Genomic DNA, 71,624 nt, shown 5'->3' with positions numbered 1-71,624 from the left:
TCTCGGAGGGTGAGATTTAATCAGTATTCAGTTTTATTACTGTACTAGGCTTAGACTTGCATGTTTTATTTTACTTGGTAATTCACTTTGTTCTGTCTGCTATTACTTGGAACCACTTAAATTTTACTTTCTGTATTTAATAAAATCACTTTTTACTTATTCATTAACCCAGAGTATGTATTAATACCTGGGATGGAGCAAACAGCTGTGTATATCTCTCTATCAGTGTTATAGAACAATTTATGAGTTAACCCTATATAAGTTTTATACAGGGTAAAATGGATTTATTTGGGGTTTGGACCCCATTGGGAGTTGGACATCTGAGTGTTAAAGACTGGAAAACTTCTTAAGTTGCTTTCAATTAAGTCTGCAACTTTGGGGCACATGGTTCAGACCCTGGGTCTGTGTTGGAGCAGACTGGCGTGTCTGGCTCAACAAGGCAGGATGCTGGAGTCCCAAGCTGGTAGGGAAAGCAGGGGCAGAAGTAGTCTTGGCACATCAGTTGGCAGCCCCAACAGGGTTTCTGTGATCCAGCCCATCATGATCCCCATTTTACAGATTGATGACCTTGACATAAAAAGTGGGAGTGTGCAAACAAAATTTGCTGATTACACGGGGTTGGGAGGTATTGCCAATATGGATGAGGACTGGGATATCATACAAGAAGATTTGGACATCCTTGAAAATTGGAGTAACAAAAATGGGATGAAATCATCCTGGTTAATGGGAGCCATTAAGATTCCAAACCACCATTAATGGCCCACATTTTGCATAACTACAATAGGACCTCAGAGTTATATTTCATATTTCTGGTTTAGATACAAGAGTGATATATTTATACAAATAGGATGACCACACTCAGAAGATTACAAGCGTTTTAATGATACCTTACAAGAGACCTTTTGCATGAAGCATATTTTAGTTACATTATATTCACACTCATCAGCATACTTTCATAAAATCATATAGAGTGCAACATCACATGGATAATAATGATACCGACCTCTTTTGAGATCTATCCAGGAAAAGTGCTAGGTATAATTATTTATTCAGCCCTTCCCAAATCTGGGGAGATGGGCAAAAACAACAATGAAGAACAAATTAAAAATATGTAACATGGTCATAAACGTCAATAACTAAAGTAGCTTGGTTCAAAAATTAGTTACTGAGGCCTAGATCCTTAAGGTATTTAGGCTCCTCACTTCCATTGAAATCAATGGGAGTTGGGAGCTTACATACCTTGAAGATCTGGGACTTACTAGGCCAGTTGGGTCAGGGCCTGGGAGCAAGGGAGATGACGGGAGGGTCAGGGAAGATGCGGGCAGGACAACAGAGAAAGAGACAGACTCTCCCGATGCAAGCTCCACTCGAGTCCTGCTACTGACCCTGCCACCCTCTCCTCCATGGGCCCCAGTCTATTACCCACCTCAGCAGCGGGGCCTGCATGCTCATCTGGGCATGTTGGGGGGGCCTCCCCTGAGACCCAAGCAAAGTTGACAACGGTCATGAATGGAGGAGGGGTGACCCCAGGGACCAGGAAAGCAGGGCTGGCGGTGACAATAGAGCCAACGCCCTTCCAGGTATTGGGGGTCCCAGATGCCCCTCCAAGCCAGGGAGCAGTCCCTCTGGACATGCCCCGCTGCCTGGCAGAGAAAACACCGGGCCTCCCATGAAGAATAATAAACCCGGTACTGGGCCCCTCAATGGGGCACCAGAAAGGACCCCTCCAGAGTCTCCCCGTAACGTGCTGCTGGTGGCACTTGAACCTGCACCTGCCGGCGGAATGACAAAACGTAGCGGAGGGCGGGGTCCTTACAGCCCAGTGGAAGGTAGCTGAGGATGGATAGGCACATCACCAGGGTGGAGAGGAACGGCAAAAGGGCGGCATTGGGGAGGAAGGGAGGAATAGAGGAGAACACCACCATTATGCCCAGGTCCTCCAAAGGCTTGAGGGGGACGTGAATACCCCCCTTCCCCGCCAAGCCCCTCTCCACTGCCTCCTGGGCAGCGGCCTCTGATACCAGGAAGAACACCACCTTCCCAAACGTCTTAGAGACCGCCACCACGGCCGTGGGCCCCACCACCTGCACGTAGGTTTCTACATGGGGCGAGGCCGACACCAGGAGACAGCCCCCCCTCGTGCCTCCTAGTGATGGTGGGAAAGGGGCATCAGCTGCCGGGAATGGTATTCTGGGAGGCGGCTGGAGCAGATGGTGAGGTGGCAAGCAGAGGGGCGGCAGCCACCTGGGCGTACTCTCTGGGGGCCTAAGAAATGGTGCCCACAATGCTGGTGGAAGGAACAACAGGTAAGGGAGAAAGGGAGGCTGTGGCCATTGACAGGGCCACAGCGGGAGAGGGATCCATTGCCACGGGAGGTTTTGCCTTCCGGGAGGGGCCCTTGCCCTTTTTCATCCCCCGGCCCTTCCTACAGGCCGAGGGAATGGACTCAGAAGTGGAGGTGGCAGAGGTCACGGCAGCTGCAACAGAGTCTTGGGAGTCTCTATCCGTGCTCACTGCCGCCAATGCCTCAGTGGCAGTGCTGACAGGTAACCCGGCAGCAGCAGTCGAGGCTGCCATCGCAAGGGAGGGCATGGAGGGGGGGAAATGAAAGGGACCTACAGGGGCAGCCAGGGAGGTCCCCCCCCAACCACCCACCACAGGAAAGAAAGGAGTGGGACAGCCACTAGGACAGGGAAAGGGAAACAGAGGGAAAGAAAGGGCAAGGAGAAGGGAAGGGAGGGAGGAAAATGGCTACCACTCCCCACCCTCTAGGCTGAAAGCTGGGTGGAGGGGTGCCCACAGAAAGGGACAGAGAAAGACAAGGGACACAACTCCAGCACAAGATGAAAAAAAACGGCTCCCCCGGCTGCACTAAGGAAAAGAAGGGAAAACTAAGACTCATAGGGGAGTGTGCAACAGTGAAGGAGTCAATGAAAAAAAAAGGCAGGGGTAATTTCAAATGCCAACAGCGGAACATGGGCAAGCAGGCAATAAGGGCAGACCAGGAGGGAGGGCAAGAAGCAAGGGTGTGGAATGCAGGGGAGGCCAAATCAGCTGTGCCTCAGGCATGGAACAAAGAACAAGGTGGGTTCAAAAACAACCAAACCAAAGAGGGGGAAAATGGGGCTGGCAACCATGCCTGCACCGCGGGGCAAGGGCGGGACAAACGAGCTAAGAGTGAAATTCCTGCAAGCTGCGTGGAAAATTTTTAAAGACACCATAATAGAGGCTCAACTTAAACGTAGACCTCAAATTAAAACAATATAGTAAGAGAACCAAAAAAGTGCCATCGCGGCTAAACAACAAAGTAAAAGAAGCATTGAGAGGCAAAAAGACATCCTTTAAAAAGTAAAAAGTAAATCCTAGTGATGAAAATAGAAAGGAGTATAAACTCTGGAAAGTAACGTGTAAAAATATAATTATGAAGGACAAAAAAGAATTTGAAGAACAGCTAGCCAAAGACTCAAAAAGTAACAGCAAAAAAAATGTTAAGTAAATCAGAAGCAGGAAGCCTGCTAAAACACTCAGTGAGACCACTGGATAATTGAGATGTCAACATAGTATTCAAAGATGATAAGGCCACTGCAGAGAAATTAAATGAATTCTTTGCATTGGTCTTCACAACTGAGCATGTGAGGGATATTGTCACCTAAAAAAATGGTCCAGGTTTGGGAATCTGAGGAACAATAGCTGGCCTTGGATTGGGGAGTTCCCCCACTGGGGGTCCAAGTTCTGGGCCTGGGGGTGATGGGGTGGTGAACAAGGCCTCTCTGGCCTTCTAAAGATTCACGTGATACGTATGGGTATCCCTCTGTCATCCTGGCAGACGGACCTCATAATCTACTGGCCCAACCCACCAGGTCACCTCGTAAGACCCCTACCATTTGGCCAGGAGCTTTGACTCTGTGGAGGGCAACAAGAGCAACACCTTAGTTCCTGTTATAGAGCTGTTCTTGCATCTTTTGGGCCTGCAGCAGGTTCTCTCAGGCAAAAGCACCCAGGGCTTGGAGCTGCTCTTGGAGGTGTAACATGTACTGGGTGGTCCCCGAGTACTCATGTCTTCTGTGCCTCCCAGTCTTCCCTCAGGAGGTCCAGGATCCCTCTAGGCTGTCTGCCATACAAGAGTTCAAAGGGCGAGAACCCAGTTGATGCTTGGGGCACCTCTCTTATAGCGAACAGCAGGGCTGGCAATAGTGCATCCCAGTGGCTGGGGTCCTCCTCCATGAATTTCTGCAACACGGACTTCAGGGTACTGTTAAAATGCTCCACTAGATCGTATGTTTGTGGGTGGTAAACTGACGTCTGGAGTGTCCATATATTCAGGAGGCGGCACAGCTGTGCTATTAGTTTAGAGGATACATTAGTGCTTTGGTCAGTCAGGATCTCAGTGGGTAGTGAAGATCTTCATGAGTTCAGCGGCAATAACTGGCGCCGTGACTGCTCGCAGGGGAACAGCTTCGGGATAATGTGTTGCGTAGTCCATGATCACTAGAATAAATTGATTCCCAGTGTGCCAACCAGATCCATCCTGATGCATTCAAAGGATAGTCGATCACTGGCAGGGGTATCAGGGGTGCCCAAGATACACCCTTTGGTCCAGCTTGCAGGCATTCCAGGCAAGATGCGCAATAGTCTTAGACCTTTTGGTGAATGCTGGGCCAAAAAAAAAATGGTGGGCCACCCTCTGGAGGGTCTTTTCCCACCCCAGATGTTTTGTCCAGGGGTTTGCATGTGCTAACTGTAGGAAGCTTCATCGCAACCTCCAGAGGACCAACAGCTGAAGGAGCGGTTTGGGTGTCTGTAGTTCATGTACCACCCAATAGGCAATCCCACCAGATCTCAAATCGGGGCCCCTGTGAATGTCTCCAAAGTGTGTCCTCCCCAGGGCCAGGGGCGGTGGCCTGCTCCCAGGTCCTACTCAGAGTCAGGTCCTCTGCTCCTGTACGAAATCTATATCTTGCTCCAGCTCTGCCTGTGTGTCTTCCACGGATGGGTGCCTCGCTGCGCGGGAGTAGGTGGGAGTCTTACTAGCCATCTTCCCAGGGGTCTGCCTGCAGTGTGTGTCTGATCAGCCCCCTCCCTGGAGACTTAGCCCCTTCCGTTCATGGAGCAGGCGGTTGATACTTCTGGAGTATCTCCCTGAATTCTGGCCAGTCTCACCCCAGCACTACAGGGTAGGCCAATCTGAGGGCCACGCCCACATGGAGGACTTCCTCCCAATGGCAGATCTCAATCTTCACCCAGGCTATGGAATAAGGACAGATATCCCCATGGACACATTGTAAGTGCATCTGTTCACCAAACAGTTTAAGGTCAGGGATCAGTCCCTCCTGTATGAGGGCCTGACTACATCCCGAGTCCATGAGGGCATTTGTGAAGGGGGGTCTCTTCGACCTGTATGGGGACCACAAGCTTTTCCAGACCTCTTTTCCGAGCTCTATGGCCAGCAACTCTGACTTGCCCATAGTTGCAATCCAAGAATAGACATTCCCACCAAAAATGTCCCTCTTGGCCACACTCCCAGCAGTGATCTCGGGCTTCCCTTGGCCCAGGGCCTTCTTTTGGTAGGCTTCGGCTCTCTTGTGGGTGCTGATCACTTCAAACCAGAGTCCCTGTGACCCTGTGTCTGGGTTCAGGACTGAGGGGCTTAGTGAATGGGGGGCAGGTGATAGACGGAGGTTCCTGGGCCTCCTCTCCCTGGGGACTTCCCTTACCTGGCCCATCCCTTCTGCTTAGGTTTCCAGATTCCCGGGGTAGTGCCTTGGCTCCCTTGGCTGCCAGATAGTCCTCCATCAGGCTCACAGCTGCTGACAAGGTCGCCGGTTGGTGGCGTTGCACCCATGCTCTCCATCCTGCTGGAAGGATCTGGGTGAACTGCTCTAGCACCACCATCTCCGCCACCTGGGGGCTAGTCAAGCCTTCTGGGTCCAATCATCTTCAACAGTGGTTGTGTACCCGTTGGGCCTATGGTCGAGCCCCAGGGAGGTACTGTTCTTTGCGGAGGCCCTGGCGATAAGCCTCTGGGATAATGCCAGTATGGTCTAATATGGCTGCTTTCATCCCAGGGTATTCCAGGGCCTCCCAAAGATCGAGGTTACGGTAGGCAGTCTGTACCTGTCCAGTCAAATATGGAGCTAGCATAGTGGCCCAGTGCTCTGGGGGCCACTGGGTGGCTGTAGCGACCCACTCTAAAATGACCAGGAATGCCTTCGGGTCATCCCCTGGCATCATCTTAGTGAGGCTTATCGGCAGCCCCAACAAAGTCTCTCCAGATCCCGCCTCTGTGGGTGTGAGGGTTGGGGCTCCTGGCATGTGTAATAGAGTTACCACTTGCTGGACCATGTATTCTTGTTGTACTTGTTGCTGGGCAACCAACACACAAAGGAGCTGCTGCTGTTGCTCCTGATGCTGGGTCATCTGTAGCTGCTGCTGGCCGGCCATCTGCTGCATCCTCTGAGCCTGTTGCTGTCGCTGTTGGCCACTTGCTTTTGCTGACTCTTCAGCATCCACTTTAGAAGCTTCTCAGTATCCATCTTAGATGGTGGTGGAGCTCCTATCATCTAGATTCCAGGGGGGAGGGATGGCTCAGTGGTTTGAGCATTAGCTTGCTTAAACCCAAGGTTGTGAACTCAATCCTTGGGGTGCCCACTTAGGTATCAAGAGCAAAAATTGATCCTGCTAGTGAAGGCAGGGGGCTAGACTCAATGACCTTTCAAGGTCCCTTCCAGTTCTAGGAGTTTGGTATATCTCCAATTTTTATATTTTTTATTTATTATTCCCCTGGACCTTTCAGCAGGTCCTGGTCATTGCCCACATTCTCCACGATGTGTGATGATCTATGCCCCTACGATCAGGGCAGCAACCCAGAGGCCAGAGTCAATGGAGCATCCCTTAGGTGCAGGGCAGCTTGGCATAATGGCCAGAATCTATGGAGGAGCCCTTAGGTGCAGGGCAGCATGGCCTAGTGGCCAGATATCAATGGGAGTGGGGCTCCCACCTAGGGGTGTGGCAGCCCTGGTAGGGAGACCCAGGCCCACCCAACTCCACCAGGCCCTGACCTAAGGCCCTAACAGTGGTATAGCAACTTGCCACTGACTCAGTGGGGGGCAGGGGGTTTCCTACCAAAACATGGTGAGGTGGGAGGTACCACTCCATCACCCTCCCTGGGTCACTTCCTACCAGTCTCTGCACTGGGGTCTCCTATGAGCCTGAGGATTCTCCATGGGCAGTTAGGCAGGTCGCCTCCTGCGGCTCCTCCAGTCACCGGGGTTGAAGCAGGCCTGGGGAGGCTCTGATTCCTGGTGCAGGCAGGGGCTGTGGCTGTGGCTGTGGCTGTGGCTGGCCCACTGCAGGAGCTTCCCAGACAGATCCTTCCCCTGAGGCCTCCAGCAAAGACTGAGTTGGGCTTCCTCCCTTTATACTGCTAGAGCATTTGGCGCATGCCCAGTCCCACCGGGGAGGTGGGACTTCTGTTGTCAATAATATGGGCTTAACCCTGTCAGTGAGGGGTAAGCAGACCCCATCACACCACTCAGGAAAGAGATCTTGGGGTCATTGTGGATAGTTCTCTGAAAACAACCACTTAATGTGTAGCGGAAGTCAAAAAAGCGAACAGAATGTTGGGAATCATTATGATAGAGATAGTTAATAAGACAGAAAATATCATATTGCCACTATATAAATCCATGATACGCCCACATCTTGAATACTGCATGTAGATGAGGGCACCCCATCTCAAAAATGATGTATTGAAATTGGAAAAGGTACAGAAAAGGGCAACAAAATTGATTAGGGTATGGAGCAGCTTCTGTATGGAGAGATTAATAAGACTGGGACTTTTCAGCTTGGAAAAGAGACAACTAAGAGTCTATAAAAGTCTATAAAATCATGACTGGTATGGAGAAAGTAAATAAGGATGTGTCATTTACTCCTTCTCATAGCACAAGAACTAGGGGTCACCAAATGACATTACCTAGGGGTCACCAAACAAAAGGAAGTATTTCTTCACAGAACGCACAGTCAACCTGTGGAACTCTTTGCCAGATGCTGTTGTGAAGGCCAAGGCTATGACAAGGTTAAAAAAAAAGAACTAGATGAGTTCATGGAGGATAGGCCCATCAATGGCTATTAGCCAGAAGTGGCAGGGATCATGACCCTAGCCTCTGTTTGCCAGAAGCTGGGAATGGGCAACACTTGATGACTGCTTTTTCTGTTCATTCCCTCTGAAGCACCTGGCATTGGCCACTGTCAGAAGGCAGGATGTTGGGCTAGATGGATATTTGATCTAACCAAGTATGGGCATTCTTATGTTCTTAAATTCTAGTCCTAGTCTTAAGCCCTCTCCCCACACTACACAGTGTCTCCAACCTACAGTCCCAGAATAAAGAAGCCTCCAGAACTGCAATGGGATCCTACCTGGAACTCTTTCATTGGTGATGCTTCCTGTTGGCTTGGTCAGGCCCTCCAGGCCTGGAGCCCAAAGCTACAGCCATAGAAAGAGACCCACAGTTGGTGGTGGTTCTGTGTATCATGTTCCTACCTGCCTGCCTGTTGACATTCCTAGGAAGGAGCTGGGCAATTCTCATTGTCACAATCAGGGTCCAGGGTGGGGTGGTCACAGTTGTCAGCAATTGCACCTGTATTTCCCCTCAGTGGTCCACAAGGGCACTTACTCTCAGAATCCCAGCTCTCTGGCTGTTGCATTTCTTGGGTGGAGACCCACTTCTCTCTCCCTTCTGACCAGGCTGAACAGTGCCCTGCCTTCCCTGTGTACTTCCCACCAAAGATAGGCTCCCTACATAGACCTGCTTGCTTCTCTTCCAAGACCATTAAAGAAGGACTTCTGCAGATAGAAGTTACCTACTTTCTTCTACATTACAGAGAACATATAAACCCAGTGAAAGACCCTATGCACCTATTACCTATTAAGCATTACCGAGTTTATCCCAACTCTCAGAAGGGCTTTGGCAGAGGTAGTTCTTCACAACCCCAGGGGATTCTTTGTGGTTTCCAGTTCATCAGTACTTCAGCCCTGAACAAGCACCCAATCTTATGGAGCCTGAGTAAGCCAAGTCCTTCCAACCCTTCACTAAGGACTGGGGCCCTCTGGGACCAGGAAACAGGCCGAGTCAGTCTAAATGCAGGCCTTTTTATCCAAAAGTCATTTCATTGCCTGTAGATCTGTGAAGACCCCCGTTTCAACCAGTCTATGCATATCTTCCATGGTAGTTAAAGGCGGATAACTGAAGACATTCATTAGCATCCCCCCTCCCTATTAGAGAAAGTGCAGACAATGCCATACCACCACAGCCACAATTGCCTTTTCAGTACAGTGGCCCCCAGAGGGGTTATCCCTAATCCAATATGGACTAATTTAACTCAATAAAGTTTATCTTAATTCCCTAAGGTTTGTTCAGGATATTCTGAGACACTTTCAGTCTGCCCCTGGGCTCTCTAGAAGCTCTGTGATAATATAGCACTTTTCATCCAAGATCTTAACCAGCAGAGCCCCCCAGCAAGCCTGGCCAAGAAAAAAGCATTATCCCCATTTTAAGGGGCAGGAAATGGAGGCCGAGCAGTGACTGGTACAAGATAAGCCAGTGACTCAGTAATGGGAACAGAACCTATCTGACTCTCAGCCCCATTCCTCAGCCAAAAGATTGTCATCTTATCCCTAGCCATCATGAAGAGGGGCAAGGCTCCCAAAAAAATAAGAGCCACTGCAAATGGCCTCAAGGCTGAGCTGATGGGGTGGCACTTGGCTGGTGGCAGCAGAGAAGGGCCAGCAGGGAACTGGGGTGCATCTCCTAGCTGACAGCAGGGAAGGAAATACCATTTGCTAACAAATGGTCAGCACTAAAACCTAAAGTCAGTTTCATAAAATTCCAGAGGATTTTCATAGCAAATGATTTTTTACGGGAGACACACACTGAAAAGAAAACACCTTGTGAAAGAAATATCAGCCAGTTGGCAAGTTCTGCTGGGAACCAGCCCATAGCGAGAGGGAGCCTAGGATGGGGAAAGAAAGCACTTTGGGGGAAAGCACATGGGGAAGTGTCTCAAGGACGACTGAACAGGTGACACTAAAGAGGTTAAGTATCAGAGGGTAGCCGTGTTAGTCTGGATCTGTAAAAGCAGCAAAGAATCCTGTGGCACCTTACAGACTAACAGACGTTTTGGAGCATGAGCTTTCGTGGGTGAATACCCACTTCCTCAGATGCATCTGAGGAAGTGGGTATTCACCCATGAAAGCTCATGCTCCAAAACGTCTGTTAGTCTATAAGGTGCCACAGGATTCTTTGCTGCTTCTACTAAAGAGGTTGGCACCCAGAGAAGGGAAAGAGACGTACTTCTGGATTCAGGTTTGCAGGCATCCTGAAGTTCCTGGAGAGTGGCCCTCAGGAGGGGCGAGCCTATCAAATAAGGGGCCAAACATAATCTGTTACTCTCTGATGGGCTGTTACATGGCTAGTGGGGAAGGGGGAGTGGGCACTAACTGATCCTCCTTCCTGGCTGTGCCAGAAGAGACCAAGGAGCTAGCTGATGCCATCCAGAGAGGGGAACAGGGCCAAGGCACTGGGAATCCTCTACCAGCAGGGCTCCTACACATCTGTTAGAGGGCAATACAGCTTCCCCCAGCAGGGCTCTACAGAGGTGAAAAAATGGCATGCTTGGATGCAATTTGCCATTTCCCCCACACCCTGATTGCCCAGCAGGGAGGAAACTGGAACACGGAAGCAGCTGTTTGTTTGCAGCTCTGGAGCCCTATGAAGAGACCTTTCAGAAAGCAAAAACCCAGCTCTATAACATCAGGGTTAGCTCCCAGCTGGTGCATGACTGATTACCAATGTGCTTTAATTTATCTTGTGCAAGCTTCATCAGATTGTGTACCCTCACCCCCAATCTAAACAGAGACCAACATCAGAACCAAGCAGGCTCACAATTTATGATGTTGCATCTGGATGGAAGTTCAAATCCAACTTAATTTTGAAAAGGTTATTTATATCTTCAGCTCTCCCAGCTCCAGTTATTAAGACACGAGACGGAAGGGAGAAGAGAAGATGAGTGTCACGGAGTGTGCGGGAGTCAGGGCCTTGTAACCTCCACTTCCTGCGATTCACCGTGACTCTCAGCCAGCCAGTAAAACAGCAGGTTTATTAGACAACAGGAACACTGTCCCAAGCAGGGCTTGCAGGTACAACCAGGACCCCTCAGTCAGGTCCCTCTGGGGGGCAAGGATCTTAGACCCCAGACTTGGGGTTCCCTGCCTCTTCCCAGCCAGCCCAAAACTGAAACTAAAAAATCTCTCCAGCAGGCTCTCTTCCTTTGTCCAGCTTCCCAGACAAAGGTGTTGACTCCCCCCATCCCCCTTCCTGGCAAAGGTTACAGCCTCAGGTTACTCACCTAAAAGTGATCCCCTGTTCTCCCATCCCCCATGCAGACAGTCCCCACAATGAGCAACAGCTGGGTTATCTCAGGGGGCAATGAGAGACCCAGGCAGAGCATAAGTGTTTGACTGCAACAAACACACCACAGTGAAACGGTCAGGACTCACCTGTCCTTGTTCACAGGGAAGCTTTCCCCAGCTGTTGAGCCCTGGGTGTGCTGTTACTCTGAGGTAATTTGGAAGAGATAATCCTTAAGCAGCTGACAGGCTAGCAAAGTTCAAGATACAGGATGATGTGATCAGTGAGTATTTTGGCTGTAGTGCTTTCCCCATCACTGAGGATTACTGGGATATTTGTGCGCAGCAAGATCTCTTCCTTTTGTAGCTCATCCTGCTTCTCCTGGCACTAGACAGCACAGTGAATAAATGTGATGGGCTGAGAACACAGGGCAAGCGGGCCCTTCATGACAAGGGAGCTGTTATGCAGCTGTCAAGTTATACCTGCCTGACAAAAGAGTCAGGCCTGAGAGGTGATTGCCTTGCTAGCACAATAAGCTGAAGACACCTTTGGCGTAAGAACAAATGGCATAATTGGCTGTTCCACTTCCCAGGGTACCCAGCGTTAAGAAGCATCTCTCCCTTAGGATGAGAAAGGCTTATCTGTGCCTTTTGTGGCCCAGCTCCCTGGAACCACCAGCCCCTGGCACCATGAGCCCTGCCTCCCAGGCCTCATTCTTTGTACAAATACAAACCACCAAGTTCTCCGCATGTTCCCTGCAGCATCCAGCCCCCTTTCCACTGAACATGCACTGAGTTACCAGGCCCGCTGTTCCCAAAGGAACACTACGCTGCAGCGGCCCAGCTGGAATTTAGACCACAGCTCCTCTGAACACACAGCACATACATATATTTATAGTGAAACAAGTGTAAGTTTATTATCTTTGTCGCTTTTATTATCAAAGAACTTCAAGTAATAGTGAGTATGACTATTGGATGCAAATGGTTACAAAATCATAACAAGCTTTCTAGAGACTAAACCTAATGTTATCCTCTGGTCTAAAGCTGCATCTCACCCTAAGTTCTCCCCAGCATGAAGCAAACTCGATATCCATTTATTTCCTAGCTGAAGGCTGCCAGGTGCCATCATTGCCCTTCAGATGTGCCAGAACAATCCTTGGATGCTCATTTCAAGGTAGGATACCCCTCCTCCCAGCAGTTTATTTCTTCCTATTACTTTTCTGTCTTTGAAAATTTCACAATCCTTCATTAGCATGTGGTTCAGACTGGTTAGCGGAGGCCCACTGATGCATACAATGCATGATTGAGATGTAAACAGACAGAGATAAACATGACTTGCCTCAAAGAAAATGTGTTTTCCCCCTTGCTGGTGACTGTCCATTGACACAGACCTTAAGAACAGTGTTCAGTGTATACACAACTCCTCACACAACATCTGTACAGGCATTCTGAAATGAATGAGAAGGTAAAGGCCAGACCCTGTGGATTCCTGTAACCCTCATGCACCCCAATGCCTGCTGCCAATTAGCATCAGGAGGTGCCTGGGTCACTGTCCGCCAGTAAATGTAGACTGGAAGTTAGAAGCAGGTTTCTAAACATCAGAGGAGTGAGCAGCCCCCCAACAGGAGCAGGAGAAAGACAAACAACCTACCTGGTTTTAAGATGGAGCTTGCTAAGTTTATGAATAGGACAGAATGGCAGAGTTGCCTCTAATAGCCAGGGACTGGACTAGATGACCCAGGAAGTCCCCTCCAGTCATATGTAGGAGAGAGCTGATGCCAATGCATCAGACATGTCTATTCTCTGGTCCACACCCTACCCAGATTTACCTGAGTATTTGTGAGGAATGGAGTGTGGTGGTGGGGAGCCCAAGGGTCACCCTTGCTCTGTGTTGAGGACTAGGCTTCGTGCTTAACCTCAGTTCACACTCACATGCCACCATTAGAGTTGCCAGCTATAACTGCACAAAACTGAACACCCTAGCCCCATCCCTTCCCTGAGGTCCCACCCCCGGCCCTGCCCTGCCCTGCCCCTTCCCTGAGGCCTGCTCACTACATTCCCCCTCCCTCGGTACCTTGTTCTCCCCCACCCTTACTCACTTTCACTGGGCTGGGGCAGGAGGTTGGGGTGCGGGATGGGGTGAGGGCTCTAACTGGGGGTGTGGGCTCTGGGGTGGGGCCAGAAATGAGGGGTTCTGGGTGTGGGAGAGGGTTCCAGGCTGCGGCAGGGAGTTGGGGTGCAGGAGAGGGTGAGGGCTATGTCTGGTGGTGAGGGCTCTGGGGTGGGGCTGGGGATGAGGGGTTTGGTGTGCAGGAGGGGGCTCCAGGCTGGGGAAGAGGGATTCAGAGTGTGGGAAGGGGCTGCAGATTGAGGCAGGGGGTTTTAGTGTGTGAGGGGGTGATGGCTCTGGGGTGGGGCCGGTGATGAGGTGTTCACGGTGTAGGAGGGGGCTCTGGGTTTGGGGCTCAGGGCTGGGATAGGGGGGTTGGGGTATGGGCTTACCTCAGGCGGCTCCCAGTCAGTGGCACAGCGGATCTAAGGCAGGCTCCCTATCTGTTCTGGCTCCATGCTGCACCCGAGAAGTGGCCAGCGGATCCAGCTTCTAGGCAGGGGTGGGAGGAAGGAGGCTCTGCGAGCTGCTCTCACCCACAGGCACTGCCCCACCAGCTCCCATTGACCGAAGTTCCTGCCTTAGACCTGCAGCACCGTTGCCTGGACTTGTAACAGCCTGGTCGGCGGTGCTGGCTGGATCGCCAGGGTCCTTTTTCAACCAGGCATTCCGGTTGAAAACCAGACCCCTGGCAACCCTAGCCACAATGCACATACCTGTCAATTCTGAACACTCATCCATTCAGGTCTCTCAGCAGAGTTCCTCTGGGCTGCATTCGCTAGCTCCTTAGACTATTTCACAGAGCAGTAGGCACTGTCTGGGGTTCCCCTTTGGAAACTGGACTGTAAACCTCTGACCTTTCCTCTCAAACCAGAGATTTCATTTGTTGTCCCCTGGAATCAGTTGATCCCTGTATTTTTTCTTGTCCTCTCCTCTCATGGGGGTTCCCCTTGGGGATCTGGCACATTCATGGGGACCAAATAGACACATACCTGGCTCCAGCCCTTAGCAACAGGGAACAAAGCCTTTCTGTTGTTCACCTTCCATGGAAGTGCTCATGGCTTTGATGCACACATCACTCAGCACAGGGCCACCTGCAAAACACACACACACACACACACACACACACACTAAAACATATCTCTCTGCCCCTCATATTCAGGGGTGCTGCTAACTTAGCAAGTCAGCAAGAGGCAGTCCTCCCATCCCACTGCTTTCCCCTACAGCTCGGCCTGCTTCATCACTTAGTGCTAATGAAAATAGCAGGAGGTCTTTGTTAGGTATGCTGATGCTCTGTGGTTTTAGAGATAACAGCTTGGCCTCTGCATACAATCCCGAGCCTGTTGGTGCCACACAGAAGAAGTAGGTCCCACTTGACACCTGACCCTCTGTGTCTGGTCCCACTCATACGACACACATCACAGCCTCTAGTCTCCCATTCAATCTGCTTGTGTAACCTGTAGTTGCAGAGCTCAGGAGTGAGATAGAAGTGGCTCAGCACCACTCATAATGTGTCACAGACTGGTGCAGACCGGATCATCATGGTATCTGAGCAACTGTGTCCATCAGCAACGATAAGCTTGTGATTCTTTGTGCTTTCTCAGCTGTCTTTCTCTGTGTGTGGTCTCAGACTGTAACTGAGAGCTCTGTGGGTCAGGGGCTGCCTTGTATTCTGTCTGCCAGGCACTGCAATGGGGTCCTCACCCTGGACTGCGGTTCCTAGCTGTTACCACAATACAAATAAATAAGCTTCTTAGAGTTAGCACCACTGTTACTCCCAGCCTTGCCCCTGCCCCTAGGCGTGTCATTGTGTATCAAGAAATACAGGGCATAGGCCATGCCTACCCTTGCCCCCAAAGACCTGGCGCCAAGGAACCAGCTTCTGCTCACTGCTGAGTTGCGTGAAGCCTGGCCCATTAGCCGTGGGACAAAATGAATCTGGGCATTCTGGTATCTCAGAAGGTATTTAGGGCCTTGTGGGGCACAACTCTGCATCTGTCTTCAGTGCACTAGTACATTGTTGGTACTGTGCAGACACTTAAATTCCTACAGAAGCTTGTCAAGCACTCCTGACATGGGAGTCATAGACTTCCTGTGATGGGCAACCCTATAGCCCATGTGCTGATGTCTAATTGATGCTCTCTCAAGGCGAGAACTTGCTACCACTCAGTGCAGAGGACTCCCCACTCATGGGGGACTGATTTGCATGTGTACTGAAGAGCAACAACTGTGTGCTACAGGCTCAGGCCCATCCAAGGACATCGCAGGCTCAGGGCTAGGATCAGACAATGCTAAATGGCTCCAGGGTTAAATGTTGGGCTCCTACTGACTCATGACTTTCTTTGTTTTTAATTACAAGCTCCCCTCACATTGGGGATGGATTCTAATGACACTTGAGTTCATGTTAACAGGTCAGGCCTGGACGCTATCCAAATGAGACCCCCTCAGCACAGATCATGCCTGCTTTTCCCTCCCCTACAGCTCTGCCACCCAAGGCCTAGTCATTAAGCCAGCCTTAAAGTGGCCATGAGATTGTTCATTAAAGAAACAGCTTCTATTCACTGCTGGGGTTGGCAAGATTAATGGGAGATGCTCACTCTGCCTCTCACCTGGGAGCTGCAGCTCTTTAATTAGGGAAGTAATAAAATAATCATTATTATTATTATTATTATTAATCAACTCTTCTGCTGAGGCTGTGGTTACCCTCTGCTGTGAGGTGCTCTGCACCCAAGAATGTAAATTTGCTTTCCTTGTCTGTTTCCACCTTCCCTTCCCCAGCACCATCAAACTTCCTGCAAGGCAGGGGCCTGAGCCAGTGACCAATGAAATCAATCAAAGCCTTCCTGTTGGCCTCAGTGGGCTTTGGATCAGGCTTCCAAGGATTTCGTGACATGGTTGAAGAGGCTGCAGCTGCATGACCGTGAACAGCTTGTATGAGTCCAGTAGGTGTGAATGCTTCCGGACCACAGTCAAAGACCTCTCAGATTGCCAGTTGTGACTCCCCTGTACCCTTTCATATTTACTTCCTCAGAGAAACAGATTTTTCTTTTTCCATTTTTACTGATAACCTCCCTCCCTTCCCCTCCCCCAACAAAGAAACTGTTTCACCTGTTGTTGCCAGTATAGGTCTGGGATTGCTATGAGGGGGTGCAGATCAGGATGGGTATGTACTGGCAGTATTGGGGCTGGGGGGCACAGAGAAGTGGGACAGCATGGAGGCTATGTTCCAGTTCAGGGCAAATAGTGCTCCTGTATTCCCACTCTGTGGTTCACCAGGCACATGTTTCAGGCTTCCAGCTCCTCAGCTATCACCTTTCTTGGGCAGAGACCTGCATCCCTCTCCCTTCTGACCAGGTTGTTTTTCCAGCTTATACAGTTCCCTGCCTATATTGTGACATCCCCAGCAAGCCAGACTGCCCAAACAGGCCAGCGTCTGCTCTTTGCTTACTCCTCAAAGGCTTTGAACAATGCTATTTCAGCAGTTACAAGTTACACCCCCAGCCATTTTTAAGTCAGCATGTTTATTCCTAAAGTAAAAGTATTAGAGATAAAACTGTCACAGAGTCCCCGGGCAATGCTTTGGAACAGCTCCCACAAAGCCAGTCAGGACTTTGGGGAGCCTCCTCTCCCTTGGAGAAGACTGTCTTCAGGGCAAGAAGTTTACACGGTTTCACCTCCTGGGTCTCTCCTTGGAGCATTCGGCATCCTTTGCCCCCTGTGCACTTCCCACAGTGAGCCTGCTCTGGCAGGGTCGTGGGCAAACCAGAGGGTCCTGCACCCCCGCTTCGCAGTCAGACATGACTCTTAGCCAGCCAGTAAAACAGAGGTTTATTTAGATGACAGGAACACAGTCCAAAACTGGTCTTACCAGTACAGCCAAACAGGACCCCCTTTAGGTAGATCCATCTGGGGCCCCCAGGGAGGCAACAACCCTGTTGGGAAGCCCAAGCCCCATCGGGGTGCCCCTCTCCATTTCCCAGCCAGCTTCAAAACTGAAAACTCCCTCCAGCCTCTCACTCAGCCTCCCCCAGGGCTCCTCCCACAGCCTTTGTGTCCTTTGTTCAGTTTCCTGAGCAGAGCTGTTACCTGGCCTCCAACTGCCCTCCTGGGTCCTCATGTTACATGCTCAGGTATGCTCCCTTCCCCAATGCAGGCCATCCCAGCAAAATTCCCCTGCAACCTTCCCAGGTCAATACTCCTGTGAAAGTAGAATGAATTATATTGTGAAAATAGAAAGGATTAAAGAAATGTTGTCTGTATCTTTAAGCAAAGATGTTGGAATGTTGCAACCAGGTGTCAGGAATACAGACATTAACATAGAACAATTGCACCGTTTAAGGGCAATTAGTGAAGCATTAGCCTTAGATCGATAACAGTTAGTAAGGAAATAGGATATGCATGCTGTGCCCCAGGTGAATTTTACTGTTTTGATATCTTTGTCCCTTTGTCTAATTCCCGCTCTTTTATCTGTATAAATAAGACCGTTTGGGCCTTGCATGGCCGCTCACATTATCTGGGTGTTATTGGCAGAGCGCTGTGCTAATAAAACAGAGTGGTCTGACAAATTGTGAGTCCTGATTCTAACTTTGACACTCCCCACTCAGCATTCACATAACACAGCAAGAACATTCCCACTTCATAAAACATAAAAAAAGAAACAATAAACATTCTTATAAACCTGCTAAGAGCTTCCCAGAGGTCACTCATCGGTCTTATGGGGCTTCAGTAGCCTGGATCAGAAAGCAGGTCTTGCATCAGTTTAAACACAGGCTCCTTATCCAAAAGTCTATTCACAGACTCACTGTGGGGGAGGGATAACTCAGTGGCTTGGGCACAGGCCTCCTAAACCCAGGGTTGTGAGTTGAATTCTTGAGGGGGCCATTTAGGGATCTGGGGCAAAAATCTCTTTGGGGATTGGCCCTGGTGGGGGTTGGACTAGATGACCTCCTGAGGTCCCTTACATTTTATGAATATTAGGGTTGGAAGAGACCTCAGGAGGTCATCTAGTCCAATCCGCTGCTCAAAGCAGGACTAACACCAACTAAATCATCCTAGTCAAAGCTTTGTCGAGTCAGGCCTTAAAAACCTCTAAGGATGGAGATTCCACCACCTCCCTAGGTAACCCCTACCAGTGCTTCACCGCCCTCCTAGTGAAACAGTGTTTCCTAATATCCAACCTAAACCTCCCCCACTGCAACTTGAGACCATTGCCATGGTCTGTCATCTGCCATCACTGAGAACAGCCTAGCTCCACCCTCTTTGAAACCCCCCCTTCAGGCAGTGGATGGCTGCCTTTCTTTGGCTGGTGGTCTCTGGAGAGTCCACTTGAACTAGCACGTATGAGCCTGTCCGGAGGGGTTACAGCCTGAGTGAAAGTGCCTCCTCCCTGAACTATTTTTAGTTCCTGCTGGCCCGTGGTCATCCTCCCCCTTGGAATTCCATACAATCCTTGGCCCACCATGGTACATCATCTTATTACAGGAAAATCTCCCAAACATATTGCACAAAGTTGCCAGATCAGGACTGAGTTGCACTGGCAAAGCTGGGCCCAAGGCTTGCCTAGCAGGTGGGCTGCCAGAGTGATCTGGCAGAGCTGTGGAGGGGGGAGACTTGTCTGCTTTGGGCCAACACTTGGCCCAGTCTCTCACTGCCATATACACTAAGTTAACATGTCTATCGGGAGAAAACCAGTGTACATGGTCAGCTCTTGGGGAAGCACATGTAACCACTCACCTCCTGCATGTGCTGTTGAGAGCGAGCGAGTGAGAGCGAGAGAGAATTGTTTATGCAGGAGAGGGTCTGCATTTAGCTCCAGAGATTCCCAAGTTCAATCCTGCCCACCAATGACCAGGGTCTGTTGTTGTTACACACACATCAGCCAATAGAAGGCAGATACACATTTGATTCCCAGGAGGTTTCCAAGCAGAGCTCCAGTTTCTGCCTGCAAGGAGCATGGAATCAGCAAAAACACAGCTCCTCACCAAGCAATTGCTGCTGGATTATCAAGAGATGGGCCCCATCAAGGAGAATTAGACCCAGGACTATTTTTGTGCCTTGCAGCTCTATCTGAGGGAGGGTGCTTTTCCCAGGGGCAGGCTTGCAGGAAATTTCTTCCACCTGGCAAGGCAGCTGGAGATGAGGGAAGGAGGATGTGCCTGAAGAACGAGGACTCTGGGTAAGGTAGAGGGGGAAGTAGCAGTGCAGGAAGAATATTCTGATGTTTAAGAAACAGGAGCATCACACTCACCGTAACCCAGGCCCAGCATTTCAGCAACTCACCCTGTTGCTCTGGGCAGTGACATGGCCCTCCAGCCAGGCCACACTTGCATCCATCCCCCTCCCAGGGGTAAAGAGTCCAAACCAGGCAGTGTTCCACAAATCAAATAAACACAAGATCTTTCACCCCCCTCTGAGCTCATCTTCAGCTCCAAAGTAACAGAACATAAAACTCTCATCTCAGCTCTCTATAGACCCTTCATCCACCCTCAGACTGCAGAGTTCTGCCCCACTCTTTTTACACAGTGCTGCCTCCCAGGACTTTCTCCCAGCCCCCTCCCCAAGCAGCAGGTGCTCATGGTTTATTCACCCCCCAACCTGAAGCAAATACTCCTCAGCAACTACACACCACACTACAGAAACCCTAACCCAGGAACCAATCCCTGTAACAAACCCTGTTGCCTACTCTGTCTCCATAGCTACTCTAGAACTGACCTCTCTGCCTCCAAGCTTTGGGAGAGTTTTAATCTAGATCTGAACACTTCAGCTCCAACACTTCTCTAATCCTATCAGTAAGTTAAGTCCTCAAATGCTACCACGATGGACTGCGATGTAACAACCAATGTTTGGTAAGTAGGTAGGTAGATGGGTAGATAGCTATGGGAGCAGAGATTAGATAGCTAGGTAGAATGAGAGCTAGAATGTTATCAATATATTTCCCATAGGTGTATTTCTCACCCTTTTCAGGTTGGTGACTCCTTGTTTGAAGGCAGCAATGGTTGCAGCCCCCTGAGGTCTACCATAAAAATAAGAGGAGAAAAATCTATCCATGCTAACAATGTATCAGAGAGAGAGAGAGAGAGAGAGAGAGAGAGTGTGTGTTTTGGGAGGTTAGTAGCCCAACATGTCTATTATTCTGTGACTATGTGACCTTGAACAGGGAGAGAGTTCCAGGAGTGTGATTTTCTTTGCTTTCGATTGCAATAACATTTTCAATGCCTCATGACCCCCCCATTGTCTTTCATGCCCCCTCCCCCACTCCAGGGTCACAACCCACCAGTTTAGAAATATTGTTCCAGATTTTTTGGTGTTTGACTCTGCCACTCTGGCAGGTGAGCTGTTACCAAACTCCCACTGACATCAAAGAGCCAGGATTTCCTCCACAATATGGCAGATCATCCAGGACTTGCTGTGTATCCCATGCCAAAGTGAGCATCTCCCCTTTCTAATGATATAAAGTAGCTCTAGCCCAGGGGATCATGTGATTTCACCATCCTGGGCCTCCTGCCAATGTCTTTGTGGGGATCAGTTCCACATCTGCAAGGAAGAAAATGTTTCACTGGTGGGTTCTTTTAAATTACAGTGGCGGCCTGAAACAGCTTTAAGATTGAAAATGGTAGAAGAAATCATGATGGGGCTCACTGGAGTGCAGGTGGGGTGGTCAGAGGGGAATGATAAATTCAAGGGATTGTATGGTGCTGTGGTTTGTTCTAGAGATAACACCACCTCTGGGGTTTGGCATATGTTAGATAGGAAGTGAATGAGTGTTACAAATACTTTAAACACCCATTCATACAATAATTTCAAGACACTACAGTACTTTTGTGATGCTCTCCAGACCCATAACCCACTGTGTTACCCCTCTGCCTTAGCAAGAGGGTGCTTTGCTGGAGATTAGACCATGCACCAGCTCTCTTCCACTCCTGTCTCTTTACTTCACTAGCAAACTCCTTTCAGATTAGCAGCCGTGTTAGTCTGTATACGCAAAAAGAACAGGAGTACATGTGGCACCTTAGAGACTAACAAATTTATTTCAGCATGAGCTTTCGTGAGCTACAGCTCACTTCTTCGGATGCATAGAATGGAACACACAGACAGGAGATATTTATACATACAGAGAACATGAAAAGGTGAGAGACTGCTGAACTTGAATTAATATGCAAATTAGATACAATTAACTCAGGCCTAAACAGAGACTGGGAATGGTTGGGTCATTACACTAATTGAATCTATTTCCCTATGTTAAGTTCTCCTCACACCTTCTATAGGTCATCTTAATTATCACTTCAAAAGTTTTTTTTCTCCTGCTGATGATAGCTCATCTCAATTGATTAGACTCTTCCTGTTGGCATGCATACTTCCACCTTTTCATGTTCTCTGTATATATAAATATCTCCTGTCTGTGTGTTCCATTCTATGCATCCGAAGAAGTGAACTGTAGCTCATGAAAGCTCATGCTGAAATAAATTTGTTAGTCTCTAAGGTGCCACAAGTACTCCTGTTCTTTTTGCAAACTCCTTGAAACTCTGCCAATTTGAACCTGTCCTTACAGGTGCCAATCAGTGAGCCACAGTTCCTGAGCTACCCAGAGATGCCTCCCTGCAGTGTTCAGCCCCGCTCACTGGACAGTCACAGAAATGAGGACCAAAGGCACAATGCACACACCAGTCAGGTAGTTTAACTGATGACTCACACTTAATTCAATGTGACAGCACAGGTCTATGCTTCCTGTGTGGGGCTCACCTTCAGCACTACTGAAGCTGGAATCAGCACTGGACTGGGAGTTTTCTCTATGGTGCACAAGACAGAGCACAGTCCACTTGGAGAAGAAAATGTTTCTGAGGGTAAGTCTACACTACGGGATTATTTCGATTTTACAGAAACCAATTTTTGGAAACAGATTGTATAAAGTCAAGTGCTCGTGGCCACACTAAGCACATTAAGTTGGTGGTGTGCGTCCAGGTACCGAGGCTAGTGTTGATTTGCAAAGCGTTGCACTGTGGGTAGCTATCCCATAGCTATCCCATAGTTCCCTCAATCTCCCCCACCCATTGGAATTCTGGGTTGAGATACCAATGCATGATGAGGCAAAAACAGTGTTGCAGGTGATTCTGGGTAAATGTCATCAGACAATCTTTCCTCCATGAAAGCAACGGCAGACAATCATTTCGTGCTCTTTTCCCTGGATTGCCCGGGCAGACACCATTGCATGGCAACCATGGAGCCTGTTCAGCCTTTTTTCACTGCCACCGTATGTCTACTGGATGCGCTGACAGACGCGGTACTGCAGCGTTACGCAGCAGCATCCCCTTGCCTTTTGCAAGTTAGCAAAGATGGTTACCAGCTCTAATGTACTGTCTGCTGCCTTGCAAATTGACAATGATGGTTACCAGTCATACTGTACCGTCTGCTGCTATCATGGTGCTCCTGGCCAGCCTTGGTGAGGTCGGCCAGGGGCGCATGGACAAAAATGGGAATGACTCCCCAGATCATTCTCTTCTTCAAGTTTTGTCTAAAGGCAGAGTCAGTCCTGCCTAGAATATCGGGCAAGCCTACTAAAGAACCAGAGAGGCAAAGAGCCCCAGACATCCCGCAGAAATGATGAGTGCATGTCATTCTAGGGGGTGCCCCTGCAACAATGCTACCTGTTGCTTCCCTCCTCCCTCACCCCTCCTGGGTTACTGTGGCAGTTATCCCCCCATTTGTGTGATGAAGTAATAAAGAATGCATGAATAAGAAAGAACACTGACTTTATTAGCAGAAAAGAGTCCTGTGGCACCTTATAGACTAACAAACATATAGGAGCATGAGCTTTCGTGAGTGAATACCCACTTCATCAGACTTTATTGTCTCTGCAAGCAGAGATCAAAGGGGGGAGTGGAGGGCAGCCTCCAGCTGCTATGATATTTCAGGCAGGAGTGAATCTCCAGGAGACAAAACTTAAAGAAGAGAATGACCAGGAGTCATTTCCATTTTTGCCCAGGCGCCCCCGGCCGACCTCACCAAGGGCAGCCAGGATCATTCATGGGACGATGATGATGGATATCAGTCATACTGCACCATCTGCCATCCGCAAGGCAAGGCAAGGGGATGCTGCTCTGTAGCACTGCAGCACCGCGTCTGCCAGCAGCATCCAGTACACATACGGTGACACTGAAAAAAGGCAAGAAACAATTTTTTCCATTTACTTTCATGGCGGTAGGGGGGCGGGGCTGACAACATATACCCTGAACCACCTGTGACAATGTTTTTGACCCTTCAGGCTTTGGGAGCTCAGCCAAGAATTCAAATGGTTTTCAGAGAGTGTGGGAACTGTGTGATAGCTACAGTCATCAGTTGCCCCTCCTTCTGTGAGCGTCCATTTCATTCTTTGGCTTTCTGGTACGCTTGTCTCAGCTCTTTAATTTTCACGCAGCACTGTGTCGAGTCCCTGTTGTGGCCTCTGTCCATCATAGCCTTGGAGATTTTTTCAAATGTTTTGGCATTTCGTCTATTGGAATGGAGTTCTGATAGAACAGATTCATCTCCCCATACAGAGATCAGATTCAGTATCTCCCGTATGGTCCATGGTGGAGCTCTTGTTTGATTCTGGGACTGCATGGTCACCTGTGCTGATCAGCGCTCCATGCTGGGCAAACAGGAAATGAAATTCAAAAGTTCACGGGGCTTTTCCTGTCTACCTAGCCAGTGCATCCAAGTTCAGATTGGTGTCCAGAGCGGTCACAATGGTGCACTGTGGGATAGCTCCCGGAGGCCAATACCGTCAAATTGTGGCCACACTAACCTTAATCCAAAATGGCAATACTGATTTCAGCACTACTCCCCTCGTCCGGGAGGAGTACAGATATCGCTATTAAGAGCCCTTTATATCGAAATAAAGGGCTTCGTTGTGTGGACGGGTGCAGCGTTAATTCGGGTTAACGCTGCTAAATTCGAAATAAACGCATAGTGTAGACCAGGCACGAATGTTGCTGCACACAATAGCAATAGTGACTTGATTGCTGCAGTCAAGCCACAAGCAAGCAGCCATCATAAGTGACTGCGTGTGCTGTGTGCCACTGCTGCCTTCTAGTAGCTGTTCTTGCCTGTAGCTATGTCACCCTCTGATGTTTGTCTTGGAGAGATTGCAGCTCCATTACTTCTGACCAGATCTAAATGGAACTCAGAGGAGCTAGCCTTACAGCTCACTTCCCCTTCTACCAATCTGTTGGTTTGCTGGGTCGGTACGATGCACAGTCAAACCTGGAAGCAGGTCAAGGCTGAAATGCTTTGTAAAGTTTGGTGGGTGTCCCAGAATGGGAAGAGTATGGTTCTTGCAAAGCAGAACTGAGATGCAAGGTCAGAGTTTGTGGGATGGAGGACTCAAGCCTGGAACAGTGGGGGGATGCAGGTCAGGACTGAAGTGCAAGACTGGAGTAGCAGTGTCTTCTATGGATCAGGACTGAGAGGCATTAGAAGAGGGATATGAGAGCTAGAAATTGGAATGCAGGCAGTGTTTCAGGTTAGGTGTGAGCTATACTGGCAGAGATAAATGGGGGCCAGGCATGGAAGAGGGGGTCAAGATTGGGGTGTCTTGGCAGAGTGGGTGGGGAGAGGGCAGAATTGAGATAATAGGTGAGCTGCAGTTGCAGATCAGGAGAAAGGGTAGGGTTACACTACAAAAAAGACCTGAGGTACTGTCTCAGAGCTTGGCTAAATTGACTAGGGTTAAAGGTACTTACATTATGGGGCTAAAAATAGGACAGGGAGAGGTTAAGGCTCAGGCTGGAGCCCACACACTGAGACCCGTGCTCCGAGCCAGGTTTCAGAGACCAGGTGCCAGCCTGAGCCTGAATGTCCACACTGCTATTTTTGGCCCTGTAGATGAGCCCAAGTCAACTAACCCAGACTCTGAGACTCCTGGCCCCAGGACTCTGTACACAGTGTAGACGTACCCTAAGACACACTGGCGGAGTTAGGGTAGAAGAGCCAGATTGCAGGAGTGCTGTGCAAAGCTCGTGCAGTCTATCACTTTTATGAGCACTTAAAATGAATTCACAAAGGTCAGATTTCAGTCGTGAAGAAGACAGATTTTCCAGGCAGTCCCACACCTGCTCATATTTCAGCCTGGATGCAACCACACTCCCTGGTTCTGCTACAACTTATCAGCGACAGAAACCCCAGTTCAATACCAACTTCATTAAACAAAACAATAAACCCACAACATGCTTTGAAATTTAAAAAAAAAAAAAAAGCATAAGCGAAGCAACCCCATTTGAACATAAGAACGGCCGCACCGGGTCAGACCAAAGGTCCATCTAGCCCAGTATCTGTCTACCGACAGTGGCCAATGCCAGGTGCCCCACAGGGAGTGAACCTAACAGGCAATGATCAAGTGATCACTCTCCTGCCATCCATCTCCATCCTCTGACAAAGAGGCTAGGGACACCATTCTTTAGCTGTCCTGGCTAATAGCCATTTATGGACTTAATCACCATGAATTTATCCAGTTTTCTTTTAAACACTGTTATAGTCCTAGCCTTCACAACCTCCTCAGGTAAGGAGTTCCACAAGTTGACTGTGCGCTGCATGAAGAGCTTCCTTTTATTTATTTTAAACCTGCTGCCTATTAATTTCATTTGGTGACTCCTAGTTCTTGTATTATGGGAATAAGTAAATAACTTTTCCTTATTTACTTTCTCCACATCACTCCTGATTTTATATACCTCTATCATATCCCCCCCTTAAGTCTCCTCTTTTCCAAGCTGAAGAGTCCTAGCCTCTTTAATCTTTCCTCATATGGGACCCTTTCTAAACCCCTAATCATTTTAGTTGCCCTTTTCTGAACCTTTTCTAGTGCTAGAATATCTTTTTTGAGGTGAGGAGACCACATCTGTACACAGTATTCAAGATGTGGGCGTACCATGGATTTATATATGGGCAATAGTGTATTCTCAGTCTTATTCTCTATCCTCTTTTTAATTTGGAAGGAATAATCTTGTTAAAAATGTCAGCAGGGATAGAACATAATTAATACTAACAAGTTCATTTCAGAACAGTCCCTCATTCACCTCAGAATAAATCAGCAGTTGCCACACACTTCATTTCATCTTCCCAAAGAGGGAGATAAAAAAATCAATGCCATCTTTCTCCAGTGATATTGTGGCAGATACAAAGTGCAATTAGCACAGGGACTTTCCAAGCACAATAAATTCTTGCCTTTCCCAAGAGACTGCTAAGATGTATATTGCGCTGACTAGGAAACATGCAGTTGATACTGTGGAGGGGACATAGATTGTAAGTGCTGTGGGGCAGAGACCGTCCTTTTGTCCTGGGTTTGTATAAATTAGATGAGTTTGTGAACAAATAATGGATGGGAGGACAGAGTGAGGGGGGAGAAGCTAAATTGTCAATGCTGGTTATTTATGATTCATAATTGGATTGTTCTGTATTTGTATAGTGCCTACTGCAATGGAGGCCTGGTCCCTGCCAAACAATACAAAAATATGCCACCACCACAATAATAATTTGCCGTTGCTGTGTTTGTACAGCGTCTTGCACAATGAGGTTGTGGTCCACGCCTGGGCTCCTACACATTACTGCAATACAAAAATATCATAAAATACTAATAACAGTTATAGACCTGAGCTGGGCAAATTCTGCAAGACACTGTTAATAAACATAGCTAGTGTAAATGTTTATGTCAATGCTAAATTTTGCATAAACTCTATTTCAGAGAAAGCACAGTGTTTCATGAAATCAGTTTGATTTCTTTGATACATTTGGATAGTTGATCTAAAAATTCAAAGGAAAAAAATATTGATTTTTTGTAATTTTTGGAAAAAATAATGTGGAGGAAAAATGTGGAGGAAAAAAACAAACAAACCCTTCTGCTCCCCTTCCCCCTGGAAAATGGGAACAAAAAAATAGGAGAAAAAGTATTTTCTCAACTAAAAACAAATTTTTCAAAATCTTTATTTAAAAATTTCATATTCCAAAACAAATATTTTAATGAAAATGTTAATGAAAAATGTTAATTTTAAAGGAAATTATTCTCCAGAGTATTTTTGAACGTTTGAACTGCCTCTTTTAAAATATTTGTTTGACAGCTAAACCGCTAGCTACTTTGACTATGTTAGTGCCTCTTTTTAATCGCTGTTCATTAACATTTACACAAATTATTTTTTGTTTGAATGGATGTTTTGGGCATTGTCTATCTTAAATAGGAGACTTAAAAAGATTACAAACTATGGACACAAACAAAGAAGTTTCCACGCAGCTTGAATTGCAACATTTTCTCTCTTGTTTACCTGGGGATGGCTGGGTAGCGGGGTGCCTAGAGCTCTGTGCAGTCACTAGAGACATCTAGTGAGTGAATAATATATTGCAAGTGAATATACAATTATAATTTTTGCTTCAAGCGTGAAAAAAATATGTTATTCAGCAGTCATCACTCTTGTCTTTACAATCTTCCAGTTGCCCAGTCATGAACTGGAAACAACACAACATGACTTAGCTGACCAATTACATGCCTTGAACACTGAACAGCCCTATCTCAATAAACTGGCTATGAATATCCCACATGCTAACATTTGTTCACTTTACACATATTCCATTTGGCACGGGTGGGTATGTGGTAGAAGTTAATACTGGTTCACAGGCCATTCCATAGGTCTAAACTTGCAATAAGCATTATTCACAACAACCAACAACACTGGCTTTTTTCAAGATAACCCTGGATGTGGGAGAAAGGGCAGGAAAGTGCTGTATAGGGAACTCAGCTTTGAGTCCCAGGCTTGATCTTAAGCATCATGGGTGGTGGGTATCATAGGCTGAAGGAGGCTGTGCCTCCCCAAACAGCCTGACATGGACCCACTGACGCTCTGCCCTCAGGCCCTCTCGTGTAGTTCCACATGCTCTGCCATGGCCCAGGCTAACTGGGGTTGGGGTTGGGGCTGGCCAGCATGCTGCAGGGACACGGAGCAGCTGATGCTGGGCCCATGCTGCCCAGACAGCACTCAAACCGGGCTACCCGTTCACCTAGTGGATGGCGTGCTGCGGCCATGGTGGTGGTGCTCTGGGCTCCTGTGGAAAAGGGGGGGCAGAAGAGGAGGGGGAAGGGCCTCAGGCCCAAGGAGAGGGGGTGGGAGCTAGCCTCCCCCAATGGCCAGGTCACCAGCTGCCCATGCAGACGTATGCTCAATTCCATTCAATTTGATGCAATTTAAGCACATTTTTCAAGTTAAAGATGTGCTTAAGCACCCTGCCTGATTTGGCGCCCTGGAGGTAAGGCATAACAGAGAGAGGCGAGAAACAAATGGACCGGGGAAGACGGAGTAATGGAACTAATGGCATGTTGTAGCACAGACGCAGTTAGCCAAACCCCTGTCAGGCATGATCTAGGCATGTTTCATCCTGCCTCAGTGTGGGGAGATGGACTGGATGATATCTTGAGGTCCATTCCAGCCCCATGTTGCTATGAGTCTAATTCTTCACCAATCAGGAGCAGCACTACCAACTCACTACCTGCCTCTCTGAGGTCAGATGACAATCTCCCATGTGCATTTTGGCAGAGATGAGTTTTAAGCAGCAACTTGAATAGGGTGGCAGCTTTAGTGCTAGGATTTTCTATAACCCACCATATGGGTTCATTCTGCTTCCCTCTGCCTGCAGCTTGCAGATCTCCTTGATAAGCAGGCTAAGGGCAAGACGAGAAGATATGGAATTGTAATAGGAGCCAGAGCTGTCAGAAACATAATCTTCTGTGTAATGAGAGAATGTTTTTGTTAGTGGGAGCAATAAGTATTCGGGCCCATGGCACTACACAGAGATTAATGAGAGCTCTGGAGACATGATAGCCAGAGGTGGAATTGAGGGACTCTACATTGAGCCGCTCATTATTTTACAGAGCAGCCGCAGAGAGGGAAACATGAGCAAATTATTTTCAAACATGCCATTCAGAACCCCATTGTGCTCCTCAATGCTATTTTTATATTGCAAGATTTGTAACAATTAGGGTTTATTTTTGTTCTTTGTCCTTCTATATTTCTAGATCACCAAGACCACCTAATTGAAAAAAGTTCCCTGGTGAGCTAAAATTATTCCTTATTGACGCAGAACAACTGGAAAGGAACGTTATACTTAAAACTGGAAATGCTTAGGGATTTCCAGCTAGAGACAATTAGGGATATCTAATTCCTTTAGCATTCTTCATCTGAAGCCTCAAAAACAGCCTTAACTCTGCCCCAACCCACCAGATGGAATCATTAGTAATAATACCTAGCTCTTATATAGCATTTTTAAACACTATATCTCAAACCTCTCAGGCATTATAATATCTTCAAGACATTTTCACGTCACAACTTGATTGTTAATTATGTTAACTTCCAGATACATAGACGTCCATGGCATATGAACTAGATTGATAGATACACCAGCTTTGTTGTACTCGTAAGTGGGTGTTTAAAAAAAGGAGACGCAACATGGGGAACACAGCTCATCGTCTTGTACTTGCTAGATCCACTGTGTGCTATGTAATAAAACAATGAATTGTTTCATTACATAGCACACCAATGGCAGTCCAGGCAGAAGGTAGTTGGTTAGGGCATCTACCCTGCAATACGGGCAAAGGAGCAAACAGCTGCGAGTCCAAGTCCTTTGTCAGGGCAGGGCAGCCAAGAGTCTATGGCTTGAGCCTGTATTCAGGGCTGAGCAGCAAGAAAATCAGGCATCCTAGCTCTGGCAACATCCTAGCTAGATGGCTGACAATCACAAGCTCCTTGGCCTAGAGACGGGAAACTGCCACCCCAGGGGTGAGGTGGCAGGGGTAGGAGGACACAGGACCACCCAACTCCACTGCCTCCCAGCCCAGGGCCCTAACAGTGGCAGAGTTTCCGCCACTGGGTCAATGGGGAATCCAACTGCAACATTCTGAGGGGGTCTCTAGTAGCAATGGAGCCATACTGTCGGCTGTCCCTGGGCCACTTCCTCTCCTCCTCTCAGGGGGTACCTCAATCCATAGGGGGTCCTCTGATTTGTCTGGGTAGAAGGCCAGTGGCAGTCCCAGCAGTTCCTTGGTGCCTGGGTCAGCAGGTGGCTCCAGCAGCTCTGGCCAGTCTTCAGCTCAGTGGGGATCCGCTGCAGACTCTCAGCTCGGGAGCAAGCAGGAGGCGTCTGTCTCCTTCAGCAGCTGCAGCTCAACTGAGACCCAGGACCCACCCTTTATACTTCCTGTTAAGCTCTCTGACTTCCAGGGGAGGGAGAAGCATGGCCTGGCTTTACCCGCCACGGTTCACAGAGTGGTCCCTCCCCCTCTGGCTCAGTGAGAGGCCACTTTGCCTCACTACAATGTCCAATAGAATTTAATAGGGAAGAAACCAACCTATAGAAATGACTCTCTAAACCTAGAGAGGTTACTCGAGAGTCTGATCCCTTCTGTAGCACTCCATAGCAGCACAGGCTTCTCTCCTGCATTCCATAGGCTGGTTCCCAAAGTCTGGAGACAGATGAGCCCTACCAGTCAGTTCTCTAGAACTTGCCCATGCAATCTCATTGGACGAGGGGCCAGATTCTGATCTTATCAGCACCCAGGTCATTCTGGAGTAACTCTGCTGGCATCAATGGGCACATTCCTCTGGTCTGGCCAAGCTGGCTCAGGTACTCAGGGCAATATGCCTTCCCACTCCTAGGGCCCCTCTGAGTCCAGTTCAGCCCCTGATGCAAGCAGGAGCAGTCTTAGAGCTGCAGCTCAGCCCTACCTGGAGCAATCCCTTTTGTATGTTCGGTCTGAGTGTGGGAGATGTCTCCATGCCTGGTCCATGGTCATCACTGCCACATCCCTTGGGGCAATCTCTGACCTAGCCTGGTTTCTGGGCAGCCCTCTTCTATCCTGCCATCTCCTAAGGAGGCTTTCTTCCACTTACAAGGCAGTCAGTCTTCCCTCCTTGAGCTCCAGGGAGCAACTGAACCTGCTTTGCCCTGAAGCTCTTCTATGGGCCTGCTGGGCCCTGATTAACTGCTCCTTGCAGCCCCTCTTCTATTAGCTGCTTTCTACACAGTCTTCCTAGGGCTCCATTAACCCCTTACAGGCCACTGTGGGGCAGACACCCTATCACAGAAGGCTTCTCCTGTCTGAGGTCCTTCCAACTTTTTCTCTCTTCACTGGCTCTTCTTATCTCCCAAATGAAGTGTTTCAGGCTGTATTAGCTCAGCTTCCCAATTCCCACCCAGGGAGTATCTGTTGCAAAATAAACAGCCCAGTGTCAGCAAAAATGTCTAGAGTGATAAAATGCAGCTCTGTGTTAATAATCACTGGACACCTATGGAACATATTAGGGGGCTCTGAATAGGCTATCAGCAGATTTTCTGCTCCACCTGCCAACCTGAGCGTTTGCAACACTGGCTGTGTTGGATTTTCTTTATCTAAAACTCTCACTTTGTTTTACAGCTGGCTTGTCTTCATGGGGAATGACAAAAGCCCCCAGACTTGGGGTACAATTGAAGTGCCTCTCTCTGTTTTTAAACAAAGTATCTTGCTTTCCTTCACCATAATAGCAGCCTGCGCTCCTGCAACATTTGTCTTTAATAATCACTGTCTGCTAAGGACTGTTGTGGCAGCCGCAAGTACCATGGTTGATGGCATTGAACTTGCATCATGTAGGGAATAGGTTCACTCTTATTAATCCACAAATCTTTGTGGTGGCCCTGTGGGTGGCACCAGGTAGGACAACGCGTGCATCCCTTTGTATGTCCGTGGAGAATCTGAGAGCACGGTGTGCTGGGGTGTTTTTGTCCATCATCGCAACATGGCCAAAGAGCACACAGCTCCACTTCTGAATGGAGCTTCTGAATACAGCGAGCAATGGAAGGAAGGCCAGATCTGTGCGAGACCGTGACATTGAGCACAAAGTCAAACTACTTTATTTTCAGGATTTGGCACTGACTGCGAACCTAGAATGACTCTAGCCACTCCAAGTTTGCCTGTGAAAGGGTCCAAGCTTCTGATCCATCTAGCAATACAGGCAGTACACATGTTTGATAGATCCTCAGCTTGGTCTCAAAGAAAGACATTTTTATGTCTATAGGTGAGACATAGACATCATGCAGGAGGTGGCAAGACCTCCTCATCAAAGAATGTTCAGTTTTCTGTGAGTGTTTGAATTCTGCTTGCAGCCTAGATGAATTCATCAACATTCTCCATGGTACTCACTACCCACCTGCACTGGGGTTCTGGTGGCCCAACTCCAAGCTTCTGGATCTTGGTGTTCTGCCATTAAATGTTCAACCCAAGTGTGGGTGATGTCTCGGAGACTTTGGAGGGCAGGGCTGAAATTCTCTGACTTCTCCACAAGCAAGGCAGCATTGTCGATGGTTGGTGAACATTTTTTGACCAATCTTGATTCCAGTGTGTGGAGTGGCAAGTGCTAATATCCAGTCGATAGCTTGACAGAATAGTTCTAGGGTGAAAATGAATCCCTGCTGCACACCTAAGAAACATGGCAAAAGCCATGAACCAACATGCATTCTTGCACCAATATTGTTGTGATGATTGCACACCAGATTCAGCAGAACATTTGGAACACCTTCCAGTGCAAACCAAAATACTGACCTATTGACTCAAAAGCTGCTTTGATCTCAATACATGCCCCGTAAAGCTGAGAAGCATTAAAAGATAGTTAGCAGCAACAATATACCAGATGGGTGGCCTTCACTGGCACAGGCTGTCTGCCTGGAGATGTAGAGAGGAGCAGTATGAAGAGAAAGGCATAGAGGACAACCAGGAGATGGTGGCCAGAGGGATTACCTCTCCCATGCTAGTGGTTGGTGGTTTGATTTCCACCACTGCTTTATTAGGAGGTGAAGGATGGTTTTGTGGTTAAGCCCTGTGCAGAACTGTGCTCAAGTCATCCTCTGGGATCCTGGAGAAGTCAGTATGCCTCAGTTCCTAATGGGGTAATGATCGAGCTCATCAGCATTTCAGGGCACACCTTGCCTGTACAATGTTCAGTGCATAGCTGTGAACAACCCAGGCAGCCAGAGCTCAGAGGGATGAGAGGATGTGGGAAGAGAAGAGGTGAAGCATAAAGAAAGCAGAGCCTAAACAGGGCCGGCTCCAGGCACCAGCATTCCAAGCAGGTGCTTGGGGTGGCAATCTGCAAGGGGTGGCAGTCCGTGTGTTTTTGTGGCCCCAAGCAGGGCTGGTGCAACCCATTAGGTGACCTAGGTAGTCGCCTAGGGCGCTAGCATTTGTGGGGCGGAATTTTGGGTCCTTCGGCAGCGATTGCGGCGACCGGATCTTCATCTGCCCTGGTCATCATCGGCATTTAGGTGGAGGGACCTGGGTCTGGGGGGCAAAGGGAGGGCTTCCTGCAGCAAGTAAGAGGGGGCGCGGAATGCAGGGGAACCGCTTCCTGCCCCAGATCACCTCTGCTCCGCCTCCTCCTCTGGGCATGCCGCCCTGCTCTGTTTCTCTCCCTCCCAGGCTTGCGGTGCCAAACAGCTGATTGGTGCCGCAAGCCTGGGAGGCGGGAGAAGTGGAGTGGCAACGGCGTGCTCGGGGAGGAGGCGGAGCAGAGGTGAGCTGGGGTGGGGAGCTGCTGCACGGCTCCCCGGGCCAGGGGGAGCTGCCGCAGGGGGAGCGCTGGTGGGGGGCAGAGAGCTGGCACAGGGCTCGGTGGGGGGGGTGCAAGGTGGAAGTTTCGCCTAGGGCACGAAACATCCTTGCACCCGCCCTGGCCCAAAGCAGTGCACCGAGTTGCCACAGTGGACAGCAGGGGCAGTCCCTGTGCCGCTAGGGCAGCATGCGTGTTCCTGCAGTGGCAGCAATTCAGCGGCAGCTTCTGTCTTCAGCTGCTTGCGGCTGCAATTTGGCACGCTGCTTGGGGTGGCAAAAACAGCAGAGCCGGCCCTGAGCCTAAGCTGGGGACAATCTGTTTGGTTAGGGAGAGAAAAAGGAAGAAAGAGGCAGGTACAGCATGTATCTCAGATGAGGGTGATGCAAATGTGCCCCTGACGAATGCATTGTGGCTTGTTATCCCACTCTAGTGGCCAGACCATCTATATATGTTTATGAGTCTGCCCCTGCCCTACCATAGCTGGCTCTTTTGCTCAGAGGGTGGAGGCTTGTACTCTTTCAACTCACAGCTCATGGGTTCAATCCCTGCATGTGAAGACTCAGGCTTAGACAAGCCTTACCCCATACTGACTTCAGCGCCCTCAGGCCTCCCATTAAGCCACCCAAGCACCTTGCAGGATGGATGCCAGGAGAAGGTGACCAAGTCCATTTGGCAGGATCGATCCGACATGCCACCTGGCTGGGGCTCTAGTGGCTTTCCAGCATCCTGAGTCACTCCAGCAGCATTGCCTGTCCATCCCTGTCACTTCTGAGGCGTGTCTCCTGCAGGGCACAGGTGCTTGGCATGTCACTTGGAACATGCTGCAGATCACTTGGCAGCCCTGCTGCATTGCAGTTACAGTGCTTCTGCCCAGTCTGTTTATTTTGTTGGTACAGCGAAGCACCAGAGAACCTGCCATCTGCTCTCCCCATGGCATGTGAAACAGCAAGGCAAAGAGAGCAGAGCAGTGGGGTTGGAATGGCTGCGGAAGGTGGAAGCTCTGCAGGGTGCTCTTGGCTTCCCCTCAACCCCTTAAATGACCGTGGGTGACTCTCAATAAAGCGGCTGTAGCAGGCTGGATATTAAAGTGACATGGGCAGATCAGAATCAGCTTTGACATGTGTCATAAACAGATAGTTAAGGGTTAATAGAACAGGAGTATTTCATGTCTCTTTTGACTGTAAAGGGTTAACAAGTTCAGTGAGCCTGGCTTTCACCTGACCAGAGGACCAATCAGGGGACAGGATACTTTCAAATCTTGAGGGAGGGAAGTTTTTGTGCTGTGCTGTTAGAATTTGGTGGTTGTTCACTCTGCGGGCTCAGAGGGACCAGATGTGCAACCAGGTTTCTCTTCAATCTCTTTGATACAGTCTCTTATATGTCCAGAATAGTGAGTACTAGGTAGATAAGGCGAGTTAGGCTTATGTTTGTTTTCTTTATTTGCAAATGTGTATTTGGCTGGAAGGAGTTCAAATTTGTATTTTGCTGAAAGGATTTTAATTTGTACTTGTATACTTAGGCGGGGAGGGTATTCCCAGTGTCTATAGCTGAAAGACACTGTAACATATTCCATCTTAAATTTACAAAGATAATTTTTACTGTTTTTTCTTTCTTTAACATAAAGTTTTTCTTGTTTAAGAACCTGATTGTTTTTTTATTCTAGTGAGACCCCAGGGGACTGAGTCTGGATCCACCAGGGAATTGGTGGGGAGAAAGGAGGGAAGGGGGAGAGAAAGGTTAATTTCTCTCTGTGTTAGGATTACTTTCTCTCTCAGGGAGAGTCTGGGAGGGGCAGAGAGAAGGAGGGGGTAAGGTGAATTTTCCTCTCTGTTTTAAGATTCAAGGAGTTTGAATCACAGTGATCTTCCAGGGTAACCCAGGGAGGGGAAGCCTGGGAGAGGCAACGGTGAGGGAAAGGGTTTACTTTCCTTGTGTTAAGATCCAGAGAGTCTGGGTCTTGGGGGTCCCCAGGCAAGGTTTTGGGGGGACCAGAGTGTACCAGGCACTGGAATTCGTGGTTGGTGGCAGCGCTACAAGTACTAAGCTGGTAATTGAGCTTAGAGGAAGTCATGCTAGTACCCCATCTTTTGGACGCTAAGGTTCAGAGTGGGGGATTATACCATGACAACATGCATTAAGATTCCCAGCCAAATGTGAGTGGGCATTAGGCAGCACCATGATTTTATGTACCGAGGTTCCCCCACCCTCCCAGCATACTAGTGCTGCCCTAGGGAACTAGGATTCTCTCTAGTCAAAATGGGCCCCAACAAGTATGATCAGAACTGATGGAATGGTCTGAGAGTCCTGGCATTGGACTAATTGCCTGAGCCAGAGCCCACTGAAGTCAACCAGAGTCTTTCCATTGCCTACCATGGGCTCTGGGGGCAGCCCTAACAGCGGGTGTTGGAGGGCAGGCCGTGACTGAGAAGTAGTAGCAGAGCTGGAGGAGAGGAAGCTGAGGCAGAACAAAGCCTGTTTGTAGACTAGTTTGGCAGGGGGCAGGATTGGTGCATCCAGTGCTTGGTCCCAGGGCCTATCAGGAGCACTGCTGTAGTTCAGCAGAGGCTCTGAACCACAGTAGCAAGAGCAGGTCACTGAGCAGGACTCAGGTGCACTGGCAGAGCTATAGGGGCCCAATCCTGGAAGAACAGTAGGGGAGGGGTGCTGCACAAGACCAGACTATATGAAAAATTTGAGAGAGTCTAGTGGAGGGCAACGAAAATGATTAGGGGGCTGGGGCACATGACTTATGAGGAGAGGCTGAGGGAACTGGGGTTATTTAGTCTGCAGAAGAGACGAGTGTCGGGGGGATTTGGTAGCAGCCTTCAACTACCTGAAGGGTGGTTCCAAAGAGGATGGAGCTAGGCTGTTCTCAGTGGTGGCAGATGACAGAACAAGGCAATGGTCTCAGGTTGCAGTGGGGGAGGTCTAGGTTGGATATTAGGAAAAACTATTTCACTAAGAGGGTGGTGTAGCACTGGAATGGGTTACCTAGGGAGGTGGTGGAATCTCCATCCTTAGAGGTTTTTAAGGCCCAGCTTGACAAAGCCCTGGCTGGGATGATTTAGTTGGTGAGTTGGCGTTGGTCCTGCTTTGAGCAGGGAATTGGATTAGATGACCTTCCAACCCTAGTTTTCTTGATCCAGGGGCACCAGTATTCTGTATGAGAGTGCTCTGTAGGGGGAGCTACCAGCCCCCTCCTTTCCCAGGCACTACAGCAGGGAGCTTGGCTAGGGTTTTGTGCCAGCTAGGAGAAGGCTGCACAGCCAGAAAAGCTGCTGCATCTTACTGGGAACCCAGTGCAAACAGCACAGGATCCCAGTGGTGCCCTGGGGTGAAGGAAAGCTGCCCAAACAGACGGAAGAAACGGGATTGGGGGGCTGGAAAGCCCTGGTCTTTGAAGGGATACTTGCAAGGTTACAAGTTGCCTATTTACCCAATAGAAGTTACTGGGCTGCTTGGGCCTAATTTATAGGCCTGATCCAGATCCAAACCAGACCCAAGTCCACCCACCCTGACCTTGATCCTTCCCCCTGAATCTGAGTCAGCACTGCCACTGCCTTGTGCCCTGGGACATCTCTGCTCCTCCTGTGTGTTGAGTTAACCAATGGCAGCAGCCATGTGCACTGAAGGCTGAGTGCCCTCCTCCTGCCGGCCACCGCCTCACTGTGCTGAGCGTCCCGCCACACCTTGGCATGCTGTCTCCACAGTGGGCTGCCACACCGATCTGAGCCCGAGAAGGTCCAGCTATTTTCCTCTGCCTAGATCTGACACGTAGTCAGGTCCCATCGGGTTCAGGGCAAGGGGCAGGGTTCTAATAGAGGTGCCCACCACTTGGTTTGCCTGGGTTACTAACAGCACCTGGGGCTAGTAGAATCGAACCTCAGTCGCCTTCTAGTGCTACAATCTGTCTGCTCTGCTGGGGCATTCACACAGCACAGAGCCACAGCCTGCTGCAGCAATGGAAGTCCTCTTCATGCCAGGGGGCTTTGGCTCAGGGCCTGAGAGACAGGTTGAACTGCAGGTTCAATTCTGCCTGGTGCCACATGGGTGCACACACTGAGGGGTGGGCATGGCCCCAGGAGCCCCAGGGATTACTATGGTGGCTTTATGCCATTCTCACACCTCCAAGATTCGAAGCTTGTCTAGGGTTGGTGGCCCTCTGCGTGTACAAAAGAGCAGCCCCTGCTGGGGGCTTGCTGCCAGTGAGCTCCAGCTGCAGCCCTTTCCTCTCCAGCAGCAGTTGCCTATGTCAGTTCTGCCCCACCGCTAAACTGATAGATCCCCGGGGACAGGGGGTATTCCTTGGTCTGTTTATATTGCCAGGATGGCACAGCAGCCAGGGCCAGACTCTGATGTCCACTCCGGGTCACAAACACATTTATTGCTAACCCTTCTGTCTCTATGGATCTCCCTGAAGGAAGAACTCCTTCAGCTCATCTGGGACCTGTGGAGAAAAGGGGCTGGGTAAGACATTGATGAGATGATTCTCCCAGCGCTCCCATTCTGCCAGCACAAGCCTCTGTCCGTTACCTTGTCCTTGTGTTCCATGAGCAGTTTGTACGTGGAGCAGGCTTTGGAGATCAGTTCATCTGCATCCAGGTCTATGATGTTCCCGCAGACCTACGGGGGGGAAAGGAGAGCAGAGACAGCACCAACCAGGGTGGAGCAAAAAGGGGGCAGGAGGCTGCTCCCCCAGTGGCCGTTAGCTGTATGTGCAGTACTTTTTCAAGCCAATAGGTTTCACCAAAGCTGGCACCATCACCCCTGAACCCTGCCACTGCTCAAAACTTGGCTCTGCTGCCATGGTATGTCTGCTGAATGTTCTAACCAGGGCAGGGGGTATCTGATGTGGCAGCTAGGACTGGATGACTCAGCTCCCTCCCAGGAGCTACCTGTATTTTCATCCAAGTCTGAGTACTATGCATTTTTGACATTTGCTTTACTTTTTTATTTTCACGTTTCCCATTCTTTATTTCACCCCCTCCTTCTACTTCCCACCAGGGATTACAATCATAGCAATGCAGGGCTGAAAGGGACCTTGAGGGGACATCTAGTCCAACCACCTGAATTAAGATAGGACCAGGTAAACCAAGATCATCCCTGACAGGGTTTGGGAATCTCATGAGAGATACTGCTCTGATATGATACCCAGCACTCTCCTCTCTACTCTGCCCTGCAGCTCTTTGGCACATTCTACAATGGGGAGAGGTGACCTGGTCCCATGGAGGTTAAGGCCTGGCGAAGGCCTAAGGAGTAGAGCTGAGTAGGAAACAATTTTCCTGTCCTGTGAAAAATTTTGAAATTAAAAAAAAAAATCTCGTCCCACATCAGGATGAACCAGAGAGACAGAGCCTCACCCCAGAATAGCCCAGGGGCTATTCCCTGGGATGTGACAGACTGTGGTTTCAGTCCCTGCTCCCGCCGCCAAATTGCCTCCAAAGACCCAGCACTTCAGCGGCGGGTCCCGGGGCGGAAGGACCCCCCCGCCGCCGGTCTTTGGGGCACTTTGGCAGTGGGTCCCAGGGCGGAAGGACCCCCTGCCACCAAATTGCCGCCGAAGACTCAGAGCGGAAGAAGCTCCGGGGGCCCGGGCCTCTCGAGAGTTTTCCAGGACCCCCAGAGCGAGTGAAGGACTCCGCTTCAGGGGCCCCGAAAAACTCTCGTGGGGACACCTGTGGAGCCTGGGGCAAATTGCCTCACTTGTCCCCCGCCCTCGCCCCCCTGGCGGCCCTGTCCTGGACCTGAGAAACCTTCCCACTGAATGTCCAGTGGAAACTGGCCCTTTCCTGCAAATGTTTCAGTTTAGAAAACTCAGCATTTTTGTATGAAAAACCTGGGTCTCTATACCAGCTCTGCCATCGACTGTGGGGTGACCTTGGGCAAGTCCCTGTCCCTCTGTTTCACCTCCTGGTCCTTGCCTGTTTAGATTGTTGGGCAGGGAGTGTCTCTTATTGTGCCTACCACAACAGGACCCCAATTTCTAGTGGTCCTACTGTAATATTAATAAAAAGTAATGCACATTCAACAGGACATGCCGATCACTGAAGATGTTTGGAGAGCTAATGAGTTCAGAACAATCTGGAGGAGGTTTAGACAATCATCCATGTTCATGGGTACTGAACTGAACCACCTCATCTTTTAGACCATCTGCAAATTTTAGGGTTGTCAACTGCAAAACTAGAGGGTGGGGTCAAAAGAAGTGGCAATCATGAAAAGGTCATATTAGGGAATCTTAGAAATGAGAGGCAGGAAAGAGCTATTAGGTGTCAGAATACCTACTATTCCCCATAGGAGGCTCCTCCACAGCCTCACAGATCTGACTGTCAGGAGAGTCGTTCTGATGTTTTCCTTTGCTGGCTTTCATCTGATGATTACTCCTATTTATTCCTTTTTTGATCATCCAAACAAGCCTTTTTCTTTATTGGTATTTCAAATCTTTGAATACTGAACACAGCCATCACTTCTATCCCTCCCCCACACTTCCTTCAGGGAACCTATCCTATATTACACATGCAAACCTACATTAAAAGAACACTAAGACTGCAAAGTCAAGTACTCAAACATTAGGATGGGCCAGTGTCACAACCTAGTCCCAGATTTGGACCTTAGCGTCCAAAATATGAGGGTTAGCATGAAAACCTCCAAGCTTAGTTACCAGCTTGGACCTGGTACTGCTGCCATCACCCAAAAAATTAGAGTGTTTTGGGGCACTCTGGTCCCCCCAAAAACCTTCCCTGGGGACCCCCAGACCCAAATCCCTTGAGTTTCACAACAAAGGGAAATAAACCTTTTCCCTTCTCCCCCCCTCCAGGTGTTCCTGGAGAGATACACAGAAGCAAACTCCGTGAGTCTAAACAGAGGGACTCCACCCTCCCTGTTCCCCAGTCCTGGAAAACAGAATTACTTCCCTCTTCACCCAGAGGGTATGCAAAGTCAGGCTAGTACATCTAACCCACACAGATGTCCCCCTGACTTCTTCCTCCCACCAATTCCCTGGTGAGTACAGACTCACTTTCCCTGGAGTTCCTCACTAAAGAAAAACTCCAACAGGTCTTAAAAGAAAGCTTTATATAAAAAAGAAAGAAAAGTACATACAAATGGTCTCTCTGTATTAAGGTGACAAATACAGGGTCAATTGCTTAACAGAAATATGAATAAACAGCCTTATTCAAAAAGAATACAAATCAAAGCACTCCAGCAACTATAAACATGTAAATACAAAAGAAAAACCCAACTTTGTACTCACAACTTGGAAACATAAGATTAGAAAGCAGGAAATAGAAAAATCCTCCTCATAGCTGAGAGAGATTCAGGCAGAAGACCCAGAACAAAAGACTCACACACAAAAAACCCTCCACCCAGAGTTGAAAAAATCCTGTTTCCTGATTGGTCCTCTGGTCAGGTGCTTCAGGTGAAAGAGACATTAACCCTTAGCTATCTGTTTATGACAGCCAGAATTAAGGTTTCTGGGCACCCTTAATTGGGCTCCCCTTATGTGTATACATTATGATACAGTCTTTAATTATATGACCACATACTATTTTTTCCACAGGTCCCCTGCCTCTTTTAGTAGGAGCTTCCCGCCCCCCACCACCAGATTTCAAGTCCTAGTCCCAAAGCAGAAGGGAAAAGGAGGGGAGAACTCCAACAAAATGGTTGTGAGAATTTTTGGGCAAAACAACGTATCTTTCCCTAATCTTGTTATCAGAAATGTCTGAATAGCTTTTGCTGAACTTTCAAAAAATAATCAGCCTGAGGCTGACACCTAGCATGGGAAATTTCAGCCAGAATAGTTACAGTTAGGCAAATGTATGAGCAAGTGTAAACATGGCCATATAAAAGAAAGCGTTGGAGAACTTTAACTCCAGGCAGCACTACTAGCTCTGCCTATAATAAATCTGTACTCATAAGTCCACTTGAAGAATTAATTTGCTGCATTTGGAAGGAATCAGGGATCTAGATTCTTAGTTCCCCTTTTTATTTGAAAATTGCCCCTTTGTCCTTCCCCATCCACTCTCAGAAATTATAGCTTGGAACATTGAAATGGGACCTCTTCACAAAGGTCAGGCTAGGAAACAGATCTGATGCCAAGCTTCCTTCAAGTTCTGCATATCAGGATAGGACCAAGTTGTAGACTTTGGATCTGACTCCTGGTCTGAACATTCCCAAAGCTCAGGGGTTTAGGATCCTGTGCTCATATTTGGGCTCATGTCCACTAAAAACACTGAACTCACATTTGAGAAAAGCTCCACTTGACTATTTTGGAGAATGGCAACCAGAACAGGCAGAGCTCATGCTATGGAAGAACATGCTTCCCTCAGTGTTCCCTACCAGTATGTCCTATCCCTGAGCAGGGAGGCCCATCTCAGCAGGCTGAGCGTGTCCTTTCAACCACATTAATTGTTTGGCCTCTGCCAACAAGGGGGCCGATCCATACCATGCAGAAAGGTATGTCTGGTGATGTAGCTAACTGTCCACTGGGACCTGGCCTGAGACCCATCAACTCATCTCACTCAGGGCACCAAACAGCAGCCTGATGGCAACAACCCTCTACTGCTATTGAGAAGGGCTGGAATTGAACCCCTCTCCCAAAGGGGTAATGCAGTGCCTCCCATTCCCCCCTCATCTACTGATTTCCTGGGGTGGGGGTGGGGGAGAGCTGTGTTACACACCAGGCTCCTTGCTGGCTGGCTCACCATTAAAATGTCATCTCCATCCATATTTTCGTGGAGGATTTGGTCTCTGACACTCTGCAGCATAGTGTAGGCCACGATCACTTGGAAATTTCTGCAGGGCATCCCCATTAGGAATACCTTGGAAGAAACAGAGCATGGGCCAGAATCAGTGAAAAACATCAGAGGTGATTCCCGTGCTCCACCCAAACCCAGAGGAATCTGAACCTTTTGTTTCAGGAACCAAACATGAGGAACTAGCAGCCTTAAGCATCTTTTATGCTGGAGGATCCCAAAGCTTTTTATAGACTATATCTTTGAGATCACAGAGTCATCTGCCATTCAAAGGCAGTCATCTGTGTGATTGAACAAGGCAGTTATTTCAGAGCATGCAGCAACACTACACGAATAAATAGGGGAAACGGAGGAAACAGTTGCTGCACATGAAATTACAGGAGCAATTTTAGGTGGGGGGACTGCATATATTTGGAGCGTTGGGCTTGTGGTTTAGGCACATGAATGCAACTGAGAAGAGCTGGCTTCAATTCCCACCTCTGCCACAGATTCTCTTATCCTCTTTGACCCTCAGCTTCCCACCTGAGTGTAAAGCAGGAATCAATTTAGAGGATACATTCTTAGGGCGTAGGTACTGTCTCCTGCTATATGTACAGTGCCTAGCAAAATAGGGCCCTGATCTTGGCCAACAACACTGGAGTTAATGCTACTCCTCTTGCAAAATACATAGTAGGGACTCATTATCAAAAACAAGTGCCTAGGCCCTTGGCTTGATATCTCAGACAAAACATGGCACCTCCAACAGCACAGAGCCCCCTGACTTGCTGGGTCCATGCAGACTCCACTATATTAAGCAAGTGCAAATTAACCATATACCAATATTGGTCGTTCATCTTTCAATGAACTCATCCACTTGGTCTGAGCTGCATTTGCTGCTGGGTAAACTGATTCTAGGCTTTGCCCAAGGGCAAAGTGGCTTTTGGTATCTTTTTGGAGACTCACTTGGCCAAATAATCTCATTTCCAGCATTGTCTGCGCAGGGTGTTCAGACACCATTCTCCCCATCCCAGACAGAATTTCCCCTTCCATGGCACAGCCCTGAGACCTCAGCAGGAAGGGTGAGCCTGGAGAGAAAGCTCTGTGCAAATACCAATTGACACATGAAAACCACTGGGGAGAGGGCTGGGAAATGAGAACACTAAGTGAGTGGCTTGGTTTGGTGGGGCAAGAATCCTGTTGCTGCAGCAATCATCCCTTAGCATTGGAATTTGGACACACACACAGGGCTTTGGATAGCTACTGGGGTAAAGGCAGTAGGCAAATTCTCAACTGGTGTAAATCAGCAGTTACTGATTTCAATGAAGCAGCATTGTCCAGTGTGTAGGGCACGGGGCTAGAACTCAGGACATCTGGGTACTAACCCTGGCTAACCTGTGGTGAGTCTTGGACAAGTCTCTGTGTCTCAGTTTCCCTATTTGAGGTACTGATCCTTACCTCATTTGGGAGCAGCTTTAAGAGATATTGATGAAGTGCACTAGATGTTGTCATCTTTCAAACTGAGGGGAATTACATGAGTGAAGACTGCCAGTGGGCAAACCACAAGAAAGTCTCACAGATTCAGAGGCTCACTCAAAATATCTGAACCTCTCTGTAGAGCCCTGCAAATCTGCAGACATTCACTTCATCTCCGCAGATAGTGGAATGGATGCAAATACAACCATGCAGGGCTGTACTCACTGGTGGTGCCTGGCCTGCGGCATCTGACTCGGGTAGTCTGATGGGCATGGCACACTTGGGCTGGTGGCAGCAGCCAATGCCTGGGGCTGAGCAGCAGGTTGGAGTCAGGATTGTCCAGCACCCGCTCACTGTGACACTTCCTGTCCAGCAGCTTGGGCCCCTCAGGTAGCACCAGCATTCCCACCATAGCCCAGCCTAGCAGCTCCAGCGCCCCACTCCTCCAACCCTCTGTGATGCAACAGAGTTGCTGTGGTGTGCCATCGCTCACAAGGCCCTGGGGAGCAGCACCAGATGCGCCGCCCCTTCCCCCCAGCCACCCCCTCTGCGCCGCCCTTCTAGGATTGCCAACTTTCTGATTTCACAAAAATGAACTTCCTTGCCATGCCCCCTTCCCTGCCCCTTCCCCAAGGCCCCACCCCTACCCTGCCCCTTCTCTGAGGGCCCAGCCCCCTTCCCTCCATCACTCGCTCTCCTCCACCCTCACTCACTTTCACTGGACTAGGGCAGGGTGGTTGGGATGCAGGACAGGGTGAGGGCTCCAGCTGGGGGTGCGAGCTCTAGGGTGGGGCCATAAAAGAGGGGTTCAGAGTGTGGGAGGGGACTCCAGGCTGAGGAGGGGGTTGGGGTATGGGAGAGGGTGTGGGGTGCAGGCTCCAAGAGGAGGCTCAGGGCTGGGGCAGGGGGTTAGGATGTCTGGGGGGGAGTTTGGGTGCAGGACAGGGGGCTCATGGCTGGGGCAGGGGCTTGGGGTGCGGGCTACTGGGAGGGTATTTGGGTGCAAGAGTGTGTTCTGACCTGGGAATGGGGTGCAGGTGGGGGCGTGGGGTCTGGGAAGGAGTTAGAGTGCAGGAGGGGGTTCCAACCTGAGGTAGGGGGTTCAGGGTGCAGGCTCCAGCCAGGCAGCGCTTACCTGAGGCAGCTCCTGGTCAGTGGTACAGCAGGGCTAAGGCAGGCTCCCTGCCTGCCCTGGCTCCTTTCTGCTCCCAGAAGCAGCAGGCATGTCTGGCTCTTAGGTGCAGGGGTGGCCAGGCAGATCTGCATGGTGTGCACAGTCCACACTCGCAGGCACCGCCCCTGCCCCCCAGCTCCCATTGGCCACAGTTCCCTGGGGCAGCACACAAAGCTTCCCTGATTACACCTACACCTAGGGGCCACAGGGACATGCCAATCACTTCCGAGAGCAGCGCAGCGCCGGGCAGGCAGGGGGCCTGCCTTAGCCCCTCTGTGCCACCGATGGCACTTTTAGTGGCCTGGTCAGCAGTGCTGACGAGAGCCACCAGGGTCCCTTTTTGAGCAAGAGTTCCAGTTGAAAACCAGATGCCTGGCAACCCTACCCTTCTCCTCAAGATCCCACTCCCATACTACCCCTTATCCCCAGTCACCACAATCATGCTGCCTCTTCCATGCAAAATCCTGACCCCACCACATTCTCTGCCCCTCCCTCCCATCACTAGCCCTTGTGAGACAGCTTGCTGCTGTGGGTGTGGATGCAGATACAGGTAAAAGTTGGCTAGTGGATTTCAGATCTGATTGCAGGTTGATCCTGGTGGATGCAGATCCACATTTTTGTATCCTTGCAGGGCTCTACCTCTCTGGCCTGTAAAATTGAGCCAGGGACCTCCCAAGATGCTGTGCTGTTTAGTGATGTTTCCATTATTCCCATCTCCCAGTCCAGCTGGAAGATACCAAAAGAAACTGCCTCTTGCAGCTGTGGGAGCAAAAGAAGAGTAGGATCATTCTGTACTGACGCTGGACTCACTGGGCAAGGTTTTCCTGCCAGTGTGATTCAGGAGGTCAGACTAGATTACCACAATGGCTCCTCCTGGAGCTATGAAAATAAGTTAGCTCAGGTTCCATCAAAGCCCAGCATCAGCTCACCCGAAGGGTCACACATTTCTCAGCCCATGTGTCAGGTTATGATAAGTTTGCACAGCTCAGCCCTCTAGCCCTCCATCACTGGGAGTTTTCAGCACAACTGGTCAGGAAATGGTGTTTCATTTTACAGAAAATTTTGGCAAAAACCAAAATTTTTCAACTGAAACCCAAAATATTTCAATTTGGAAATGCTGCTGCCGATGCCTCATGGAAGCTGTAATTGAGCTACCTCATTCTCCCAGTCTCAAAAATCACCATCGTCATTCCTAGACCTTGTCTAAGTGCTTTTCACCAGCATGTCTCAAAGTGCTTTACAAACGAGAGCAATATCCTTACCCCCATTTAAAGATGGGGAAACTGAGGCACAGGGCGGGTCTGTGACTTGCCCAAGGTCACCCAACAGGCTAGTGAAAAAGCCTAAAATAGAACTCAGGACTCCAAAGTCAAAGTCCACAGTTTTTTATAGGCCAGGCTTCCTAGGAAGACTTCATCTCCCATGAAGCATCACAATCTCCGCTCTTGAAGAGGAAAAGTAGTGCATAATGGGAATCCCTGGATATGGAGCATTATGAGGGATGTAGACTCATAGAGGTCCTAGAGAAGAATGGATACAAGAGGCAATAGAATTACAACTCCTATGAGAAAATAGGACAGTATTACCAAATCAAACTGCTCTAGGAATTATTTTGGGGAAGTTCTCTGGCTGGAGGTCAGACTGGATTATTACAGTGGTCCATTCTGGCTTTGGAATCTATGAAATATTTCAGCTTTCAGGAGATTGTTTTTTCAAGAATAACAAACAAACAAAAATAATCAAAATTTCCCAAGGAAAGCAGCCACTTCTCATGAAGATTTTTTTCTGTCAAAAAAACAAACAAACAAGCTAACAAAAACCCATCAAAAAACAATTTAGAGGGAACATTTGTGACCAGCCTTAGTTTCCAGTCCCACTCTGGAGTGGGCCATGTCATCAGTCCTCAATCACAGAAATGCTGCAAGGGGTGATTAGTTCATTGCCCTGGAGTTACATCCACTCTGGCAAGTCACTCAGGCAGCCTCTCTGGCTGAGAATCTTTGCCCTTTGTAGGGGGAAAGGAAAGTCACAAATGCCAGATATCCATCATGCCTCCAGGCACCAGGAAAGTCAGAGAATGTCAGAAAGCTCTCACCTCCCACAGTCTCCAGACATCATCAAAGGATTTGAAGACTTGTTGAAAGAAGAGGCAAAACCAAGGGAACAGTGACTGCACAACCCTGCTCTTCCCTTCTGGAGGATGAGAAAAGCAAACTCAGGTCAGGGACTGAGACACACCTTACCATCCAGCTTGTGCAGGTATAAGTCAGAGAGTCTGAGGGCTGGTCTACACTACGGGGGAAAATCGATCTTAGATACGCAACTTCAGCTACGTGAATAACGTAGCTGTAGTCGAAGTATCTAAGATTGAATTACTCACCGTCCTCATGGCACGGGATCGATGTCCGTGGCTCCCCCTGTCGATTACGGAACTCCGTTCGGGTTGGTGGAGTTACGGAATCGATATAAGTGCATTCGGGGATCGATATATCGCATCTAGATGAGACACGATATATTGATCCCCGAGCAATCGATTGCTACCCGCCAATACGGAGGGTAGTGAAGACGTACCCTCACACTAGGGCACTCTTCTCAGTTGCTTTGTTTGCTGCAGTACATGTTGGGTTGCCACCTTTAAAAGTTGGTTCTCCAGAGCAAACATCCTGTTGTAACGCCTTGACATTGCATCACCGTATTCCCAGCTCTCATCGTCATCAGGCGATGCAGCATCAGCATGTAGTGACATTGTCACAGAATGGGATGCTATTGCTGTGCAACGTCAAGGCATCGTCATGGCAACTCCATGCTATGTCGTAACAAGAGGATGTTACACAGGCCCCAAAAGATGCCGAGACTCCGATCACCCATCCGCATGACGTGTAGAATGTGAGTCAATATTGGAGCTGTCCAATGGAAACTGGGATGTGTTGGCAACCCCAGTCATTCTCAAGCTTCCTAGTTAAACTCATGTAATGTCCTGGAAGTGGCAAGGACGTACATTGTAGGACCTGGAGGGAAAGGAAGAGCTTTGATTTTCTACTAGTAGATCCCTAAGGAAGCCAGGTCTGGCCTTTCTAGTCTAAGGAAAGAACAGCTCAGTGCAGGAAAGGAGCCTTAAAAGAGAAATTCCTGTCAGGGATGGTCTTGGTTTACTTGGTCCTGCCACAGCACAGGGGCTGGACTTGATGACTTTGCATGGTCCCTTCCATCCCCACAGCTTACTGATTCTATGAAATGCCAGAGGACCACTCCCCCTACCCATCCGTGTGAATTCACAAGATTGTGGCAGAGAAAGACAGGAAAAGTGGATGGGGAGGGTTGAGATTCACCATCCTGCTTCAGTGCCAGGAAATCCAGGATGTGGGACCTCTGCTCAGGGCCTGAGACTCCATTCACATGAGATGTGGCAGAACTAGGCAAAACGTGTGCAAATGGTTCCTTTGTTTTGCTTCCAACACCTGGAAATTACACCACCTGAGCTCCAGTAGCATTTGCTTTGTGATTCCCTGGGTGGAGAAGGAGAGTAGCAGGACTTACCCAAGTGCTTTGCAAAGATGGGATCCATAAATGCAATCACAGCTTTCAGCATTATCAGATTTTTCCCAACCCCAATGTTCACGACACAACTGTGCTCCTGGAAGAGACAATGCAGGAAGACTTGGAGGACAGGAAGAGAACAGATGGCCCAGATTGGCTACAACCTCCTGTTAAATCCATGAAGCCAAATTCATCCTTCCCATAATTCCATTGGCCTTTCCCCAGGAATGGATCTGGCCAGGGTTTACACTACCAAGATCTATGCGAAACAAGTTCCTGCATGAGTCACCAACTGGGTTTCAATCTGGGACCTTCTGAATTGTAGTATAGATCGCTATTGCTTAAGCAAAAGGTACACTCTCAGTAGCTGGTAGCAGCAGTAGGCTGTTACCCTCTGGCAGACCAGTCATTAGACACAAATTCCATCCACACTGTTGCTTATGTTTCTCTGTTTCTGTAAGCATGCACTAATATGTCTAGAGTTAAACATACATTAGATATAACCTCTGCTTGCATGGTGCTTAAAGACACCTGGCTTGCATGGTGTCCAAGGTGGTCTATCTTTCTGAGACAGCCGGAGGCGCTGTCTGTGGCTTGCCAAGTTGGAGAGGTGCAATGCCCTGAGAAGCATGGTGGGAAGTCATGGTGAGGACAGCATCTTACTGGATATTTTTTTGCAGCTTTCCTGGGATGGCCTTATCCAACAAGGTGCCACACTACAATACCCAGGAGCCTCTTGGCTTCAGTACTGGTAAGTTTGGCCTATTGGGTTAGTAGGAGCTAACAGTTGATTCCCTCCCACCTCTCATTCTGACTGACCGGGATGTTTTGCCAAATTGCTGTTCAAGGTCTTCTGATGTTGCAACCACCTCCCCAACTATCCAGCTTCCACCAGCAGCCTGGACATCTCCTGCAGGGCTGGCTCAGCGTGGCTTGGTAGGTGTGACATGGGTCAAGTCATGCCATTTGTCATACAATGGGTGGCGCAGGGTGGCTGGGAGGGAAAGTTGAGTTGGGTGACTTATCACTGGGGATGTGTGGGTGGGCTTGCAAACCAGGAGGGGGCAGACTGGCCCTCTTCTCTCTGAGGTTTCTGCCATAGCTGAGTGTGGATAGTCAGGTCAGGCAGATTGCCTCCAGGAAGAGTTGCTGCAGGCTGGTCAACTGGATGGCTCAGTGAGGGCACAAAGCCAGGGCCCTACAAACCCTCTGACTTACTGTTTTCTGGAGGAAGAATTGAAACAGCCAGTAGACCTCATGTTCCTTCTCCACCAGCAACTGGAATAGCAGGAGCATCTCGTGGAACCCCTGCTGATACTCTGCCAGGAGAGAGAACACATGGACACACACCCATGCGTACAGATAGACATATGTGCAAACAAATTACTGCAGCAGTTCAGAAACATACCATGAAACAACATGTCCCTGGGAATTAGGTTAACATGCTCATGGAAGCTCTCCTCCCACTGAATAACAGGGATTTGTGGGTGGAGCTCACCAAGACAATGAAAGTCCCCACCCTCTTAAGTGAGGGAGGGGCAACAAATTCCTGAAATGAACAGATCAGAGGGGAATGAAACACAGGCATGGGGTGCAGGTCACAGGATCTAATCCAGGGGCACACTGCCCTGTGGAAGAGTCACATGGGCAGTAGTGGAGATCAAAGTCCTTTGTTTATCCATAGCTTGGGCAGTGCCATTGCTAGCCCCACCCCTACTCCACCCCTGGGTCGCAACTCTGACTGGGAGGGTTCACCATTAGTGGGGACAGGGGAATTCAGTTCCAGTGACCCACGTGAGCCTTGGCCTCTTTGTGACATAGTCTGCATGAGTGCACAATGCACAGTTCCCTAACACCCTGGGAGATTTGCCCTTGCACAGAAGAAGAAAAAGTGTTTTCAATGCAGATTGTGGGAGCTTAGTTGGTCACTGGTGGGGCAGGGACACCCACAGTGGCTCACCAGAGGCCCCCCTGCATGCTCATGCCAGTTGCTGGAACCCTACTCCTCTTCCCCCCATACCAGGCTGTTGTCCATCCCTGGAACTCTGACGGGGGGGAGCACAGTCCCCGCAGGAGGCTGTTGCCTGTTGCTGGAATCCTACGGGGGGGCCACACATGCTGGAATTCTGGAACCTGCTTCCTCCCCCAGCCATGCCTCCCCCCTGCAGGGGACTGATATCTCCGCTTGCCCCCTCAGCATCGCACCTCACTTTTGTGACAAAAGAGGGCATTTGACCATTTTGCTCTTGCCAACTGATCAAGTCAGCAAGAGCAAGCAGGACAAACGCCCACCTTTTGGAAAAAAAGTTGGGATGGCCTGGACAGGGCTTAAAAAAGAGACTATCCCAGCCAAAACGGGACGTATGGTCACTGTAAGCCTCAGAGACATGCTAAGGATCCTTTGTCAATGCCCAGGTATGCCGCTGCCCCAGCACTCACCAGCATCCGTGTTGCATACGTAACTTAGCAGAAGGATCTTCTCCAGCTGTTTCTTGTCCACTATGGCATAGCCTTGTGCATCTCGGAGGTACAGTCTCTGCAGGTCAGAGTCTGTTGCGGGAGAAACAGACATGTTTCCCTTATGGGGGCAGGACGCCCAGCATTGCTGGCTCAGCTCATGCAGCCCTCCTGAAGTGAAGGGGAGCTTACAGACTCCTTATTTCCTACTTGTTTGCTAGCTGCAGAACTATCCAAGGAAATGCATGTGATATTATGACTGGACATACTGAGACAGGTTCTTTGCCTGGCTCTGTTCCCTTTGCACTGATCTGGGTGTGGGAACTGGCCCAATCTCCACTGCTGAGGATTTCCCTGGCTGGAGGGAGAGTCTTCAGTGGGCATACAGCTGGCACAGCTGGTTTCTGCTTCACCCTCTCCTTCTGGCTCAGAGGGCATATCAAAGGCAGACAGGGGCATGCTCAGAGAGGGAAGGGGAGGGGATGTGTCCAGATCACATTATGCTCTGGCTATCATCAGCTGGCCAATAGTCCTTGAAAGACTGATGCTAGCCTGGAGTGCTTTATCCTGCACCAGGATTGGACAAAGAATAAGGGAGCCATAACCAGCTCCCCCTCCATACTGCACTGAGTGGAAAATTAATAAAGTGCAGAATCTGGCCCCTGCAATGCTCTTACTGTATGTGACTGGCCTGTGCAGAGACCCCAGGGATGGGTGTATTAGAAATGCCTACGATAGAATGGATGTTGTGGTAAAACAGTTGTGGTGAGGTGAGCTGTATGAAAGGGCTCTGAGCTAAGAATCTCAAAGCTGCTGATAGGAGGCAGGGTATTCTAGGTCCACACTTAGTCCCAGCGTGCTGGCAGTGCTACATCTTGAATATGAATGTTGGATTTCAGTAGGCTGCGGTACTGCATGTACCTCTGTGGGCTTATAACTCCTTAGTAACAAGAACAGTCACCAAGAAATAAAGAAAAGAGAAATTCCGCTCAAACAGGCAAACTCTTTGCTAGGTGAAATCCAAATCTCAAAATGTACTGCTGAGGGAAGAATACATTGGTCAAGTACCTGGAGGTGGCAGCACCACCTGCTGCTAATCTACACTTCTACTGCTGCTAATAACTCACCAAATGGCAGATAATGTATGTTACTTTAAATCAGTGTTCTGCATCCAGAATTACTGGCTGTGGGTCTTTCTGATTGGGTGCAAGTGGCCCGGGGGAGTGGCAAAGTAGGACCTTGGAATGTTGGAAAACACAACTTTTTCTAAGCCAAGCTGAACAGGGAGTTGCACTGGGACCACAACTGAACTTGGAAGAAACAATTGTTGGTATCCACTATTTAACTGCATATCTGTTCACATAGAGGCAAAATGTGATTTCTTTTACACTCAGTTGGAGTCAAGGTAATAAAAACACATTCTGCTGAATGCATGACAGTTATCAGGGGTTTGCTGTTAAATTGGGAGAGCATATCTAGTGGAGTCCCACAGTCCTTGGTTTGATGCTATTCAATATGTTCACTAATGACTTGGATTATGGAGTGGAGAGTGTGACGTTGCACCTCATAATACTTTATAGAAATATGCTTATGAGTGTAAATATGAGATAACTGAAATATGTTTTATGCTAAATATGTCATGTGACATATCTTTGCAAAGGTTATGATCTACTGAATATATTCATCCTATTTGTATGCATGTATCATTTTTATATCTGAAGTTATGAGCGTTGGCTCTATGCTTGTATTTAAAGTGTTTTCTGTACATAAGGCAGCTTTGGTCAACATAGTGTGAAGGGGTTGTTCAAGTAATGGGGAGTACTTAACTAACAATGGACTTTGGGAGACACTAATCCACATCCGAGCTTTCCTGGGAATGTTCAAACTAACATGTAAACAATGGCGTCAGCCTGCAAAAATCTGAATCATTCACAAACACTGAGAAAGACTACATAAGGCCTTGGAAACCCCTCCATTTTGTCTTCAACTGGCTTACAAGATAGCCTCTCCACCTCAAAGAGATACCTGAAAGAAACTGGAACAAAGGACAGTAACTCCGGGGGAGTTAGTGATTCCTGGACCCAGACTAGGAAGGAGTCTAGTCTGTGAAAGGTTTCAGAGTAACAGCCGTGTTAGTCTGTATCCGCAAAAAGAACAGGAGTACTTGTGGCATCTTAGAGACTAACAAATTTTTTTCAGCATGAGCTTTCATGCTGAAATACATTTGTTAGTCTTTAAGGTGCCACAAGTACTCCTGTTCTTTTAGTCTGTGAAAGAAGTTTATTGGAACATCTCTGAGGGTGAGATCTACCTGCATTTAGTTTCCTACTGTACTGGGTATAGACTTATGTGTTTTTGTTTTATTCTGATTGGTAATTCACTTTGTTCTGTCTGTTATTACTTGGAACCACTTAAATCCTACTTTTTATATTTAATAAAATCACTTTTTGCTTATTAATTAACCCAGAGCAAGTATTAATACCTGAGGGAGCAAACAGGTGTGCATATCTCTCTGTCAGTGTTATTGAGGGCAGACAATTTATGAGTTTACCCTGTATAAGCTTTATACAGAGTAAAATGGATTTATTTGGAGCTTAGATCCCATTGGGAACTGGGTATCTGGGTGCTAGAGACAGGAGCACTTCTTAAACTGTTTTCAGTTAAGCCTGCAGCTTTTGGGAGAGGTGGTTCAGACCTGGGTCTGTGTTTGCAGCAGGCTAGCATGTCTGGCTCAACAAGATAGGGTACTGAAGTCCCAAGCTGGCAGGGAAAACAGGCTCAGAGGTAGTCCCAGCACATCAGGTGGCAGTCCCAAGGGGGTTTCCGTGACCCAGCCTGTCACAGAAAGTATGTTTATAAAATCTGCAGATAACGTAAAGCTGGGAGAGGTTGCAAGTACCATGGAGTAAGGATTAGAATCCAAAACTACCTTGACAAATTAGATTATTGGTCTGAAATAAACAAGGTGAAATTCAATAAAGACAAGTGCAAACTAGTTCACTTAGGAAGGAAAAATCAAATGCAGAACTATACAAGGGGAATAATTGTCTAGGTTTTAGTACTGGTGAAAAGGGTCTGGGGGTTACAGTGGATCACAAATTGAATGTGAGTCAATAGTGTGATGCACTTGTGAAAAAGGCTTATTTCATTCTGGGGTGTATTAACAGGAGTGTTGTATATAAGACATGGGAGTCAACTGTCCTGATCTGCTCAGCACTGGTGAAGCCTCAGCTCACCAAACTTTAGGAAAGATGTGAATAAACTGGCAAGAATCCACAGGAGAGCAACAAAAATTAGAAAAGATTTTGAAGACCTGACCTCTAAGGAAAGGTTAAAAAAAACCTGGTCATGTTTAGTCTTGAGAAAAGAAGGCTGAGGAGGACCTAATAACGGTGTGCAAAGATGTTAAGGGTTGTTGTAAAGAGGATGGGGATCAATTGTTCTCTGTGACAAGAAGCAATGGGCTTAATCTGCAGCAAGGAAGATTTAGGTTAGATATTAGGAAAACCTTTCTAACTGTAAGGAGAGTTAAGCTCTGTTCCAGAGCTTAGGGAGATTGTGGAATCCCTGTCAATGGAGTTTTTTAAGAACAGGTTGGACAAAAATCTGGGGATGGTCTAGGTTTACTTGGTCCTGCCTCAATGCAGGGGGCTGCACTAGATGACCTCTCTTTATTCCTTCCGGTGCATTTTATGACTCTATGATTTTTCTAAGGCTCTCCACCAGGATGGAGAATCAATTGCTTCTAAAGTATCCACCCAGTCCTACCTCGGTGCTAAGGCTCCTTCCTGTTTCAGCTGGTTAATTTATGCAGCTTACAAATCAGTGTAACATTAAGATTGCAGTATCGTTTAATATTCCCTTTGTTGTACAACTGGGAGAAGACTAAATGGGAATCTGAATATAATAATGCTAATCACTTTTGTAGTTCCTTTCATCCACAAGCAATTGATCCTGAGGGGATTTCCAGATTCCTAGTTTCTCTCGTACTACAGTTCTATTTAGTATCTTTCTTTATATAACTTTCTCTCCCTGGGTCACTTGACCCATCTCTGAAATGCTGATGGCTCCAGGCAAAGATGTGGAATTCATTAGCTCAAGCAATCAAATACTGCAGTTCAGGACTAGAAGAATGTCACAAAGTGGAACGTGGGGGGGGGAGTTTAGGTAAGCAGCGATGTAATTACTTGAGTTGGAATTTGGCCAGGACACCAGGGTTAACACTTCTGCTCTTCCCAATAGCATCATGGGACTTTTAATTACTATCAGTGATCAGGACCTTGGTTTTACATCTCATTTGAAAGGCAGTGCTTCTGGCAGTACAGTGCCCACTCAAACAGTTTTAGGGCGGCAGTCCACATCATTAATGACACAGAAAGAACAGTGATACCTAGTGAATCATAACAATAATATTCCTGACTGCACCTGGAGGTTTGCCTCCAGATAAAGTTACGTCCAATACTGCTAAACAGACGAGATGGAAAATGATCATGCACCAAGTTAAGCTGGACAGTTGCTACGGAAAAGGATAAATGGACACAAATCAGATATTAGGAACGGCAATATACAAAAACCTGTAGGAGAACACTTCAACCTCCCTGGCCACACTATAGCAGACCTTAAGGTGGCCATCCTGCAGCAAAAAAACTTCAGGACCAGACTTCAAAGAGAAACTGCTGAGCTTCAGTTCATCTGCAAATTTGACACCATCAGCTCAGGATTAAAAAAAGACTGTGAATGGCTTGCCAATTACAAAACCAGTTTCTCCTCCCTTGGTTTTCACACCTCAACTGCTAGAACAGGGCCTCATCCTCCCTGATTGAACTACCTCATTATCTCTAGCTTGCCTGCATATATATACCTGCCCCTGGAAATTTCCACTACATGCATCTGACGAAGTGGGTACTCAGCCACAAAAGCTCATGCTCCAAAATGTCTGTTAGTCTATAAGGTGCCACAAGATTCTTTGCTGCTTTTTCAAGTTAAGCTGATCTCTCCTGAGTAAGGCTTGTGCTCAGGTAGAAGAATGAAATCAAACTACAGGTGTCCTTAGACTTCTGAAAGGCAAACAGATCATAGTACTGGAGCCATCTGAGTCAGAATCTCCAGTGAAGGGTGATCACTTGAGCTTAGGAAGATCCATGTGACAAGGGGCTAGCAACCTGGCAAATCACATTGACTCAGCTATCTGCTGCCCCGCTGCTCCTCTGCCCCTGGAAACACCCAATTCAACCCCTTTGACAACTTACTGATGAAGCTGCGGACCTGCATGAAGTCCCTATGCTCTGTCTCCAGTAATGGTTGGATCTTGTCATACATGTTGCACAAGGCCTGGTAACTTTTCCTGAAAGAATGTGGTAGGTAGCTATTGAGAACACGCTGCAAGAATGGAACATAATGTTATAAGGGATTGGTAAGAGTTTTGCACCATCAGAACCTGGTGAATGAAGATTCACAGTAAATGAAGGAAATCAGGGGGGTAGGAAAGAGGGAGATGATCTGTTTTATTTAGAGATTGTCCCCAGTTTTGCAACTAGGTTGCCAAAAATGAGCAATTTTACCATGATTTTAATTTTGGTTGTCTAGCTAATATTCCAACTAACTGGCACGTGCATGCGCACCACTATCCTCTGCAAACCTGTCCAACTTCATATTGGTAGTGCTGACAGCTTTGTGTGGGTCATTGGCAGTGGCGATTGAATGCAGGACCTCCGGATCTTAATATAGGAGCCCTACATCCTGAGCTAAAAGAGCTGTCTTTTCTAGACACTGCTGTGGCAGGCTCATCAATCTCCAGCTGACCCAGCCACCACAAGAGGAGGACAGAATGCACAGTTTACACATCATAAGTCCTATACTGCTAACAACTGATAGAGATTTTCCATTGGCTCAAGAGCTAAAAGGCTGTGCTTTAGGAGCAGGAAGATCTGGGGCCTTATGCTCAGCTGGTATCTAGCAGAATAGTGTTCTGAAAGTCAGTCTTTTAGATTATAGACAGCAGGTCAGGAATTGTCTCTCTTCTACATTTGTACAGCACCCAGTACAAAGGGGTGATAGCACTATATTAATATTTACTATTACATTGATAACAAAGTGGCTGCTGGACTCTCTCCCAGCCATCACTGTGAAGTTCTTAGGTGCTCTGGCATGCAGGGCTGGCTTTAGGAAGTGAGGGGCCCAATTCGAACATTTTCGGCAGGGATGACTAAAAAAAAAATACATGTAAAAAACCCCCTTTCATTTCTTCCATGTATTATTTACTTTCCATAACTATATAAATAATAACAAAATTATATATTACGTACATTGCGTAATATACGCGGATGCATGTTAACCCCCCCCAAAGTTCTTGATGCCCTCCCCCCCGGGGACCCCGCCCCATCCACCCCCCTTCCCTGTCCGCAGACTGCCCCCTGCCACCCCATCAAACCCCTCCTCTCATTCCTGATGGCCCCCCAGGACCCTGCTCCATCCAACCACCCCTCTTCCTTGTCCCCTGACCGCCCCTGGAATCCCTGCCCCTGACTGCCCCCCGCCACCCCATCCAACCCCTGCTCCTTCCTGACTGCCCCGCCAGGACCCTTGCCCCCATTCAATCCACCTGTTCCCTGCCCTCTGACCACCCCACCCCTATCCACCCCCACCACAATCTCCCAAACTCCCCTGCCCTCTTCCAACACCCCCTCCCTGCTCCCTGCCCCCTTACCGCGCTGCCTGGAGCCGCTCGGCCGGGGCCAGGGCTGGGGCCAGGACTGGGCTGGGGCTGGGGGCATTCAGCCAGGGCCAGACTGGGCCACGACAGGCCTCCCTGGAACCCTCCTCACAGCCCCCCGCCCCAGCTTACCTGCCCCTGCTTGTTTCCAGGCTTCCTGCGAATATCTGATTTGCAGGAAGCAGGGGAGGGGGTGGGGAAGGGGGTGGAGAAGGAAGTGAGCTGGGGCTGGGGGCGGAGTGGACAGCTGCGGGCACCTCTTAGGCGCGGGGCCTGACTCAGAGGAATCGGTTGAATTGGCCTAAAGCCGGCCCTGCACCCTAGCAATCTGAGTGGAAGGCCAGGGTTCTCCACGTAGCAGTTACAGTTTGGCAGGGAAAAGGGAAGGCTCCAGAAAATGTTTCAAAATAGAAATTCTAAAGGTAACTGCGGCATGCAGTGAAGTTAGACCCAAAGCTGGGTCACCATAGGAAGACAAGCCACTAGCCCCTCCCCACCTTCTTCTAATCACACCTCCTGCTGGGGAGCCATCTTCAATGGTAACTGTCCCTACCCTTTCAGAGTGGCACTCTGTCCGCCCCACTCGTGGCTGGTCACACATGCAGCAGAGGTCCTGGGTTTGCTCGCTGCTATTGCTGACCCAGTCACAGTGTGGAAATCTAGATGTCTCTTCCATTCATTTATTGTTATTCTTCTGCTACAGTAATAACTCCTTCCCCACCCTCATTTCCCTTGGCAGAGCTCACCTGCAGTTCCATGGAGCAATGTCAACATTTTAGCCCTATGCTCTGCTTGCACATTTAGGCTTTTTCCTCTGGTCTCTTTAAAGGCAAGTGTTAATGACCAGAGGATTCTGGAAACAAACTGAGATGCATAGAAGCTGACAGCTGGAGGTCATCTGGGGAGCAACTTGTGATGTCAGTAGGGTTTCAGGGACAGACTGCTGCAGGATCTGACCCCTAAGGCTTGACCTCAGATGTGTTCACATTCCCACCGAGGCACAGTTGCTGCACCTGTTTCTACCCAATACATGTGTGACCTCTACAAAGTAATGGTCATGAGTGCATGGAAAGGTGCAAAATCTACCATGCAACTGCAATGGAGCCACTGAGCCTGTTATTAAAACAGCTAGAACGTACATCTCATTAATGCCAAGGCCATTCCGTACCACTCAGCTTCAAAGGGACAGAAAAGGATCTCAGAACTTTCCCTCCCGAGCCAGTGCAAAGCTGGCATTGGGGCTGTACCAGGCCATAGCATAGCAGGTGACTCAGTGACATAGTTGGAATGCTCAGTACTACAGTTGGTCTGTTTTCCAAGGACCATAGGAGGCCCATGGAAAACAGAGTGTAAGCTGGAGCAGGCATGAAGCTGGAAAGGAAGAAACCAAAAGAGAAGCTCAGCACAGATGCTGTGGGATCACACCCTTGGGGCTGGTACCTGTGGACAATGAGGGTCTTGACTTTTGTCACCAGATTAAGAACCTGTTTTAATTAAATCTGTTCTACCGTATTCAAAGCTGAGTTATGCATGGCCCAGCAGTATCTGCAAAGCCACCACCTTACCCTGTTAAATCCCCCTGAAGAACCCACCATGATGCTTAGCCTTCATCGAGGTGCACTGGGTTGGCAAGTGGCAAGCTGGGACAGATGGGTTTCTGCTCAATTGTAATATCTCTTTCTCCCAACCCATTCACCCTGGAGTGTCTGTCTCATCTTCCTGTGGTGCCCTCTTGGACAAGTGGACTGTGAGCTCCCTTCTTTGCTTTCTGTTTGCAGAGCTCCCAGCACAATGGGGCCTTGATCCTTGCACGGGGTTCACAGATTCTACCATAATCTGCATCATCATCAGATCTTCAGGGCTGCCTGTGAAACTACTGGCTTCACCTGTATACCTTCTGGAGCCCGATATAGAAGGACACTACAAACAGATAGATCCATACCTTCTCACACTGTCAACAGTCAGCCTCTCATCATGCGAGCTCCTCCAGGAGTAGTAGCCGGTAAGAAACTTCCATGCCTCTGATCTCACTGCTGGATCCAGACCCTGAAAGGAATGACATGATGAATACAGGGGGCTTTTATTGGCACAAAGGGCAGTTGGGCACCCACTTCCCAGGGGAAGTTCTGCAGTCTCAAACTTCTGAATATTTCCTTAGTCCTCATGTCTTGGTATTTGGCCATAAAGTGAGATGGTCATCATTTTTAGGTCAAAACGTTTTTTGGATGGAAAACATCTTTTTGATGAAAACAGAGTTTTAGCAAAAAAATTGAATTTGATTTTGGCCTGATTTTTTTAATTTAAAAAAAATAATTTTAAGGGGGGAGGGAATGAGTTTAAACAACTCTGGTATACAAGCAAAATCCTAGGTAAGTTGTTACTGATTGTTCTTACTGAAAATGGTGGTGTAAAACTCAAAAGTTTCTTGGTTTTTACTCTCAGTTCTTTCATCAACAAAACTGAAACATTTTTACAGGAAATTTCAAAACAAATCTTTTTAAAATTTCCCATGACAAATAATTGGCATTTTCCAATTGGCTTTAACCATAACTAGGGTTGTCAAGAGGTTGAAAAAATTAATTGTAATTAATCGCATGAATACAACAATTAATAATGATTATTTGTGCTGTTTAAAAACAATAATAGAATGCCATTTATTTAAATATTTTTGGATGTTTTCTACATTTTCAAATATATTGATTTCAATTACAACACAGAATACAAAGTGTACAGTGCTCACTTTATTTTTTATTACAAATATTTGCACTGTAAAAATAAAAGAAATAGTATTTTTCAATTCACTTAATACAAGTACAGTAATGCAATCTCTTTATCATGAAAGTTGAACTTAAAAAATGTAGAATTATGTACAAAAATAACTTCATTCAAAAATTAAACAATGTAAAACTTTAGAGCCTACAAGTCCACTCAGTCCTACTTCAGCCAATCACGGTGTTGAAAGATATTTACGTGCCAGATGACCTAAAGATTCATATGTCCCTCCATTCCAGAGGACATGCATCCATGCGGATGACAGGTTCTGCTTGATAATGATCCAAAGCAGAATGGACCAACATATGTTCATTTTCATTATCTGAGTCAGATGCCAGAAGGTTGATTTTCATTTTTGGTGGTTTGGGTTCTGTAGTTTCTGCATTGGCAGGGCCAGCTCCAGTGTTTTTGCCTCCCCAAGCAGGGGGGGAAAAATAATTAAAAAGTCACAATCGGCAGCACTTCGGTGGCAGCTCAACCACCACTGCTTCATTTTTCGGTGGCAGTTCAGCAGCAGGTCCTTCCCTCTGAGAGGAACTGAGGGACCCGCCACTGAATTGTTGCCGAAGAGCCGGACCTGCTGCTCCTTTCCTTTGGCCACCCCAAGCACCTGCTTGCTGCGCTGGTGCCTGGAGCCAGCCCTGTGCATTGGAGTATTGCTCTTTTAACTCTTCTGAAAGCATGCAGCACACCTCTTCCCTCTCAAATTTTGGATGGCACTTCAGATTCTTAAACCTTGGGTTGAGTGCTGTAGCTATTTTTAGAAATCTCACATTGGTACCTTCTTTGCAGTTTGTCAAATCTGCTATGAAAGTGTTCTTAAAATCAACATATGCTGGGTCATTATCTGAGTCTACAGTAACATGAAATATATGGCAGAATGCAGGTAAAACAGAACAGGAGACATACAATTATTCCTCAAGGAGTTCAGTCACGAATTTAATTAATGCATTATTTTTTTAACGAGTGTCTTTAGCATGGAATCATGTCCTCTGGAATGGTGGCTGAAGCATGAAGGGGCATATGAATATTTAGCATATTTGGCATTAAAGACCTTGCAACACTGGCTGCAAAAGTGCCATGTGAACACCTGTTTTCACATTCAGGTAACACTGTAAATAAGAAGCAGGCAGCATTATCTCCTGTAAATGTAAACAAACTTGTTTGTCTTAGTGACTGGCTGAAAAAGAAGTAGGACTGAGTAGGACTAGGCTCTGAAGTTATACATTGTTTTGTTTTTGAGTGCAATCATGTAATAAAAAAAATCTACATTTGTAAGTTACACTTTTACGATAAAGAGATCGCAATACAGTACTTGTAAGAGGTGAATTTAAAAATACTATTTTTGTGTTTATCATTTTTACAGTGCAAATATTTGTAATAAAAATAATATAAAGTAAGCAGTGTACACTTTGTATTCTGTGTTGTAATAGAAATCAATATATTTGAAAATGTAGAAAAACATCCAAAAATATTTAATAAAAAAAAGAATACCAATTGAAATTTAACAGTGCAATTATTCGCAATTAATTTTTTAAATCACAATTAATTTTTTGAGTTAATTGCGTGAGTTAACTGTGACTAATTGACAGACCGAGCCATAACCTTTCTCTGGGCACAGAATAGCCAGAAGCTCAGAGCACTGCAATGGTGATTTTTTGAGTCGCAACGTGAAATCTTACAGCACAGGCACAAGGAAAACAAAACGCAAAATATGCAGACCTCAGATATTGTGCAAGTTAACTGAGGTCAGTGGAGTTGTGCAAGGGAAGATAGTGTCTGCAGGAGCCAGCACCAGATCTAACTACCTGCATTTAGGGCTGAGCACTAAGATTTCTCATTCCTGGCAAAGCTGAAGGGGAACTAGGACATTGTCACAGTTCTCTGAAAAGGTGCCAGGTTGTCCAGAGTCAACTCAGGTTTCCATGGCTGCTTTGATGAAAATTAAAAGCTATTTTTACTGGTTTTTAAAAAACAGGTTATTTTGTGATAAAATCTGTTCTCTCTCACTGGGAAAAGTGAGTCATTTGTAAACAAACTCCAAAATGCAAAAGCCAAATAAGCATAATGGCTATATTGGAGTCAGCCAGGAATTCCTGTGTTTTACTGGGAAACCAGTGAAAATTTAATATTTTTCACAGTGATTTTTTTGTCCAGTGATGCACAAAGTTGAAAAGATCAACGACATTTCTTCTAAAAAATGCTTGGATTCCAAATCATCATAACAACCTCAGCATGTGGTACCTCTAAGGTCTGATGGCCAGCGGATGTCACCAACCCTTCAGATGGATTAGCTGTCCTGAAATGAGCCTTAATCTCCTCTTAATCCCTGTATGGAGTTTGGTGTTGCTGAAATAACACCAGATCCTTCCTTGTGAAGGAGAAGGTTCATGCCTCCCTCTGGAGGATGCTCCTTGCCTAGGGAGAAGTGTGGCTGGCACAGAGCCAGTGTAGTTCCTTCTATATCATCCTTCCCTGTACCAGCTGCAGAGGCTATGGCCTGGGGAAAAGATGTGTTGAAGGGGGATTGTATTGACAGCAGACTGCTCTCGCTTACATTGGTGGAAGGGTCCAGCCTGGCACCAGTATGGCCTCAGGATTGTGGGAGGATACAGGAGTCTTGATGCCACCTTTGTGCCCAGACTGAGTGCTTCTTTGATGCAGCTGGAGACCCTGCCTCAGGTCTGGGGCACACAATGCCCACCCTGCATAGCCCTCCCTGTTGACTGTCACATTTGAGAGCAGACCCTGCTCACCCTGTCCAGGATGTTGGATGAAATAAAATCCCGAGATTTCACCAGGTGGCCACTCTCATCAAAATATCCTTCCCACTCAGCCTTGTCGATAGGCATCTTCTTCATCCTCTGGAGACAGAAAGAGATCTCAGAATTAACTCAAATCAAGAATTAGGTGAGCACAGGGGGCCCATTTGGCCTTAAAAATCTCTTAAAGCCAGGGAGATATCTACTCCAGGTCCCTCCTGCTATGGATGTTAAACACTCAGGGAAAATTCCAGAATTGGTGCCCAGCATCCTGGTCAAATTCCCTCTTAGGCAATTGCACTGTGCTTACCTAATGCTCTGTGCACTTCAACTGGAAAGTTATTATCCTTCATGTCTTGGCCTAAATTGCTATGTACTGGTGCTCTGTGCTATTAAACAGCTGCTATGTTTCACCCCAGAGATGGCTGCACTTTAGTAGTGGGTAAAGTGACTGTAAAGCTTGTCTCATCAAGAATTTATAAAGTCTTCTGACTGCCTTCAGGATGAGAGTCTGTTATAGCCTTAGCTCCAACTCTAGCCATTTATGCTTTTAGTTCTGGAGGTCCCTGGTTCAATCCCCAGCATGTTGGCTTTAAGCTCATGCTGTGAGTTCAAGAGGTATGGGGTTCCATATAGAAAATATTAGTGATGGAAATACATTCTACCTCAATTCTTCCAAGGTTCCTCTTAATAGGCTTGTGAACTCTATTTTCAAGACAGGAAACTGTCCAAATATCTCTCTTACAGTGGTGGAAGGGTCCAGCCTGGCACCAGTATGGCCTCAGGATTGTGGGAGGATACAGGAGTCTTGACGCCACCTTTGTGCCCAGCCTGAGTGCTTCTTTGCTGCAGCTGGAGACCCTGTCTCAGGTCTGGGGCACACAATGCCCACCCTGCATAGCCCTCCCTGCTGACTGTCCAAGAGAGTCCAAATATCTTGATGATACAGGAACTTGAGGGCAAAGCAAGCAGTTGTTTGTCTCAGGCTGAGCAGGGCTGTTGCAACCATTTAGGTGACCTAGGCAGTCGCCTAGGGCACTAGGATTTGGGGGGTGGCTTTTTCTTCGGCAGCGACCGTGGCGGCCAGATCTTTGGCCGCGCTGGTTGCCACCGGCATTTAGGCAGAGGGAGCTAGGGTAGGAGAGCACGGGGAGGGCCGCCTGCAGCAATTAAGGGGGGGTGGCACGCAGGGGAACTCCCAGCCCCAGCTCACCCCTGCCCCACCTCCTCCTCAAGCACACAGTGGCTGCTTCACTTCTCCTGCCTCCCAGGCTTGTGGCGCCTAAGCTGATTGGCACCGCAAGCCTGGGAAGCGGGAGAAGTGAAGCAGCAACGGTGTGCTCGGGGAGGAGGCAGAGCAGGGATGAGCTGGGGCGGAGGGGTGCCTCAGGGCAGAGGGTGGGGAGCTGCCACGGGGGGGCACCTCAGGGTGGAGAGCTGCCGCGGGGGCTGTGGGGCACCTCAGAGCAGGGGCTTGGGGATGGGGGAGGGTGCAAGGTGGAAGTTTCGCCTAGGGTGTGAAACATCCTTGACCGGCCCTGAGGCTGAGACAAATATTGCTCTGGAGGCAGCCCGTTGCCTTTATATGCTTTTATTAAACTATCTTTATTAGAGGCACCATGGCTGGTTTTCTGGGGCTTGCTCCAACTGCCACTGAGGTCAAAGGGAATCTTTCCATTAATCTTCCTGGGCTGTGGATCTATACTCTGGGATGGAAGTCCACTTGAACAGGGAAGGATGCACTTACCAGCAGAGATGAGAGAGATTTGATTAGTGAGACTCTCACATGTGGGGAGATGGTTTCCATAGCCCTTTCCACCTGCCCTTGGCAATTCCCACCAGAGCCCTGCAAGACAGGTGGGTATTTGAAACCAAACCAAACAAGTTGGGGTTTTTGTAGCACGTTTTTTTAAGTGTGGGTTTTTTTAAAAAAGCTTGTCCTGTCTCTGCCCACTCTAAGAGTCCTGTAGAGGTGGTGCTTCCTCAAGAGCAGAAAGAGACTGAGCTGGTTGCTAATAGTTGCCACGATGTCATAGGGATATGAGGTCACTCATCACAAAGGGTTTGTGAGTATGGATCCCTACAAAGGACATTCTATAACAGCTTGTCAAGGCTGATTCCCCACTCTGGCACTTCGAGTGCAGAAGGTGGGGGCCTGCAAAGATTTAAAAAATTAATACTGGCCACTCCAGGCTGATATTAAACCCCCAAGTTTAAAGCTTCTCTCTGACCTTGGATGGGTAGATGCTGCCACCACCTAAGTGCAGAAAACGCCTTTGAAACCAGAAAGGCGCACTTGGGAATTCCTTCCTGTGGGATACCCTCAAGCTCTTTCACCTCCCCTCTGGGGAAGAGCTGAGAAAGAAAAACAAAGAAAATTAGCTAGTGTCAACAACTGATTAAACAACATATGCACAAACCTCTTACAATGCCAAAAATCCAATAATGTTCTTAGGTCTATCAATGGCTATTAGCCAGGATGGGCAGGAATGGTGTCCCTAGCCTCTGTTTGCCAGAATCTGGGAATAAGCGACAGGGGATGGATCACTTGATGATTACCTGTTGATTCACTCTGGGGCACCTGGCATTGACCACTCTTAGAAAACAGGATACTGGGCTAGATGGACCATAGGTCTGACCCAGTAGGGTCGTTCTTAAAAAAATGGTAAATTTTATTAAAAACAAACAAAGAAACATTGCTCTTTTGGTCAGGTGCCCACTCCTTTCCTTTTACCTGTGAGCTTGTTAACCCTTTAGAGGTAAAGCAAGTAGAGAACTGCTACTAATGGGTTTTATAGCTAACTGTCTGGCTGGCTAGCCATAAAAGGGAGCTACCCCACTTTCATTTATCACCCCTCCCAAATCACAGACGTGCCGTGGTTCAAGTTGGGTCCACATCGGCTGGGATTTCTGCCTGGAGATTTTAAAAACAGAGTTAATAAGATACATGTACCTCTAAGTTTACTACTAATTACATGAAGAACTAAACAGTACTTTTCACATTTTAAGGACTACAGTGACTTAGAAATCAGGGACATTTTTACCCACTGATTCTAGGAAACTTTCCCAGGAGATTGTATCAGCCACTTTGTTGTATTTCAAAATCAAAGTCTTGAAGAGCTAAGATCCACCAAAGAAGTTTTTTGTTAGTCTCTTTGAACATGTGAAGCCATTTCAGTGCAGCATGTTCAGTCTGCAGGTGGAAATGCCGTCCCCAAATATATGGGCATAGCTTCTCTAGAGCATACACAATGTCTTATTATTCTTTTTCTGAGACTAACCAGTGGCTTTCCCTCTCAGAAAGTTTTTTGCTGAGAAACACAACAGGATGGAATTGTTGATCTGGTCCTTCCTGCATTAAAACTGCTCCTACACCGCACTCAGATGCATCTGTGGTTACGAGGGTGAGACATAGCACCGCCTTAAGGTGGTGTGACTAAGTTCCTCCTCTACCTTGGTGGGTCCTACGCTTATTGGCGGATTTGCTCACCTGGTGGAACCCACAGTCCTGAGCAGGAGTTGGGAGGTTTGGGGGGAACCCGGGCCCGCCCTCTACTCCAGGTTCCAGTCCAGGGCCCTGTGGATCTCAGCTGTCTATAGTGTCTCCTGTAACAGCTGCATGACAGCTGCAACTCCCTGGGCTATTTCCCCATGGCCTTCTCCAAACACCTTCTTTATCCTCAGCACAGGACCTTCCTCCTGCTGTCTGATAATGCTTGTACTCCTCAATCCTCCAGCACCACGTCCTCTCACTCTCAGCTTCTTGCTCCCAGCTCCTCACACGTACATCTCACTGACTAACTGGGAGGCTTTTACCTAGTTCCAGCCAACCCTTGATTGGCTTCAGGTGTCTCAATCAATGTAGCTATCTCCACTGCCTTCTAGAAAGATCTTAATTGGCCACAGGTGTCTTGATTAACCTGGAGCACTGCTATTTGGTTACCATTGTACCAGGGATTTGTTTAGCCTGGGGCTAACATACCTGTTCCTCACTACTTTACTGTAGCCATCTGGCCTTGCTCCATCACAATGGTTAAAGGCTTTCTGACACTTCTCAGTCCACTGAACTGCATTTGGCTGTTTTTTCCTGGTCAGGTCTGTCAGTGGGGTGGCAATTTGGCTGTAGAGTGGTACAAATAATTGGTAATACCCAGTCAAGCCCAAAAAGGATTGGACCTGCTTCTTTGACTTAGGAACAGGCCAAGTTTGGATAGTATTTTGTTAGTCTGTAGGGGGTTGATAGTTCCTTGATCCATCTGCTGTCCAAGGTATGTTACCCTATTTAGGTCTATTTGACTTTTTTTTTTCTTGCCTTAACAGTTAATCCTGCCTCCCTTATGCACTGGAAGACAGCTTGGAGGGGTTTCAAGTGTTCTGTCCATGAATCTGAGAATACAGCCACATCGTTAAGGTAGGCCACTGCAAATTCCCCAAATCCATCCAGAAGGTTATCTACCAGTCTCTGGAAGGTGGCAGGTGCATTTCGCAGTCCAAAAGGGAGCACATTAAATTCATACAGCCCTAAATGGGTGATGAAGGCTGACATTTCGTTGGCTGGGTCATCTAGCGGCACTTGCCAGTACCCCTTAGTAAAGTCTAAGGTGGAGACTAACTGGGCATCTCTGCATGGCATTGGATAGTTGTCTGGTAAGTTACAGCATTTAGCTTACTGTAGTCCACACAAAAGAGTATTTCCCCATCTGGTTTGGGAACCAGAACCATTGGAGAGGCACATGCACTCTCAGAGGGGCGGATTACACCCATCTGTAACATGTTCTTGATCTCCCTTTCTATTGTGGTTTTGGCTTGCAGAGCCATTCGGTAGGGTTGGGCTCTAATTGGGAGAGCATTGCTTGTGTCAATGGAGTGGTAAGCCCATTCAGTCTGTCCTGGGGTGGCTGAAAACATTGACGTGAAGCTGGTGCACAGCTCCTGGTGCACAGATGCTTACGCCCAAGGGTATGGAAAGGCTCACCTCTTCTATGCCACAGTTGCTTTTTCCTTCTTAGTAGACTCCTTCAGGTCACTCAGTGCCATCTGTCTCCTGGGCTGTAAACTGGATAACATTGATTTCTCAGAAATAAAAGGACTTTAGAGAATTCATATGGTATACTTTAGGTTTTAGGGTAGGGTCTGGAAACGCTATAGGCAATTAACAGCTCCCAGGCACTCTTGGACCATAAATAGCCCCTCCCATGATGCTTACGTCTTATTGGCCTGGAGCACTTTCAGGAGCATGACTTGGTCACCTATGCTGAAGGAACGCTCTATGGCATGTTTATCATACCAGGCCTTTTGCTCTTGTTGAGCATCCTGTAGGTTTTCTCGAGCAAGGGCTAAAGAGTCCTTGAGGGTGTTTTGCAGGTTGGTTAGAAAGTCCAGAATGTTAGTTCTCAGAGAAGATGTAACCCTCTCCCATTGCTGCTTCACCAACTTTAATGGCCCCTTAACTTTGTGGCCATATACAAGTTGAAAGTGTGAAAACCCCAAACTGAGATGTGATGCAGCCCTGTAGGCAAAGATGACCTACTATAACACCCAGTCATTGGAGTGGTCCTTCACGAATTTACGTATCATGGCCCCCAAAGTCCCATTAAACTTCTCCACTAAGCCATTTGTTTGGTGGTGGTAAGGAGTGGCAACCAAGTGGTTCACCCCATGAGTTTCCCAAAGATGTTTAATGGTCCCTGCCAGGAAGTTAGTTCCCAAATCAATAAGGATGTCTGAGGGCCAGCCTACCCTGGCAAAAATGCCTGCCATTGCCTGGCTTATGCTTTTAGCCCTGGTATTGCCTAAGGCTACTGCTTCCGGTCATCAGGGGGCAAAATTCATGAAGGTCAGTATGTACAGCTTTCCTCTGGGTGTCTTCTTAGGGAAAGGACACAGAATATCCACAGCTACACGCTGAAAAGGAACCTCATTATGGGGACTGGCTGGAGAGGGGCCTTGACCTGGTCTTGGGGCTTTCCTATCCTCTAGCATACCTCACAAGACTGGACATAGGTAGGAACATCCTTGCCCATTCCCTCCCAGTGAACTGACTTCCCCAAACAGTCTTTGGTTCTGTTCACCACAGCATAGCCACTAGGGTGATCATGGGCTAACCTTAAGAGCTTTTCCCTATACTTAGTTGGAACTACCAACTGTCTCTGAAGATGCCAGTCCTCCTTCTGCCCACCAGAAAGGGTCTCCTTGTATAAGAGTCCTCTTTCTATAACAAACCTGAAGGTATTGGAAGAGCTAAGAGGCAGTGGGTTGCTCTGTGCTGCCGTCCAAACTCCCTTGAGGCTCTCATCTGCTTCCTGCTCTGCCTGGAACTGCTCCCTTGATGCTGGAGACATTATTTCCTCACTGGGTTGTGGACTTGGGCTTGGTCCCACTGGAAGGGATGCAGGTGATGGGGTTGTCTCCATTGATTATGAACCACTCTCTGCTGGTGCACTAGGTTGTATTTCAGCCTCTGGTTGAGCTTCTTGCACCAGTTTTGCTGCTGCTGGTGCAGGCTTTGTGCCCCCGTTTGGTCCTGACTCCCCTGACTCTGGTGGTGTTGGACTGCTCTGCCAGTTCCGATCTTTGGGCTGGTTCTGGTTGGGTCCCAGGAACTGGATCTACAACTGCTGCTATAGACTCTGGTTTGGGGTGTGGTTTCACCACCTCTGGCTGGGTCCCTGTAGGAGGCTCAAGAATGGAGTTAGTTGCAGAGGCCTGTTTAGCCTGGCTGCAGGTGACTATCCCCATGCATTTTGTTAGCCTCACGTGGTTGGTTAAGTCTTCTTCCAGCAGCATGGGAATGGGATAATCATCATAGACTGCAAAAGTCCATATTCCTGAGCAGTCCTTGTACTGATCAGGCAACTTGGCTGTCGGAAAGTTAAAAAGTTGACCTTAAAGGGTTGCACCATCACTTGGGCCTCTGGTTCGAAGAGTTTGGGGTCCACCAGGGATTGGTGGATAGCTGACACCTCTGCTCTAGTGTCTCTCCACACAGTAATCTTTCTCCTGTCCACACTCACAGTTTCCCTTCGCTCTAGGAGTATTTGGGAGACATCTGGGCCTGAAGGCTCTTGGTGGGATTCTGGGGTGATGAGTTACAGTCAGCTGTTGCTCTTGGGGCAGCTGGCCTTCACATGCCCCAGCTCATTACATTGAAAGCATCGCCCAACTGACAGTGGGCTGGGGTGAGGTGGGTGGTTGGAGAGTGGGGTGGTGGGACAAGATGGCATCTGGGGTCTACCTGGCTGTGTGGTAGGCTCCTCCTTGAGAGATGGGGCTTTGGGCTGACCCTGATGGTGGGATGTCATCTCAGGTTGCCCCTTCTGGTATCTGCACCAACTGTTACTATCTTTTTTCTTCTCCATTTGGTTCTTCCACCCATTTGGTTTCACTCTCCCGCACTTGATTACACTTTTGGGCTTCCTATCTAGGATGTACCTTTCTATTTCCTCAGGAACACCCTCTAAGAACTGCTCCATTTGCATTAGGAGAGACAGATCTTCCAGAGATTTAATCATTTGCTCCTGATATCAAGGCATCCCAATATTTAACAAATGTGGTAGGTGTTTTGGGAAAATGCCTCTTCTGGTTTTCATCTTAGGGCTCTGAACCACCATTGGGCATGCTCGGATATTAGCCCCATTCTAATTCTGGCCTTTTTAAAAAAAAATTCTTACCCGTTCATTTGTTCTTTAGGCATTTCAGCTGCCCCCTCTGGTAAGGGTCCACTGAGTTGCAGTCTCAACTCCACCATATACTGGTCTGGAGGGAGGTTGTATCCAAGTCAGGCTCTTTCAAAATTTTCTAAGGCCTCTGTATCATCACCTACCTTGTACGTGGGGAATTTCTTGAAATGGGGAATGGTACCTGTAGAAGGACTGTTAGGGTTACCTGGTGGACCCAGCTTAGCCCT

At 48.1% G+C, this 71,624-nt stretch overlaps 1 protein-coding gene across 1 annotated transcript; it reads right to left on the bottom strand.

The window, feature by feature from the left end:
* Positions 1-38,460: 38,460 nt before the first annotated feature.
* On the bottom strand, positions 38,461-65,525 carry TBC1D21 (TBC1 domain family member 21). Its single transcript, XM_030545665.1, has 10 exons — positions 65,466-65,525; positions 60,127-60,230; positions 56,722-56,816; positions 51,455-51,565; positions 50,234-50,334; positions 49,016-49,112; positions 47,574-47,671; positions 42,802-42,918; positions 38,636-38,725; positions 38,461-38,549 (listed from the first exon to the last, which is right to left on the bottom strand). The coding sequence occupies exons 1-10, from the start codon at positions 65,523-65,525 to the stop codon at positions 38,505-38,507; spliced, it is 918 nt and encodes a 305-aa protein (XP_030401525.1). The 3' UTR covers positions 38,461-38,504.
* Between the last annotated feature and the right edge of the window lie 6,099 nt (positions 65,526-71,624).

Source organism: Gopherus evgoodei, unplaced genomic scaffold (genome assembly GCF_007399415.2).
Source record: "Gopherus evgoodei ecotype Sinaloan lineage unplaced genomic scaffold, rGopEvg1_v1.p scaffold_38_arrow_ctg1, whole genome shotgun sequence".
Classification (NCBI taxonomy): Eukaryota; Metazoa; Chordata; order Testudines; family Testudinidae; genus Gopherus; species Gopherus evgoodei.
Note: the sequence above shows the minus strand (reverse complement) of the source record. Positions and strands in the feature narration are given on the sequence as shown.

What these genes read in the sequence shown, in the direction of transcription:
- TBC1D21 (XM_030545665.1), bottom strand. Translation starts at nt 65,525, where the DNA reads ATGGAAACCATCTCCCCACATGTGAGAGTCTCACTAATCAAATCTCTC. An exon ending in AATTCTTCCTCCAGAAAACA is followed by an intron (nt 49,113 to 50,233) that starts GTAAGTCAGAGG and finishes TGTCTCTTCCAG; the next exon opens with GAGCACAGTTGTGTCGTGAA. An exon ending in TCATGGAACACAAGGACAAG is followed by an intron (nt 38,550 to 38,635) that starts GTAACGGACAGA and finishes TTTTCTCCACAG; the next exon opens with GTCCCAGATGAGCTGAAGGA.